This window comes from Cyprinodon variegatus, unplaced genomic scaffold (genome assembly GCF_000732505.1).
Source record: "Cyprinodon variegatus isolate N-32 unplaced genomic scaffold, C_variegatus-1.0 Scaffold525, whole genome shotgun sequence".
NCBI classification, from domain to species: domain Eukaryota; kingdom Metazoa; phylum Chordata; class Actinopteri; order Cyprinodontiformes; family Cyprinodontidae; genus Cyprinodon; species Cyprinodon variegatus.
Genome location: NW_015150978.1, coordinates 1 through 68,937, shown reverse-complemented (window position 1 = coordinate 68,937; position 68,937 = coordinate 1). Strand labels below are relative to the sequence as shown.

Here is a 68,937-nt window from a genome sequence, read left to right as displayed (position 1 = left end):
TTTTTTGACTTTTATTATTGAGATTAATCAGGAAATGGTTCTTATGAAAATTATTTATAAAATGAATTTAATCTCAGCTAAATTGGAATAAACTGCATTTCATACTCTTTACACACATAAGCAATTTTGGAATTTATTTTATTTTTTTTTTATCTTAAAATAAATGTTTTTTTTACAGATCAGACAAAATATTTGCGCAGTTTGATTGGAAATACAATGAGATAACTGCATTTACACACAAATATGCAAAAATGTCTAACATTGTTTGATTATCCTTTAAAAATAAAGTTATTTCTATCCCATGTTATTGATTTGAGATACAGCCAGAATAAATTTAAAAGCAGTGTTCTAGTCCTTATTGCTGATAATCTACTTGATCAAGAGATGCATTTTGCAGGAGTGAAGAGGATAAACAAGACCGTGCATTTAAATATTTCTCTCATGACTTAAATAACCAGTGCAGAGCAATTTGAAATGATGAAAACAAAAATAAAGTTCAGTTTGAATAGAAATGCCTTCACAAACTGCAGTAGTAGCCTGTATGTTCTAAACACACATGATGTCTTCTGCCCTCAGCCCTTCAGCTTACTTCGCCGAGCCTTCTGCACAGCTCCTTTAAACTCGTAAGCATACAACAGATTCCCATTTCCTTTTTCGTACCTGTTAGTGTAGATTTTTGTCGGTTGCCATTCCTTATTGGTCCTTCCTGCCTAGTGTGCTGTGCCTTTGAGTCGGCGGACGTTTGCAGCTGAAGCCAAGAAAACGTACAGCAGAGAGAAGCCTCATGTGAACATTGGAACCATCGGACACGTCGATCACGGCAAAACCACCCTGACTGCAGCCATCACAAAAGGTAAGATCTCTTTAGATTTAAAATGAGAAAATAAACTCTGTTACGCTTCTAGATGTTTTTTTGTTGTTTTTTTCTGTCCAGTGCTCTCTGATGCTGGTGGTGCAAATTACAAAAAGTATGAGGATATTGACAATGCTCCTGAGGAAAAGGCCAGAGGAATTACCATCAATGCCTCTCATGTGGAGTACACCACAGCCAACAGACATTACGCCCACACAGACTGCCCTGGCCACGCTGATTATGTCAAGGTAATCTGCTTTTCTTTTAGCGGCACACAGCCTGAATATAGATGCACCTAACAGGCCTTCTGCACTTTGATGATAGTGTTTAACAGTATCTAGATAATTATGGAGAGTGACGAAAACTATTAGCATTCCTAGACTACCCCACAGATGTTGTTATGCTCCATCCGTCGGTCGGTCTGGCATGTCATGTCTAACTGTCCTGACCTACATCCATCAATCCAACTTTTTAATTTACATTTAAAGGAGAATTTGCCACAAATGACCCTAAAATCCAGGAAGTTTGAATTTCAGAATTTGGTTATAAACGTCACACAGTCTGATCCCTGCTCTCCGCTCTCAGAACATGATCACTGGCACCGCCCAGATGGACGGCTGCATCCTGGTGGTGGCTGCCACCGACGGTCAGATGCCTCAGACGCGGGAGCATCTCCTGCTGGCCAGGCAGATCGGCGTTGAGCACGTGGTGGTTTTCATCAACAAGGCTGACGCCGTGGAGGACAAAGAGATGTTGGACCTGGTGGAGATCGAGATCCGCGAGCTGCTGACGGAGTTTGGTTACGATGGCGAGAACACCCCTGTTGTGATTGGCTCTGCCCTCTGCGCCCTGGAGGTCGGTGAAATAAAGGAACCGACTTGGCTGTCGACACGTTTTATTGAATCCTTTGCCAAATGCGTCTCTTTTATTTCACGTTGATGTTTTTGCTCCAGAACAAGCAGCCTGAACTGGGGGTAAATGCGGTGATGAAACTGCTGGAGATTGTGGATTCTTATGTTCCTCTGCCCAAAAGAGAGCTGGAAAAACCTTTCCTCTTGCCCATTGAAGGTGTTTATTCAATCCCAGGTAAGCTCCTTCCTCTTTTGGCATCTGTAATACCAGGCAGGTGAAGAAGTCCAAACACAAACTTTGGCATTCATCCTTCAGGCAGGGGGACCGTTGTGACCGGTACGTTGGAGAGAGGCCTCATAAAGAAAGGAGATGATTGTGAGTTTGTGGGTCACAATCGTAGCTTCAAGTCTGTGGTTACAGGTGAGTGAACTCATTGTGACCATGCGAGTCTGATCAAATATGTCTGCTCTCAAAGCATATTAGTAGAACCCTGACTAGAACTATGGTACCTTGCAGTGGTAATTAAAATACATCTGGTATAATCTGTTAACTATCAGTCTGACCTTTATAGAGGAGTGCTTAGAAAAAAATATAATTTAGAGGCAGCAAAAGACATAAAGGAGAGAACCTCTAGTCAGATGAGACCATAACTGAACCTTTACACATGGTTTTGATAGGATGTCTGGGAAATGTACCTTTACATCATCATTCCACCATGAAAACTACTGGTGCTGATGTGGGTACCATCTTCTTCAGCAGAGACAGGGGAGATGGGTGGATGGCGTAAAATACATGACAGTCCTAAAGGCTACCTGAGAGGCTGCAGAAGACTCTAAAGCAGGACTGAGGTTCCTCTTCCTGTACCAGAGGCATAATAGAATCGGTTAGACCCAGATTTTGGTGCTTTTTATTATTTGTGGCAGTTTTTGAAAACTAGTCTGTCTATTTTAACTGAGCAACTTGAAGAGGGAGGATTTGCCATCGAATTTCTGGTTAGAGAAAAACAAGTAATATTTAGCCAACATTTGGAAGAAGAATGTTTTCAAAATGGCTAGGACAATAGAACATTGTGACAAACACCAGATACAGCGCTGGGACTTGCTCAACAGCTGATACCTCACCATGATGTGACAAACCGGTAGATGGCAGTAGTATTCTTTGACAAACAAGGATTTCTCCAGTAAAGCACATTCAAATGAAATTACTATTAATTAAAAACACGAATCATTTATTGAACAGTATGTAACAATTTCATATCTAAAGAACTTTTAGAAGTTTGAATTCTGAATATGACCAGACTTTTCCAGAAGGACCAGATGTCATTTTCCTTCCACCTTATTATATTTTCCTTTGAGTGGACCCATTATAAAATCCAAATAAAATGCAGCCTGTTGATCTTTGTCAAAATGAAAACGTACGTTTAGCTCACATGGTCCCAGCAGCTGATCTGCTGGATCATTTGTGGCAGAAATTTAATCCTAAATCTGTGAGACGCTCAAAACGTTCCCCTGATCTTTGTTTCAGGCATCGAGATGTTCCACAAGTCTCTGGACCGCGCCGAGGCAGGAGACAACCTGGGCGCCCTGGTTCGAGGCTTGAAGAGGGAAGACGTTAGGAGAGGGATGGTGATGTGCAAACCTGGGTCCATCATGCCTCACCAGAAGGTCAAAGCACAGGTAGGAAAACTCAAAGAGTTAGGTAAGATAAAGGTTCAAATTAGGGTTTTTTTCTGAGTTTTATTCTAAAACTGGATCTTAAACCAATGAATGAATGAATGAATATTTATTTATTTCAGACAATAATAATAATAACAAATTAACAAATAAAATAAATAAATCAAATTAACAAATAAAATAAATAAATCAAATTAACAAATAAAATAAATAAAACAATTCCAATTTCAGAAATGATCAAATAATAACAATAATTAAATCAAACCTAGTTATTCTTGTTTGGGGCTAGAAGCTGATTGAAAGTGTCTGTTGTACAATAATACATTTTAAATGATTTAATATTTAATCAAATAATTGTTGTTCTGTCAAATATTGTCACGTAAATATATACCATCCCAATATGGCTGTTATTCCAGAACAACAGATGTAAAAGTGATTTGAGCTCTGGCTAAAATAAACATGTCTAAGGATTCAGAGCATATCATGCAGATGCATTTTCCTTTTTGAGTATTGTTTCCTTCCATGGCTAGGCTGCAAACCAAATTATTTCCTTTTTCCCTTTTATTTCCCAAATATTAATAGTGACTTAAGTCAAAGCCCTCTGTTAAGAAAATGGAAACTTTAAGAGGCCTGTAATAATTAACCCTCAGCTTCCTTTTTTATTTTCATCTAGTGTCATAAAACAGCCTCTTCTTATTAACATTTCAGCAGTCCCTGGAAAACAAACTTTAGTTGATGTTACTGTAGAATTTATTAAATGAATCTTTATCAGTTAGAAATGAGGATTATTTGCTAACAATTAATCGAGTGTTAAATGTTTTCCAGGTTTATGTGCTGAGTAAGGAGGAGGGAGGCAGACACAAGCCGTTCGTCACCAACTTCATGCCCGTCATGTTTTCTCTCACCTGGGACATGGCCTGCAGGGTCACTCTACCTGCAGACAAGGTGAGCATCAACTGCATGTTTCAGCCTCTGAAAATATGCTGCACTTAGTTAGACTTGGTTGAGGAGGGGTTTGGAAGTAAGGATTTATTAAAGTTCTTGCAGAATGATGACCTTGTTGCTTCTGTTTAAGGAAATGGTGATGCCAGGAGAGGACACGTCGCTGACGCTTACGCTGCGCCAGCCCATGGTGCTGGAGAAAGGCCAGAGGTTCACTCTGAGAGATGGAAACAGAACCATCGGTACAGGCCTGGTTACAGATATTCTGACCGCGACAGATGAAGATCAGTGCAACTGGGGCTGAAGGGAAAATCTGCAGAAGGGAGGGCAGAGGATAAGGGCACCACAGGATACAAGGGGGTCTGCGATCGGGCTGGCTGGGGGTCAGGAAAATCAGATGAATCTATCCAACAGAGATACAGAAAACAGAAATAGAAAAGAAATGCAAACATCTGTTAAAGTTCCACCCAACCAAAATACCTGTAATGTTCAACATAGACTTTGTGTTGCTCAAAATGTTCATTTATGTAATAAAATGTATTTAATAATAAAACTGTGTACTTTGTTTTTCTCGTGCTTTGTATCACCAACGGTTTTATTTTAATTATTAATTACAATAAAAAAAGGAAGAAATGTTCTACATTGACACCAAATCCTAAAAATGCCTCATGAGGTGGAGAGGCATCACATGCTGTTTGATTAGTTTCCCACAAGGGGGCAGCAGAGGAACCTCAAACAGCTCAGAAGGTACAGTAGACTAATAGTCATTGTGTACTCTGAGCAAATATATATAATTGTACAATAATAGTGTGGTGTTGCGTCTTTTAAATGTAAAAATTTCCTCTGAAATCTGTCATTCCTCTGTTAATTAAACAAAAATATTAAAAAAAGAAGTAGCAGAAAATTATTGCGATATTTAAAATGACCAAAGCATTTAATGCAATAGATGCAGTTATTAAAAACATTGCATGATTTGTACAGCAGAAAACTTTGTCATGTACAGATTAATAATTAGATGATCTGATTTAAATGCATAAATTAATTATGTACAGGTGCCTAATGGCAGGTACGGAATTGAAACGCATTTTTTTTTTTTCCAAAATCCAGTCATATTCAATAAATTAGAATTTGTTCTCAGTGAGTTTGTTTAGGCAGATAAGAGATGCCTTTTAAAAATAATCGTTAAACTCATATTAAACCATTAAGATAACATTTCTATTTAATAAAAAAAAGGTTCTGTTATATATGTTACATTTTGATTTGAAATTATGCATTTTAATCATTTTTAAACTGAAAATTAAAACGGAACAAAGGCTTGGGAAAAAATTCTTACATTTGTAATTTGTCTCACTTAAGAACATGAATTAAAACCCAACAACAAAATGAACTTTTCAATGATATGACTGTGAATAGCTCTGTAGAGTCACTCAACATACTGTTATTATATCACATCTAGCCTTTGTTATTAAATTTGAGAGTATAATATAAAACATCTGTAAAAAGGAAGCTAAATTTAGATTTCAGAGGAAAATTAGCTGATAACTTCAGTCAATAGTCCTCTATGGTTCCCCTTAAAATTTCCACCAACATCTCTCTATGACCAAACCACCATCTTCCAGATGTTTACTTTGACAGCCTGCGTAACTTTAGAAAACTGCAAGGTTGCTTTTTATATAAATTTTTCTATTTACGTCAGATTTGGATGAGTAAAACTTGTCCTGTTGGCAGATGAACCTACCTGAGCCAAGAACCTCTGCAGCTCCTCCAGAGTTCCTATGGGCCTTTTGGCTGGTTATCTGATCATTTACATGTGATTAAAAGCTTCTAAGGTGCTGATATTGGTGTGTAAAATGCATTGTTGTGTTCAGACTGCACCCTAACTGAGTAAGGTCTCATGGAGAGCAGCCTCTTGTGTTTTGCTCTGCTTCCAGGATGTTCTTCAGTTGCCATGCTTGCCGTCGGTATTTGAGTCAAAGTCTCCTGTAATCCAATCAGCCTCCTCCTGTAATCAAATACCAAACGTTTGCAGCGGTGACGGGCATGGAAGCAAAGAGTGCTACTGAGTGATGTGCTCAGCTGGAGGACCAACGTTTCCAGGAGCAAAATAATCTGGAGGATCTGACAGTAAGCTCTTAAATGTTTCGGTACAGTAAACCCGGATCAGGCAATGGGTTCAAACGTTTCCTGCTCTTTTTCTGGAAACCTCTAATGGTTTTTACAGACGGCTGTCGATTCAATGATCTAACATTCAGTTGCTGATTGTTTTATGAATGATTTGGTATTTGGAGGTTTTTATTTATCTAAAAATATATGTTTGCTTCAGTGACTCAGCACTTTATGAGATGATTGACCTTTCGATTGGGTCCAAGAATGTGTCATTTTTGTATATTTTTTCCACGATTCAAACAGCTCAAATGATTTTCAGTAAGTGCTAAAGAATTTCTTAATGTTCTAGATTTTGGACTTTGGACCAAAACTAATACAAGTTCACATTCAGAGCAGCTGGATTACAGTTCATGCCGATCTAATCAGCCCTATAGCCAGTTTCCTTTGTCAGCCCTTCCCAACCAGGGTGGATTTTTCTTCCATCCTCAAGTTCATGTCTTTAACCTTTAAGCCACTCACACCCTGTGAAGAATAACAAAATGCCACCCAAAGCAACAAAAAGGACCTGCAATGAAATAGCAAGAAAATGCAGTGGGTTTCCTTGACATGTTTTTCCTTTATTCATGTCTCCTCTGAGCCAAGAACAGCTCCAATAACTTGTTTTTTATTTCATTAGAAAAAAAAATATTCCAAGCGTTTCAACTAAATAGTCACTAAAATGGCTAACATAAGAGTGTTAGATTGAAAAAAGCAGCAAAGGAAGTCTTCAAATAAAGTTAAAAAAAAAAAACAATCCACTGGACTTTTTTCACCAAGTTTGAAGACGTTTCGCTTCCCATCCAGGAAGGAAGCTTTCTTGTCACTGTTTACATGCATACCTCCTCAGTATTAGGGTCAGAATAAATGGAGGGGTTTAATATTTTTTTTTGAACCGTTGTTTTTCAAAGGTGGATTAGTTTATACAATTCCACCAAAGTTAAAAAAGTTAAAAAACAAACCACTGGACTTTGTTTTTCCAAGTTAGAAGACATTTTGCTTCCCATCCAGGAAGCTTTTTCATGTAAAATGTGATGATGTGGCAGACGGCAATTGTATAAAATGCCACTTTAACTGTTAATCGGGGCCACTTCCCAAGAAGGTATGCAGCTGCCTTCTGTAAATGTAAGTTACTTCTCTGATCTGAGTAAGATTACAGTTTCTATCAAAATCTGTTGTCATGTCTCCTAGTTATTTAATATATATATAAGTTATGAAGTGTTGTTTAAAGAGTTTGCCTAAGTGATCTCTTTTCAGGAAAAAGAAGTGGAGAGAGAAATCTTTAACAGTATAAATATAAGTAAACACATTATTATCTAATAGTAAATGCTAATTTGACAGAAACTAATAAGCAATAAATGTATCTTTTGTTGAAACATGAGAAACTCTTTCCTCTGAAAAAGGAACTATATTTATTGGTGTAGCTTAGAGCTCCTCTTCCTTTCTCCCTTCCACCTCTCTGGTAGCTGAAGGAAAGTACAGAGTGGCTGCAATTAAGGCTGGATGTGGCTTTCAGCAACCCACTCTGCGTGTTCTGAGACTGACCCCATAAGACTTCTCATCCTCCAACACTGCTGAGTGGGTGTGAAGCCTCTCCTCAGCACCCTTCTACCACGCAGCTCATCTCAGACGAAGCAGCTCCAAGGAAGAGACAAATTATCTCCTCATTTGTTCTTAAATACAGCAGAGTTACTCTGCAGCTTGTTGCCTGTTTAGCTTCACACATGTCAAGTCACTTAAAAAAACCTGATATGATTCCTGAAGGCAGCACTACGGCAAGAACGTGTTTCTCATGTTTTTTCCATCTTAAAATGTATCTCTACACTACACCTAAACGAATACACACTTTTCCATCATAAAAAAACAAAACTCACTGTTCATTTTTTATGCTACTCCCTTTAAAAATGCAACATCCTGCCTGCAGAGGTTATTTTATTCATAAATACCACAACTTCATACCTACCCACTCATAGCGCTCACATTAACTGATGCAGACAATGTTCCCATAACTCTTGAGGAGCTACAGAGGTCCACAACTCAGGTCGGAACTATATATATTATATTAATGCTGTAAATAGCTTCTTTGAAATATATTATTTGATAATTATATAAATGTTCATACTACATTTGTATATTATTTCTGTGTAGCCTTTTCTTCAGCAAGGGTAGGGAATATGGTTAAATGGGAGGATGAGTTAGGGTCGTCGATCATGAATTTTGCTGTTAGGGGCTGCAAAAGTTTAGACGGGGGAGGAGATTTTGTGACTTTAAACATGCAAAGGTTTAGATCAACAGCGAGCATAAATATTTGCCACAAAATACCAGTTAATAGGCCTCCTTGTGAGTAAGACAAGTTAGATATTGTTTTTCTATAGAAAAAAAACAAACAATTAGTGATAATTTTTCTTGAACTGTTCAACAATAACTAAACATGTAACACTTCAATAATATGCGTAAAGCAGGCAGGGCGTAAACGTAAAAAGTACAACTAGTCCAAATGGATTAATGGTTGCGCTGTAGCCTGCTATTGAGTGATAATCACTAGAGGTTTGTATTTCTAACAGCAAAGAAATTAGAATGAAAAAAAAACACTTTTATGCAGTACTAATCCTTTTGTTTTGACTAATTCAATCAGAGATTATATGCTAAATTAATTTAAAGTTAGAATAAGGTGAAAATATCCCCCTAAATAGTGTAAAATGTGTCATTTTGGATTAAATGCCAGTGCTGACAGGATTAGAAAGTGAAATTAGGAGCTGCAAAAAATATTGTAATTGCAGTGGTCTTTGTTCAGAAATGTGGATGCCCCTCGTTGGGACACAATCCAATCTAACCGAGAACCCCTAATGGCTGCAGAAGTGCCCTGCACCTCAGACTGAGTTTGATCTGTTTTGCAGAGAAAAAACTGATTAAAAAAAACCCATAATATAATTTGCCAAGATTGGGGGGGGGGGTTGCTTGTGTGTCTGCAATGTGTTTCTACAGCTCTAGTGTTACAGTACAGTGTAATGTAAAAGAGCAGCCAAGTCCTCTATGTACATGCAAAGGCATGCCTGACGGGGTGCGTAAGAGTGAAAGTAGAGACCTTTGCCCCCGCCCAGCCACAGAGGGTTCAACAGATTCAGACCATAAATTACAATCTGTTCCTGTTTGTCAAACAACTTGTTCGCTCCTCCACCTGCTGGTTTTAACCGTTAAAACTCTAAAAACACTGCAAGTTACACTGTGTGCTGTCTGTTTTGCTCCTTACAGTCAGTAGCAAAATGCAAAAAAAAAGAAAAAAATTTCTATGTTATAATTGACGTTAATCTAGAGATTTTATTTTTTTTCTAAAATTTTGCTTCACACAACAGAGTGAAAGAAACCAAGGCAAAATCAGGATAAAATCAGTCCAAATGTATTCAGTGGAAGACAGCAGGAACAAATAAATCACCCTTAAACATTAACTTTTAAGCAAAAAAACAAACAAACTGTAAAATAACATATTTCATTCCATTTTCTTTGTTATAATTATTCTTATTAACTTTTCAATCAAAAAGAGAAGATTAAAACAAACTATTTACAAAATATGACCAGGAGAGCTGTACAAATGTGCTGAAAGGGTCACCAGGTGTGTAAAACTAACCCGTATAGAGCTTTTGCTTTGACTAATGTGGAGAGAAACATTGTTCATCTAAGCCAGGAGGAGAGAAACTGAGTCTGTGCTTTTATTATTTAGCTACTATGAGAAATACAGACACTAGAGATAAACAGCTTAAAGTGACATCTAACAGTAGTTTAGGCATCTATCATGAGGTTTATTCTGGTTGTTTCTATGGAGGAGGCAAACATAATTTTACAAATGATCCAATGAGACCAAGAGTCTTAATATATACTAACATGGACCAGATCATGTAATATCAGTAACAAATCTAATGTTTTAGATGTTTTATTATAGGGTTTGGCTCCACTATAAAAAGGCTCTGCTGACGCACCTGCTCCATGCTGCACATTTATAATCACAGGTTAAAAATACAAAACCATCCATGACATGAAGACGCACTAAAAGGGCTTATAAATGTTTTAGATCAAACCATATATGAAACCTGGTAAGCCAATGATATCATGTTCAATTGAAACAAATAAAAAGTACAAAAATTTAAGTAAATAAACACAAAAGTCTAAGTTGGTTTAATGTTAAACCAGAGAATAAGGTGGTAAATAAAGTTATTTTTTAATTGACTTGCACAAACCTTAAAGATTAAATATAGTTACTCCCTTCCATAAAAAAATGTATTTTATTTGCAAGGGTTTGTAATTTATTTTTTACAGAGCATTCATTTACATTCAAATCAAGCTCTGTATCCTACATCAGTAATATTTTGATTAATTCTTTGATTTATCATAGGAAAATGTTTAAAAATGGGGACATTTTTTTGTTCATATCAATCATAATTTCAATGTGTCATTAAATATACATTTTGTCTATTTATTTACATTCACTGCACAACCAGGTGCTTCCTTACTTGTAATCAAAATGAAAAAAAGTAAAACAATAAAAGAAAATATTTTAAAGTGCAAAGTAGTTCTGATTTCTGTGAAGCCCTGACTGCCATACCAGGAAACCCTCATCAGCAGCTGTAACCCATGTTGCCATTAGTATGTGATCCACAGCAGAGCTTCTCCAGCTCATCTGCAGCAGGGCTCTTTGGGCCTTTTTACTCAATGAGGTGATGGAAGCAATTATCTCTGGATCTTTAACTTAATGCTGGGCGAGTTTCTGTTTAAGGGGCCCCATGGGTTGATTTGTCTGGATAAAAAAAAAAAAAAAAAAACTACAAAATGCTAAAACCACATAAAATTATATTATTTTAATATTTTGTTTTAGCAATTGAGCCAATTTATCCTTCATCTTTCAAAGCACCCAAACCCTAGGATTTCCCATGAGCCCGAATAAAAAAAAATAAAAATAAAATTGAGAGCAAAGAATCTCCTATCGCTGATTGAATAAACTGTAATATATGTGCTGTGTGGCTGGTGCCCAACAATGTCCGGCATAATGAAGGTAACCTGACATAAAGAAATATTCACACCTCTTGAACATTTCCCATGTTTTACCATGTTGTACCCTCCATTATATTTTAGAAGGATTTTATCATAAAACACCAAGAAGGACATACAGATGAATGGGGAAAGCTGTTTAGAATTCTTCTTATGAATGAATATGTGTGCCATACATTGAGGTTTAGACTGTACTTTATAGAATTATATCTACTGCAGACAGAGCTGCAGTTAGTTTGGGTTTTTCCTCCGTAAGCTTTATACTGCTAGAAACTGAAAATTATATCTCAGCTCATGTGCAAGAACTGCTCTGTTTTTTGGCTGCATCAATCTCTCTGTTAGTCCTGACTATTGTCCCTGGCTGTTGAAGAAAATGGTTTTATGCTTTTTCGAGGATGTTTAGAAGTGCAGCATGTGTGTTACTCAGCATAGCCTTTTGGATGTAGTAAAAGTTTATTTTTCAATTGTGTTCTAGATTAAAACTCAATTTATTGTCAAATTCAATTTGAAGTTAATTAGGTTGGTGAAATTCTTACTGTTGTGTTTTTTTAGGTCGACAATTTTAAGATCTGTCCAGGGACAATAGATGAAAAATAGCCTCTTGGCTAATTCTGGTGCATTTGCAGCGATGCTTAATAATGTGCACTGTCCCAGTCAAATAAATGATACATAAAATGAAATAAAAAAAAAAATAGACCTGTCCAGATGTACCCCAACTCTTGTCCCATAAGCGCTGGAAATTGGCACCTGCTCCTGTGCAACACTACAAAAACGAATATTAAAAAGCAATCAACGAACAGACAGACGGCTGGATGAATGAACGTAGGCAAATGCTTGTAATAGACTTATTTTCTTTTTTTTTTTGGGGGGGGGGGGTTAATAAAGAGAAGGGGGCTAAATTAATCTCATCTGTATATTTTTAAGAGTAAAAAAATCATTGTATTTATTTTCCTAAGATACCCATCCACTGCTTTGTGCTGGTTCATTGCATTATGTTATAATTATATTTTAAATATCCTTATAGTTTTTTTTATCTTAAGGTGTACTTTGAATCAAAGCAGTTCAGTTTTTCAGGAGATTATCTAATTTTACCTTATTGTGTTTTATGTGTTATTCTACAAAGTTGACATACTTCACTTTATATAGTCTTTATCAGCTATATGGAATTGAGATGGAAATGTGTTTCTTACTGAAGTAGCTTAGTACAATATTGTACAAATTTGGTTTACTACATATAAATATTCACTGCAAAGATATATCTTTTGCATCTACAGATAGTCCCATTGCAGCGTTACTTTAAAACACACATATATAAAACCATGATGATTTCCTAGATCTGAGGAGGAGGATCATCTGCAGTGAAACATGACAGTTTTCATTAGCATCTAATAAAGCTCAAGAATCATCTAAAAAGGTAATCCCTGTGTGGCAGCAGTAACAAAGCTGTCCTCATTGGTGTTCCTGTGTCGACAGAATAACGTCCACAATCTGAGCTACTTCAACAGCCCCTCTGTCAGCAGGTAAAGGTTAAAGTGCTGATTCTCTTCGGGAAGATGGTTGATTGCGTTCAGAGGTGCTTAACTCCGATGAGCCCCTTTTGTCTTTGTCTTTCTCCGCATCTCCGTCCAGATCCTCATCCCTGCTGATGAATGCCAGCTCGTTCTCATAGCAGAAGGAGTTGGCGCCTGATGTTGGAAACTTCCTCTCCTCCATGTCTTTGGCGCTGCACCTGGGGGTGGATGACACCTCAAAAGTTTTGTGAAAGTATGCATAATCGATTCTGTACTGGCTCCTTTCCTCGAAGATGAGGGGCTCGAACCGGTGGCCCCACAGGATCTCAGAGGGCAGGTAGGAACTCCGCGCTTGCGTCGTCATTGCCGTAGCCTCCACCAACCCTTCCAGGATGATCACAATCTCAAAGTCTGCGGTCTCCAGATCTTGCTTGCTGATGCCAAACAGAGGACTTTCTTCATCGATTTCATGGATGACAGTGAGGGGGGCGACTAAAAACAATCGGTCTGTGCCTTTGTCATAGCCAACATTCATGTCGATCTGATCCAGGGGAATGTACTCGCCTTCTTCTGTGTAGCGGGGCTTTACCATCTGAGCCCTAACATGGGCCTCTACAATGTGGCTCTTCCTCAGGTTAGCAACCCTGAACATGAGGCACAGCTTCCCGTCTCGCATGGCAATCACTGCATTGTGGCTGAATAGAAGAGTCTCTGCACGCTTTTTGGGCCTTGCCATTTTGGCCATGATGGCACCAATCATGAAGGCATCAATGATGCAGCCCATGATTGATTGAAACACCACCATGAAGACAGCTGCTGGGCATTCCTCCGTCACATAGCGAGCTCCATAACCAATAGTCGTCTGGGTCTCGATGGAAAACAAAAAGGCGGCCACGAAGGTTTTGACTTGTGTAACACAGGGAACAAAACTGTCCTCCTCTCTGCTACTTTCCATGTCACCATGAAGGAGGCCGATGGCCCAGAAGGCCATCCCAAACATCAGCCAGGACACAACGAACACCAGGCTGAACAGCAGGAACATGTATCGCCAGCGGATATCCACACAAGTGGTAAAAATGTCCGACATATACCTTTGGGACTTCTCGTCCATGTTTGAGAAGTGGACGTTGCATTGGCCGGTCTTGCTGACAAACCGGCTGTGGCCTTTGCGTCTTGTTTGGATCTTGCCGTTGCCAAAACTGCCCACAGCCGGCATGGTGCTCAGTCTGAGTCCCTCTTCTTCACAGGACAGAAAGCTGTGGTGGTGGACCCGTCCTACGCTCATGCCGCAGTGGAACACAGCCAGGGGGGCTTCACATAACCAGCCTGGCACATGCAAAACCGAGCCAGCTCACAGAGGTGCAGAGCTCTGCTGGGCAAAAACTTGGTATCAGTCCTCAACTCCTACAGAAGACAAACAGACAAAAGGTTATCGTCAACAAGAGCAAAAATGAAACTAGGGAAAAAAGACAAACAAATGTGAGTAAAACCTTTAGGTATGTGTTTTCCATCTACTCCTTAATTAAGTAGAACAAATAAAATATTTAGATTTTCTGGGTAGAAAACATGGATTTTTAATTCAGCCTTCAGAGTCACCAGAAAATCCTCAAAATGCATTTTCTACAACAATCATTCCAGGTATTGATTTGTGTCTGTCTTCCTTTCTTTTCCTGATGCATTATCGGAAATACTTTGGTCCATACCATACACATTTCTCAGATCATCAAAGTACACAAATAGCCAGTTAATTCAATGCCCTGCCACTTTATGTGACGTATCTTGTTTTTCTTCCAGCTGGCACAACTGTTAAAGGCACTCGGGTCCTGCCATGAAGCTGTGTGATTCCCTGGCGGGGCTAAAGTGGAACGTAACAGAGGCTAAAAAAAGATAGGGCAGAAAACTTGGTATTGAAACAGAGGTCGCCTCAGATACAAGCGGTTCGATGGAGACGTTAAAGGGATCACCAAAGAACTGTCATCGAAAACAGTTTAAAATAGCACAGTGACATCAATGTGTTGGGGGTTTTTTTGTATTATAGCAACCCAATTCAGTCATTCTGTCTGATAATTATCGGCTCAGAAGGAGCTACCTCTTTAGCAGACATCTTTGTGTTCATATATCTAAGCAGGAGCTTTGATGCATAAATAAACAAATATGAATTATATCACTTTTTAAAACCATTTTGTTCATTTGCAATTATTCTGTTGCCTCAAACAAATTTTCTCATATGGTTTCCCTGTTCTTCCATCTGTCTCTTTAGCTCTGATCAGTCTATAGTCGAATGCCAACAATATGATGCCACCTCTTCCATGTTTGACCATTATGCTCCTGGGCTTTTCGTGTTCCCATGCTTTTGCCAAACAGAGCACCTACACTAACATAAATATTTCACCCAAATTTTATGATCGAAGTAATTTTAATACTTAAAAAAATCCCAATTAACTTTTTAAAAGGTAATTTTAATACAAACTTATCAAATAAACTTTACATTATTTTTATTCATTTGTAAATCAAGTTTACTTATTTTAAAACATGAAAAAATTACACTGACTATTAAAAATAAAGGCAGAAATAATTTTTCAGAAAATATTTGTAATAGAAATATTAAATAAAACAGTAGCTAAATATGTAAATATATCTGCATTAGGTATATGTATGTTTTCTTTAAATAAGGGGTTATTAGAACTCTCCCACCCCAACATAAAACGGTTTGACCAGGACAACAGCGGGCTGCAACTTTTAGTTAGTTTCACTGCAAACTAAGAATTTCAGGTTTACAGAAGTCCATTGCACGAAAAAAAAAAAAAAAAAGGGAAGATGACAACAAAGGCTTGATGGATTTTCTGAGTAAAAATTAAAAATAAACTGCAGAGGAATGATGCCCATTCAGAGCCAGGTAAGAGGCAATGCGACAGAGACAGACCACACCGCTAATTTCAATGATCCTGCGTTATGGCCAACAAAAATGACAGATTCTGATCGAGTGAATGTTGTGCGTTTAATTGCAAAAAGGAAGCCTTTCTTAGAAATGGCAAATTAACTGCCAGCAGATCAAGAGGGCAGAGAACTTCCAAAGTATCTAACCTATTCTACCCCCCACAATGGAGGGGAAAAATTGTTAGGGACTGGCTAATATTCAGCAGGTCAAAAAAGGCCATATTTTGCCATGTTTCCTGTTCTCCTATGAAGTACAGAAAAGATCAACAAGGGCACTAAATTCAATAGATGGGGAGAAAAAAGACTGTTGTATGTTGAATTTTTGTAAATTGTTTTACTGCAGAATATATTAAAGATACATTTTTTACTTAAAACTATTCCGTTGTCCTTCAATTTTTGGTTATCAAAACATCAGTATCATTGTTCTAAAGAGATCCCATGTTAAATATTTTTTTTCATTCTTTCGCTTCTATGATAAAGGCCAACTTTATTGTGTAGCCAACTAATAGCTGCACTTTGAGCGGACTTTTGCCCTTGTAGATCCTTGCAGCTCCTCCAGGACCATGAGATGCTTTTCTGATTGACAAATTTGAAGTGAAAGCAGTTCACCTTCACGTCACTTACTGCACACTGTTTCTGTGGCTGAATGTCAAGCTGTGGTTCTTGGAGTTGGACCACCATGCAGACAAATAGACATAAGCAGCACAGCGTGTTAAAAAGTTTGACAAAAAAAAATCCATATGAGTAAAAGTGATAAAACTGACAAGGTTTGGATGAAACAAAGTACAGGCAAAGACAGGCATGGACTTAAGCAGGCAAATGATGGAGTTGAAGATTATGCGAGACAAACATCTGGAAACTGGGATTTGATTAGCAAGAGGAAAAGAATTAGGGTAATGAGCGCATAACATGGGAAGCGATAAAACTTAAACTAATGGAGGCCGTGGTTGAATGTAAAAGTCTTAATAAATATGAATAGAGCTAAACAGATATTTACTATAACAGGAAAGACTAATAAAACATAAACAGAGACTTAATAGGAATAAATTTACTAAGAATATGCAATATGAGGTTAGACTAAGAACTCTAAAGGATAATCTAATCAGGAAAATTTCAGACAATAATAAAAACTAGGGAACGATCAAAAGAAGGCTGGACTTAATAAACACTAAATGATACAGATAATGATCCAAAAAGGAAAAACAAATAAAAAAGACCTCGGAATCAATCTTTTCATTTCAAAAATACTTTATTCATCCCAACTGAAAATTAAATCTTATAATTGTTAAAGGTTTTATGTCATCCAGGAAGATTTAAAATTCTCTATCTCACAGCAGATCTGAAGAAGCCTGGAGAAAATTTACTCTTTGATTTTCAGATGCAAACATTGATTACCTTATAAAAAAGGACATTATTTCTCTTGGTGAGGACTGCATGACTTTGAATGTTAGAGATGAGGTTCAGCCCCCATGTGGAGCATCTTTGCCGTGTTTGTGAGGACCCAATATTCATTAAGGAGGTCTATATCCCTCCTTTTCCTAAAAACCTGACCAGCTTCAACTTCATTTTCTACACATGGATATTCTAATTGAAGGTTCAAGCCTTAAATCTTGAGGCTAAACTTGTTTTTCTGTATATGTGGCAGATATAGCAAAGATCAGCAGAGAAGCTAAAGCTTCTAATTGTTCTCTAAGACCATCATACAGGTGAGTACCCAAAAATAAAAAATAAAAATCGAGGCCACATGAATGACTAAAATGTATGTTTTTTATTCAAAATGTATAGTGAGTTGTTGCTTCTGCTGCAGCTTCATAGACCTATTCAGCTTTACTTTCTTGAAGTGTTTCAGCACCACTTTTCTGTTTTGACTTCACAATGAAAGCTGTGACTACAATGATATAAGTAGTCTGAATGGAGCCCTGTTCACTGGAAACTTTATGGGTTTTGTTTTATGATAGAACTGTGCTTTAAATTGGTCAACTGCAGTTGAGTGGTAAGATTCATGTTGCATTCAGGTTTGATCTTAACTTTTGTCTTACCAATTGTTGATTAAATCCCAGGGCAATTAAATTATCTCTTGATTCCAGCTCCAATGTTCTCCTACAAACCTCCTATAAGGCTCACATAACAGGTGGACTTTTATTGAGATTAAATCACATACTGATTTTTCATAACATGCTCATTGCTAACAGATTGGTTAAAAGTTTTCTATTTAAGGAAACCTGGCTGACTGCAATATTTACTTTGAAGAATTCGCTCCTACTGGGTTATCATGTAATGTTTGTTATTGCAAAGAGTTCACAGCAAGCAGCAGGGATGTTAAACGGGCAAATATTGGTGGTTTAAGGATCTTTTTTTTTACTGCACCAAAACTGTCTAGATGTGTCTCACAATTAGGAAAGTCAGTATTTCTGCTGTGGTAATTCATCACAATGAAATGCAATAAAGTACATAAATTCAGACATTTGTTTTTGTTTTGGATTCTTAGCTCCAATGTTAGAAGCAGATATGAAAAGTTTCTAAAACTGTAAAATTATACCGTACCTTAGTTTGTCTGCACTTGCTGCTAAAATACGTCTGTATACTTTGTTTTTGTCACAGCTTTCTGGGCCATGGTAACCAGTGGGTAACCAATGAGTTTTAAATGAAAATCCAAACAAATGGCATCACTGTAAAATTTGAAAAGAAAGGTTTGATATCCTATTCTTTAATAGTTTTATGCATCTGTGTTGGATCAATTTTTATTTTCAAATGTGTTTATAATCATGTCCCAGAGGAGAGTACTCAAATTATGTGAAATGATGTTGAAAGCCTCCCACAGCAGGAGTCAAGGGCAGCTGAAAACAGAGACTGTAGCTCAGTGAAATGCAAAAACACAGTTTGGAAAAAAGTGTGTTCACATTTAAGGGACCATTGATTTGATTTTCTCCCATCAATAAAACAATTAACATTGGAGCTGAAACTATGGATCACAACAACTTTGCTCTGGTTACACTATTTGACATTTTTATATTGATTATTATGTGAAACCGTTTCTTTGTGTTCTTTTTTAAATCATTTGTTTCCATTAGTTTCAAATTGGTTTCTTATGACTTATAAAAGGCTTGGTCTCTAAATCAACCTTTAGTTACAGAGCCTATAGACAGGAAAGGGATATTTTGATGCTAGCATTGTTTTTTCTCTCGCTTCACAACAGTTTATTTTTGGAAAAAGTGAGAGAACAGGAAGAGTATAAATAACAAAATGAATACACCTTTTTAGTTTTTTATTTATCTGTTTCCTTCTCTTTTTATGCTGATTTATCTCCTCAAAATAGTCAGCAAAATAGATTAAAATTTGCGGTTGTAACATGAAGAAATGAGGAAACTCAAGTTGTATGAATATTATTGGGTACTTTTAATTAAAACAACCTGGTTAGTATTCTACTTTAACCTAACATGATAAGTATAGATAATTAAGCCACACTTTCCTGTTAACACAACCCAGCCATATTATTGCACTTGAATATGCTTTGTAATTATGCATTTCCAGTATTTCCTTATATTCTATTTATAAAACTGTAATGTTCATATACCACATTTCCCAAATCTCTGCCGATGTCTTGTAATATTGCAACACACCAGTGCAGAACAAGTAACAGTGGGAAATAAACTGATATTTAAGGAAAATCAGCTAAATTCAGATGCTTTTTGCCTAACTAAATAACAAGTTGCAGTTCCAAAAAAAAAAAAGCAGCACCCAGGTTTCCTTCAAGAGATATTCCAGAGCTATGCGGAAAATGTTCTAAAAATGCAGATATTTTAGGATTGCTACAAAGGGAAGCCTCTAGGAAGTTTCAAAAGGAGTTCAGTGGGATTCAATTGAAGGCAAAAGACAACAACATAAATCTAGAAGCTGTAGCTGCGCACCGAGAAGAAAATAACATTTTAGATTAATATAAAAATAAAAAGAAAACTTGCAATTCATGAGAATTTATGCAGTCTAAGAGAGAAAAAAATCTCCATGTAGAAGTGGATTTCTGGTGCAGAACCGAAGAATCCGATTTAATGATAACATGATACCTAAACATAATTTTTTAAGCTTTCAGTTCAACTTTCTTTCCATTGTTTCATCAATCATTTGATATTTTCTAATAAAATCACCATATTTCAGTCATTTATTTTTATTGCCTTTTAATTTGTTGCATTACTAGTTCTCTTCCCTTTTATTTTTTTTTGTCATGTACAGCACTCTGAATTGTCTTCCTGCTGATATGTGATATATATATATATATATATATATATATATATATATATATATATATCTTCCTTTGCCTTGCCTTAACATTAAGTAAAATAATGCAATGGCTTAGTATCATTTGACTTTAAAGACAGTTCATTTTTGAACTGAATATGGAGAAACGTCTGAACCAAAAGATTCAAAACAATCAGAAAAAGGCAGCTGTGCAGAACAAAAAATGAACATAATGATATCTGGGTCATTCCAGTATACAGAAAAAATGTATTATGTCTTTTTACTAACACTTTCCAGTTTAATAATGAAGTAATTAAACATTACAAAATGTGATGAAACATTGTTAAATAATATAAAGTCTAATTGCATGAAGGCAGTTGGAGTTTATTTATATGGAGCTTCTGTTTGGATGCTGTAATCTGTCCTGCCAGTGTCCCCATCATAGGTCTTGGATAACTCCCTGTTTATGGCCTTCATATAACAGGTGCACGCAGTTAAAAGTAGGACAGAGAAGAATTCACCACAGTGAGACAAGAATGTATTTGCTGAGTTGAACTAACCTTGAAACTACAAAATCTGATCATTTCTGTTTGTTTGTTTTGTCTATTCTTACTTTTTTGGGATGTTTATACAATCCTTTATATTTCATGATAATCTAGTTGCTAGGGAGCAGAATATGAGTTTCTGATGGTTTTATTTTTCAATTCTCAAGTGCTAAAACTTGCCTACTTTCACACAAGTCACACTTCTGCCTGCCGTGCTGTTATTTTAACACTAAAGTGATGGTGAGGATTTTTCCTGCTGTGAATTGTTCTTACTAATAATACATTGGAGCTGAAAGATGAGCAACAGCCCAATTTAAAATCCACCTCCATCCTGATTTGTTATTGTGTCTCAATAAGGAAAACACTTACCTTTTGTTCAGGTTTTTTTGATAAATGTGGATTTTTATCGCTCTCCCTTCTTTTCTGAAGCTTCCAGGTTTATTTTTAACCAAATTTTTGCATGATTTTCTTCAGGCTCCTTCCACTTGTCCTCTTCTGTTAGGGGCAGAGCCACTCTATCATCCCAGGAAAGAAAAGAAAAAAAGCTGTGAATATCTTCATGTTTCTGCCTGATTCACATGTATCTATTGTTCCACCAAATCTGGAGAGGATCCCACTCTGTCCTTGATATCCAGGGGGTTCAGAAACAGACCAGAAATCACAGAATGACTTCAGCCAAGCTCTGAAGTCATTATATTTACTCTCAGAATAGAACGCTAGTCTAATTAAATGAATTTAGGGCCTGCTGGTCCGGTCCAGTCAACAATTCGATTCTTCACAGCTTATCCTCGCAGCAGCAGCAGCAGCAGCGGCCAGCAGTCTCTCCTCTTCCACATGTCTCTCACTTTCTTAGTATATCTGCCATCTGATCTTGTTCTGCTGCATATCCCACTCTGTATCCCACATCTAGTGAACTATTGCTCACAGCTCAGCTCCGGTCCTCCCCCTCCCTCTCATAGTGTCACTGTAGATACTTGGCATTTGAAAATGACTACGTGCTCGTCCACTGTGAAGTGTTGATGGTCAGCTGATGTCCAACCGGCTCCATCAGGATTAATGTGTGCAAACATGATGACTACATATGTTCTGATCAAGGAGTGAAATCCCTTAGTTTTAGCATTTTGATGGAGATGCAACCAGCATTCATTGCCCCTGTAGTGTTAAGAAACATGAATTCAGATGTTTACTTACCTAAGTCATTAATACTGCACAATGCATCGTTCTCAGGAGAACGGGTGAAATCACTACTGACCCCTCACACCTGTTTACCCTCATGCCCTCTGGCAGGAGATACAGGTGCCTCAAATGCAGGAAAACAGATGTGAAAACAGTTGCTGTTCCTGGGCTTTCAGAGGGTGTTTGCTAGAGTAATTTGTAAATTATGTAAATATGGATTTCTTTCCTAATTTCATTTTATTCCTGTCTTATTCTTATTTTACTGTTCTCTTGTATTATTTTACTTTTTTAAGATCTATATATTTATTATACACCAACCAGAGAAGCACTTCGATCATTGTATACCTGATGGGCAACGACAATAAAGAATAAATTTTTTTGGGGGTGTCCTCTAAGGATGCTTCTTTATTTTTTCTATGGGTGCTTTTTTTTATTTCTGTCTGTGTGCATTCTGTTTGCACAAGCTGTCTCAGGGAATTACATTATGGTTTCAAATTAGCCATAAAGACTCTTGAGTCTTTAGTTTACAGTTATTATCAACTATGTTAAAAAAATGAAAATGAAAAAAGGTTTGGTAAAAAAAAAAGTTTTGTTGGTACTGACTGCTTTCTAGATACCATCTAATTTTTGTGATCTACTGCATCGATTCTTGAAGGCAAGAATCGATTATATAAAAAAAAATGAACAAATAAAATACATTAATGGTTGGCACACATTAGCCAAATCAAGTGGAATACAACTTCCAGTCCAGCAGATGTCGCTGCGGATGTGTTGACGCCCGCTGCTTTGTGTAACAAGCTATGTATGAATTCAGTTGCTTTCAGTTATGTATCAATTGAAGACACTATCCAGATCATGCCCAGCCAGTCAGTCACTGGTAAGGGCTGTATCTTTTTCTTACAGTGTTCAGTGAAAATATCGCAATGCATCGCAATATTTCAAGTATCATGATGCATCGTGATAGAATCGCATCGTGGCATGTGAATCGTGATTCAAATCAAATCATGACTTCTTTGCCAATACCCACCCCTATTATACGCTCCCTAAGAGAAAAAAATTTTTTTTTTGTTTATGTTGACAAGAACAAGAACAAAGCTCCTTTTGGCAAAGACAATTCGTAGAACATAAGAAGGTGAGTACAGGAGTTTTGGGAACTCCTCATAGGTCCTCCCTACTGCAGCACTTATTCATTTAACTTAAAGGTATAGTGGAGGATGCTCCTTTTCCGGGTGGATCATCAAAATAAGTGGTCCTTCTAATTGTCAATCATTATGGTGATATGTTTACACAAGGCCGTCCTACGTGCTCGTCCCCATTTTCACTTAAAAGAAAAGTTATGTTTTAGGACAGTTTCACCAGAGTTCAAATTGAAGCCTGTTAACTTCTTGATCTTTTCACAACCTAAAAGCTTTGGAAAGCTGGATTTAGGTACAGTGGGTAAAATCTCCCGAAAGATGTGGTCGACTGAAAGCTGAAACACAAATCTTCCTCAGGAAATGCTTGTTGATTTAACATATTAAAGACAATCTTTGCCTTCATCCATACAACATAAAAAAAACTATAAAAAATTATTCTGTAAATGTCTATACCTGGATAAAATGTGTTCGGGGTTGATCAAACAAAAACTGGATAAGTTTAGTTTAGTTAACTAATCGACATCCACAATGACTGTAGCATGGCTGAAACTATTCTTTCTGAGGTCCAGCGAAAATGTATGTTAATAAAACATAATATAGAATCTGCAAACTCCAAGAATACAAAGAAAGNCCCTATTATGAAGTTTCTAAGTCTTCTGCATCAAATGTTATCATTGGTTTGTTGCAATTTATCCCAATAAATCAGTGAATTCAATTTATAATCAGCCCTTGTCTAGTAAAGAAAGGTCAGAATGGTTTTATGGTAACGCCTCTAATAATACTCGACCTATTTGAGCTGTGGTCCACAGGGAAGCTAAGAGGAATTATTTAAGAAAAGAAAAAGTAAACATTTTAAAACAATATGCTTTAAAACTAATAAGAACAATGTTGCTTCATATGCAGTTATCCATGGAGCTTTGTGGCATTACTGCCTGAACCCTAAATGGGTTATAGGCTCAGATAGATGACAGACCAGATGGGGATGATGATGTAAAGTGTGCCACCGGGATAGAGTAAACCCAGAGCTTGTTGTTGTACCAAGTGAGTTATTTAAAGGCCTCCGTCCTGCAGCATCACAAAGTGGGCCGGGTTCAGCCAGTTCCAGTGGTTGGTCACACTTGATCGCCTTTCAGAGCACCAGTGCATGACTGGGTAACGTCTGTGCATTTCAGAGCTGGGGTGTTATGCTCTATTGTTTCAGATATGAGGGGAAAAAAAGATTTCTTAGGTTTCACCAACTCTGCTGCTGCTGATCCTTAATCTTCTGGATGTTTCTACAGTTTTCAGCTGAGCTGAAAATAAAAATAATTTCTGTAGTTGTAAAAAATGTATTTCTTTTTGGAGTTTTAGTCTCAGGTGTTATTAGAGCAAATTTATGTTTTTTACTGCTTTAAAATGTTTTTCACTCTTCTGTCATCTTGGTGTACAGCCTAGTTAAAACTAATTGACATGGAATACAGCAAATTTAAAAGGAAAATAGAAATGGAAAAAATATATATTGTAGAACTCTCCCATTTATCAACAGATATCTTAAGGCCCTATTTCTTATTTTGAAAATGCATTGGAAACTCAGTCATTGTTAAAAATTAGAAATGCTTCAAATGTGGTTGAGTCTTAAAAAACTGTTTGAATTAGGAACAAAATATCTTAACTGCAAAGAAGCTGAGTTAAACTTTATGTATTGTTACTTAGCAGTTTTATAGCTTTTTAAAAAAAAAAATGTTAACTTATGTTAACATCCAATTAGCTTTTTTTCTATAGAGAATAATTCTTAGGGCCATACGTTTTAATCCGTATACAGTTTTTCTCCATTTCCGATGTATGCTCCTCCACTTTAATGGCACCCTCAGTAAATGTGTGTGAATGCATAAAATAAGTCCTTCCTTCATAGTATTATCATCATTTCAAGCTAAGATATGTACAGCCTTTGTTTCGAGAAGATTTATGTTTTTAGGGAGACAAAATTCCTTGTTAGAAAATAACTTCTTTAAAGAAAAAACACTGTTAGCCCATTTAGCGACCTTCATTTAGGAAATTTCACCTGTTTAGAAAGATGAGTCGTTGCTAACAGTGAGAGGGATGCTTAAAGGAGATGTGACAGGACAAACCTGGAATTTTACTTGCAACCTTGCTATTGCAACTGAGTCCAAGTCGACACAGAGGCAACCCACACCTGCTTTACTTAAATAGTTTACTTTCTCTTCTTTTCCACTTTAAAGACTGGCTAAGAGAAAAAGCCTTTTATACATTAGGGAAAAAGGACCAATGTAATTATTTAAAAGTTGACAAACACTTGGTTCCTGTTCCATCTACATATCACTCTATGAAAATAAAGTTTTACACCTTATGTAATTCTAACTGTAATACACTGTACCATCAACACCTGAAAAAAAAGGTTATTAAGATCTTCTATTTTTTTAAGCTATGTGTTCTTGTTGGTTTTAAATCACATTTATCCCATTACATAAAAGGCTTTTAATATTCAGATAAATTATATTTAAAACACAACTTTTTCTGGCCCTAAACATCAATATTTTTCACCAAATCAAATGTTCACAGTTTGATCCTGTTATAGTTTACAGAAAAAAATCTAAGTTTACTGTATTACAGTTGCTTCTTCAAACCTCAATCAGACGAATCATCCTCCAGGCAGAGGCCAGGGGAAGCATTTATATTTGTCCTGAGTGAACAATGTGGGATTTATCCATTGTCATGGAAACGCTGATAAATCTACCGGTAAGTGTGAGCACACGAGTTGCATGTAGGTCACGCTCCTCTGGACTGCTTTTTATTTAGATGTTTTCACCTTTTTTTTTTTTAACTCGGTGGCTTAAATAAAGCAACCATTTCACTGAGGTTTTTATCCACAGCATCACACATGAAGGTAAAAATTACCATCTCTGAGATCCTGTCAGATGCAGAGTAAACACAACAGAAGAGGAAGGTTTTGGAAACAGACTGTACCAGGCAGCCTCTGCACTGGTTGCAGTAATTGATCTCTGCTTGACTAAATGGGCCACTTATTTTTACAGCTTGAACAGGTGCACCTGCGTACTGGTGTCTTTACATCAGCCGCTGATCTGTCATGAGGACCTGGTTTGCAGTTCATTTCGACTCAGAAGCCCTGCAGGTGCTCAGAAGACAAACACACACTCGCTCCGTCCCGCATGTAGGAATGCAGAAACAAGCAGAACAAATTCATATGTGGTGGGATGGTTTCCAGTCTATTCAGCATATGGTGCAACACTAATTTATTTACCAAGGTCTGACAGGAATGTATGTAATCTAGTATAAATCTATCTATACAGCTGCATTGTACAGAACTGATTTAATTATAGATTTCTGCTTGTCTTGTAAAGTGCCTGGTGATGACATTTTTTGTGACTTTGTGGCATATAAATAGACAAAAATGAATTTAATTAAAATTCTAAGACAAAAAAAGGTACAATTACCTTGTTTCTCTGAAGAAAATCAGTTTCATTTAATTTTTTATGGGTGACCATGCAAAACAATGTTATAGGGGTGTTTATCTCACTTTTTGATACTTTGTAAATAAATGTGCGTATTTAACTTAATGATTTACAATTACTGATCGACTGACTTGTTGAGAAGAATCAGTCGGATTTAGCGGGACATTTTTTGGAGAAGAAATAATTGCAAGAGAAAAAATACAGACTGAAAACATCCCTTGTTCAGTTTCCATTAACTGCAGTATTTTGTTAGGAGGGTTTAATGTGACCAGATCAAAGTAGCACATAACTGAGAGGTGGATGGGGAATTATATATTTATGTTCTGTTCTGCTAAGCTCAGCCATTAATTTTCTTGCTGTTAGGGTAATAATTTTATCTTCTAATTGTTTCTCATATTTACAAAATTGTTTGGAATAGAATTAACTTTTTTCCCATTAACTTTGGCCAGCTTCCCTGTCCCAACCAAAAAACAAGCATGCCAACTCCATAATGCTGCCACCACCGTGTTATGGTGGAGATGGTGTGTTGAGGTGTGTTTTAATACTTTCTAAGCAGCTCTCTGCTCATGCCTTTAGCTGGCACTGTTTCCATACATACTCTATATGGATCTATCCTCCACCTGTTGAAAACTTTCAATCGTTTAATGGATCTGATGTGCAACTACAGAAATTCAGGTTTGTTTGCCTTTTATTTAGTAAAAAAAAACTGCTTGAAAAGTGTAGAAATGAAGTTTGCCCCATTTCAGATTTTATGCACTGAATCACAGCAGGTCACCTTTCTGCTGACAGGTGCAAAAGCGCAGGGCATCCATACAGAAGAGTTTTAAGAGTAGGTACGCTCTCAGAGTGTCAGCCCACAGTGGGGGTCTCAGAGAAAGGAGGGTGAGTGTTGGGTTTTAATGAGGTGCGATGTTCCTCTAAAGCAACACGACTCCAAGGAACTCTCTGAACAGCCTCTGACGCAGGGTTTAGAAGATTCAATGAAATTATATCTGCTGCATTTATTTCCCAGTGTATCACAACGATATAGAGGAGTATTAGAGAAGTAACCTACAAGTGCTAAATCAAAGTTGTATAGACATATACATTAGAAATTGTTTTTATTAAGATACTAATCTTTTGAAAAAAGATGAACATAAGTGATCCCTTAATATCATGAAGCATCAGTGGGACAGCAGGTATTCCTTGAGGCCACACAACAAGCTGCAGGGCTGTGGGGTAGATTTCCTGCGTGTCATTGGTGGACCCCACACTTTGGCCTGTTTTGCTGCAGATGCAACAGGAGTGAGTACCCAGTGCTGCAAGAAGTTAAAGACCCTACCCATTCTTTTTGCTTTTCTAATGCAAAAACTCTGGGGTTTTTTTTTCTAATTTTGTCTTGAACTATGCAGAATCGTCTGTTTGATGTTTCATCTGAAGAAAATTAGAAACTTTACAGATTAGTTTAAGATTCACTGTAAAAGGTTGATATCCTTTTGCAACACTTAGGTAGATACACAGAGTCGATTAATGCAATCATACTAAAAGCAAAGTACATTCCTCATCAGTACACAAATTCCTTACAGAGATTTACTTTCTTGTTAATATTCAAGTTCCCAGGTTTGTGCTCAGCTTTATTTCTGCTCTCTATTTGCATGTGAACAGTAACAGAAGAGTGTGTATGATGACTGGCTCTTTACACTTTAGGTTAGATTTCAGTTATTTTCAAATCTGTCATTGAGGCGATTTTATAAACTTTTGGGAATCCAAAACCAGATGTGGAGACTGTTCTACCTTCTTTATTTTTGTTGTTGTTATTGTTTTTAATATCAGTATTGATGTGTATTCTCATAAAGATTTTGAAGCAATCATTTCATTTGCAAGATGTGTTTTTAAGAGAAAAGTTGTAAATTTTACCACTACATCAAATAACAGATGAACCTGCCCACATTCCCTTCAAAAAACATGTTATGCATATAGATTATAAAATTAATATTAGTGGTTTCAGCAAGGAATTTTTTTTAGACACCAAGAAAATTTCAGGTAAACTCCTTATTTTTATAGATCTCCTGTTCTTTATCAGGGCACCTTGTTGAAACTCAGTGACACGGGATTTAATAGCAAATCTGAAAATGGAACAAATTTGCCTGTTTATATAAAAAAAAAATCATTAATCGCATAAGGTGTGTTTTATTGTGGGTGACACATGGTGATTTAGAAGGCATTTAAACACAGCTCTCTAATAATGTCAATAACCCAAAGCAACAGATGCAACAATAATTTTAATGAAAACAGCTGTAGGTCTATAATTCTGGAGTCTATAACTCCAACATATATTCAATACAATTTTAACCAGGGGTGCATCTGCATGAAAGAAAATCCTGCATCTTGCTCCCTCTAGTGGAACAAACCAAACAACAAACCATAGCAAAGAGTCAAACATAACATAATGTCTTTTGAACAACAACACAAATGTCTCTTTATTCACAGAAGTCTAAAAATCAGGCATCGTATCTGTGAGGTCGGTTCACCTCCAGTAAATCATGACGACTCAAACAACTTCCTCCTTTCTTGTGTAGAAAGTCCATCTTTTAAACTCTGAAAAACAGAAGAAACAAAAATATGTCAAAAAACAGAGCTAAAAGAGAGAGGATTGTTTAGATTTGTGAATTATCCAAGAATAAAAAGCATCAGAACTCTGTAATTTAAAGCAGACTTCTGGGTTTTCTGCTCTACAGTTTATATTAAATAGATTAGAAGAGAACTGACCTAGAAAAGCTTGTTGTTCATCAATAACGTGGGATATCAACAGTAACTCTGGGTGTCTTTGTAAAGCAACAGCCAGATTAACACAGATTTACCTCTATTGATCTGGACATTAATTTAGCTACTAGTAGGGATTCATTTCATATGAAGTTATTTTAAGGTTAGTGCAATTAACAAATTCTGATTTTGAACCACTTGTTCTTACAGCTACAGACATGAACAAAAGCTGGATATAAAGTTCTGGGGAAGAAAGTATAATGATCTTTTTATTCATATCTGGAAAAGAAAGTTACTTAATTTGCTCTGAGAAAAGTTTACTCCATTTCAGATGTTCAGCTGGTATCTTTCAGGGGTTAATGCTATAAAAAGCCTGTTTCACATTTTGTTGTTGTTTTTTATAGCATTTTACTCAGATTAAGATTTGGATACAGCTTTGAATTCACAGTCCTGCTGCAGCAGAGTCCTCCCAAACCATGACTCTCCACCTCCATGCTTCACAGTCGGTAGGATTTTTGTTTCTTGGGGTGTAGCATTTGTTTTATACCAGACATGTCGTCTGTTCTGGAATCCAAATAATTCACTACCTTATCTTAACAACAACCAGTAGTTGGCAGTGAGGGCCTTCAAGGCCTTCACAGCTGGCCTAAGATCAACCAAAAACACATAACCCACATTCATAACCTTAATTTTAATTTTCTTCTTTCCATCTGTATTAATTTAGTCCAAACAATCCATTCTCCTACAATGGAGAATGGATTGTTTGGTTCCTCTTGGCTGTGCTGCTTTCATTACATTTATGTGGTTGCTTAATTTTTTGTCCAATCAGATTTCAGCCTTAGTGAGTTGCTTTTCAATCTAATCTGCCCAGAGTCTTCAGAACTAGAATTGCTGGCTGATGTTACCTTCAAAATATTAGTGAGGAGCGTTATCTTTAACCAATCAGATTTTAGATTTGTTCGACTGGGCCAGCTAGAGGGCCCACCTGAATGTCAGCATTTTCTGTCCTCCGATTGGTTACTTAGAGCAAAATGTTTACAGCCATGTTAGATTAATGACAATATGCATTTTAGATTCGCTTTTGTCAAAAGTTTTTCTGGCCTCAATGGCTGATACTCAATGGACATACCAAGACTTCCTGTTTAAAGACAGGTGGATGGATTTTGTTTATAAATAATCGTCATCTGTGATGGGTGTGATATTTTATTTTCATGCTTTATGTGCTATTTCATCTGGTAATTGGATGCATTTTGATGATGTAAATGTGGAGAAGCTGTGGTTAAAGAGTAGAGGATTGTGGCTGTCTTAAAGGTATTGTGGAGGATTTTTATAAAAGACCCGCCCTCTCCACTTTAAAAAAAATGCGTGTGCAAGAGCATGCACAAGCCCATTTCTCTCTGTGCTGTTAAAATGTGCTGTTGTCATAGCTCATACAAGCTTACTTTGTCCACATGCAATGGGGACTATATAGTGGACTTTATAGCAAACTCAGTTAACTGACCGTTCGGACAGATGATCACTGCATTTTGCTCCGTTGGTCACATAACTCCTCCTCCTTCATCTTTGTTATTAGTCGCCGCTGAGTTTTTTGCAAGGAGAACTCTCTGCGCAAAGCATTCTGGGATATTTATGCCTCTGCTGAGGTCTTTCTGTTCCTCTCATACAGTTTGTAGACACTTTTTCTCTTACCGCCCTTGGCCATTTAAAAAAAAACTGTGGTGAGAAAGGTGAGCTTCAATGATGCAGAAAAAGATAGCTAACGGGGCGTTTCCAATCCAAATGTTAAGATATATTCTTTACTATAAGTATTTAAGAATACAAAGATGATTAATAAAAAAAAAAAAAGAAATTAATGATGGAAATGTTAATGTTGATTTTTACCTTTGATCTGAATCCCCGAATTTGACGCAAGAAGGAGGATTTCTCTTTCTTTTTGGTAGCAGGGTTGTTCGTCACAGTGTCATCTATAAACAAAGACCGAGCAGCAGAATAAAAATGTTAAAATGAATAAATTCTTACTTTGAATTTGATGATAAAGATGAAGGAAGAGTTTTCCCACCAGCATGATGTCCTGTAGTATCTCGGCTTGTCCATGTGGCAAACTTGGCTTCACTGTAATTATGTGTATGGAGGGCCTTCAGTTTATTCTCTGCATAAACTTTGTCCTATAATACATAGAATTGTTTAGAGTGAAATTACTTATTTGATATGTTGACGTAATGTTTTATTTAGTGAGCACAGTATCAAAGATAATCCCTGAATATAGATTGTTGAATTTATAAGATATTTTACCATTTGTGCAATTGCCAATTCCTCTCTGAGAGAGAGGGCTTCCTGTTTTAGATGTTGCATCTCTGCCTCCTGTGTCCTCAGAGTCGTCTGTTATTGCAGGCAGACATCAGTATCATACAGTGATGAACACACAAACACACACAAACACCCCCCCACCTTTAAGTTTAAAACTTTTTCTCATTTTGAACCTTAAACAGTATGTTTCATCAGGATTTGTATTATTTGCAGTGCAACTCCAAGCAACACATAGTTGTGAAGTGGAACAAACATGATATTTTATTCCATATATTTTACAAGTAAAATAAAAAAATAGGCTAATTACTATCTTGCCTTGTTTAGTTGAAACATAGTACAATCACACTGTACTGCAACTGCAACAAAACTATTTTAATATCTGTGTTTGTTGGGGGCTGTTTCTGCTTGTTTTGCACTCAACTACGGGAGCTTCTTTAAATTTTCTTTAATTTTTGCAAAGCAGCTCAACCTTAATCAGATTTGATGCAAAGTGTGTAGAAACACACTTTCAAGTTATACTACAGACTATCACCAGGATAAAGGTCTGGACTTTGACTAGGCCAAGTCATCTATAAAATAAAGCTGAGCATGCATTGAGTTTCAAAGTAATTCCTTATCCTGAGCAAGCATTTGGTAAAAGTGGAGAGGAATCGCTGTATTTAACTTCAGCTTGATTATTTCTGAACAGCTTCTTTTTTCATGGATATGTTAGAATTGTTTCTTCATGCCCATTTGTTTTGGACTATCACACAAAATTTCAAAAGAGCAGCCTGAGTTTGGTGGCAGTAATAAGAACAAAACATTACAAACCATGTCTAATATTTGCATATCAAAACAATGCATATATTAGTGGTAAAAAAGCAGACCGATTTTAAAATCGTACAGACACCTAATTCCATATGGTAGAAGCTGATTGCTATTTTTTCAAAAAACCTGAATGCTTTCTTTTTCCACTTTCTTGAGAGGAAAAAAAAGGTTTGGGAAAAATAATAAATCTACAGTGAAAAGAGGATGTTTCTACCTGCATCTCTTTGAGTTCCTGGTTTTCTTTCTTGCACTGTGTTACTGATTCCCTCTCATTCTGCAGCTCCTGGCTCAGCTCAGAGTTTTCCAGGCATTTCTTTGTGTGCTGATCCGACAACACCTCCAGCTCCCTCTGCAATAATTGGATCTCCTTCCTGCGATGGAGAAGCAGAAGCACGGAGAATGCTGGACAGTTAAGTTAGTTTTGAAAGGAAATCGCATTAAAAAGTGGCAGTCATTTGATCGATGAACCTCAAACAGATAGTATCAGAGCCATAATGAGCATTTGTGGGAAAACATTTGTTCACAACCGGAAACAAATATAAGGTAAACATAGGATGAATTATTTAGATTGAATTTAAAAAAATAAAAACATTTTTTTTGTTGTTAAGACTAAGAGCATTTTAGATCCAAAAGCAACCATTCCATGGTGACTCACTCATATTCCAGGTGGAGTTCACTGATGTCTGCACTCTCCCTGATCTGCTGAAATTGTCTGCTCCTCTCCAGCTCCTTTTTATGGGCTCTTCGCATTGCTACAATCGCTGTAAACAGTATGATTAATATTGAAATGTATACTCCTGGAAAATTCAACGCTGTTTATGCTTTTCATGGATAAATGCTCACATTGAGCACCCAACCACTGAACATAATTCCTCATGCACAAATGTTTCCAAGAAGAAGAACCAGACAAACAATACATTCAAACTGTATTTACCTGACATAGTAGCAGCTGTCTCTTCCTGCAGGAGCTGGTCTTTCTCCTTCAGAAGGTTGGTTACCTGCTTCTGATGCTCCTGCTGGAGGTCCTCTATAACCTTCCTGTGCATTTCTTCCATGGAAGTAAACCCAAGATCACATGACGCCTGACAAAGAATCAGAAGAAAGGTATTTTTTTTGCAGCAACAAAGGTGATGAAGTGGACAGTTCTGGGCATTAATAATTTATGCCAGATGTGAGGCTGTGTAACATACACTAAAGCCTCAGTTTCTGTGCCTCTGAGCAGAGGTGGTCTATGGTTGTGTAAGGCCTTAGACAGAATCTGCACCACTAATAAAGTTTTAAATCAAATTTGATGGAATCTGGGAGAGGGATCTAATTGGTCTGGATATGTTGTGAAAGGAGTCGTGGATGATTGGTAGGTGTTTGCCACAATAACACAATAATATGACAGATGATACTTACAGACTACTTTCAAACCTTTAATTTAATTATATTTAATTATATTCCCATCCTCACAAAAGAAAAAAAAATCAAAAAATTAAGATCTATGGCAAATTCAAGCTGTGCTTAAACAAAATAAATTTTTCTAATTGTGCTGTCAGAAGGATGGTAAAATATGCACACATCAAACTAGATGTTGTAACAAAGAGGGTTATTTCCACACAGTGAGTCATGGAATAGTTTATAAGAATAGTAAGTCTATATGTAGGCCTCAGATTTTTCTGTTCTATTTGATTTAAAATTCATCCTAACTCCAGGGAATTTCTCAATTATCTTTTCTTCTTGCATTAAAATGATCAGTCTCAGAATGATCTGAACATTTTATCAAAAACAACTTCAGATTAATGAAATAATTGCTCAAATCATTGTTATAATGCCTGTTGTGTTGGGATCCTCAGGCTTGCCCACCAGAGGGCGCCGAGGATCCCCTTCTGCTCTGTGCATTTTTCCCCTAGAGCTGGAACCTTCCTGCACACCTGTTGCTAATCCTCTCATCAGAAGACCTCTCCTTTATAAGCTCCTGCCTGACCTTGCTTCCACGCCGCAGTGTTGATCTTAGTTGGTTAGCTTCCTGAGCCTCTGTTACAGAAGAATCTTAGTTATCTCTAGTGTGAGATCAGATTCTAACTCTTCCTTGTTTCTGCCTCACAGGAATCCTGTCTCTTCGTGAAAGCTCTGGATGAGCTTAACCTCCAGTCTCCTCGTGAAGCTCTGGAAGAACTGTCTCTCTGGCAACCTGTCTCTGGCCTGCAGCTCTGGGAGAGTTGCATCACAGGAAACCAGTCTCAAGTCTGAAGCTCTAGGAGAGTCTAACCTGCTAATCTACCCTGGTGAGCCAACCCGAAGATTCCTATGTGGATGTAACCTATGACTTCTATGTGGAGTTTCCCTGGAGGTTCCTACGTGGAATCGGTTTCTAGAATCCTGTGTGGATTTTCCCCGTTGTTCCCTGCAAAGAGCTGGAAGCTCAGCCTGAAGGATCCTTCGTGTTTTCCCCTGTTCTCTGCAGTGAGCTGGAAGCTCAAACCTAGGACTGCCATGCTAAGCCTGAAGCTAGATGCTTAGCCTCTCATGAACTCTGCTAACCAACAGTCTCCAGTCCCAGTCAAGACTCCAGTGAACCAGACCAATTCCAGTCCCAGTGCTTTAACCTTGTGTTCAGAACTTTAATAAACATTTGAACTTTTTCCTGTCTCCTCCGTGTGTGTTCTGCATCTTGGGCTTGCCTCCATACCCCATCATGACATGTTGGAGAACTTCAGGTGTATGTGGTGGAAAAAAAAAATCTTGTGCATGTTACGTGTACTTTCTAACTGTTAATTAATCAATGCATCTGACCAAATCTTATCCTTCTCCTCCGGTAAGGAAGTTATAGGAATGTACTCCGTTTTGTTTTTTTAATGCACTTTCTGCACATTGGCTCCAGAAGCTACAAAATAACCAATAGAAAGATGTGATATACAGTGATCTGTTTTATAGAAATTCATGTTTCTAGCTTAGTGCTGAATCATGCCTGTTTACAACATTGCACCAGTAGCCTGAGATCTCTACAAAATACAGCAGGAAAAAGTAAATTAGCTTTCAAAAATTTTACAAATACAACTCAAACACAATACACAATACATCCTCATCTCCCTGATATCTTAGATCCAATGCAGGCAGTTGCCTTTTGAACCCATATAATTAGTAAATAACATGCATTTGTGTTTAACTTAAACCTGGTATAAATGCAGATGTTCTGCTGGAGAGCATCCGATAGAAAACAACATCATGAAGACCCAGAAACCCGGCAGACAGTTCAGGGGTCAGTTTAAAAAACAATATTTGAACTTGTAATCTGGAAATAAAGAGTATGGCACAGCTGTAAACTACAGCTGCAAAAGGATGCAACATCCCAATGCTAATGATTGATCAACCGCAACATTGCAAGGGTATTTTATATTAAGTGCAATGCAGCCCTCACTAGGCCATGAATGGTCTATCCCTTGTGATTGAATCTATAAAGGGTGAAATAAGGAAGTGAAATGTGGGTAAGCTGTAACAATTTTTATGTCTTAAACATATGTTGCAAACTTCACTCTCATCTGCACACTTAAATTTAAAATTTTCTTTAACTTCACAACTATGAATCTAAGTTTATCCATAAATGTTTTAATACCTTCAGAGACGTGACAGCATTGGTGTCTATCTGCTGTAGTCTATAAGCAAAAGGAGGGTAACAGCCTGGACTGGGGGGCAGCCAATCACAGGATGTTTTTTTTGCATGGAATTCAGGTAGAATAAAACGTTTTTAGCAGTAAGGTTTAATGGATGTGAATACTTTTTGCATACAAGAAAGACATACATGCTTTACATCCATTTTATTTATTGCAAACCAGCGGCAGCTGCTGCTCTCTGAAACAAGGGAGGCGCAATAGGGTTAATTAAATCCAAATGTCACGTATTAGATTAACAAATGTTGAAACATTTCACTATAACGGGTGAAAATAGCTGTTGTGAAATAATAAACTCCAGAAAGAATACAAGATGACTGTTCTGACTGAATGATCACTTCTCGCACTCGACTGATGAGGAAAACCTCCTTGCTGTCTGGCCACTGTCAGTCAAAAATCCTTCGGTATGTTTGCCAATCAGCATGGAGCAGCCAGCTTCATGACCCGCCCCTACTCAATAGCCCTCCTAAGAGGTTTATCCTCACTGGAAGTATCATACAGTGATACAGTGATTAAACAGCTGATTATTGTGCAACATACTAATAAAATCTGGTGCATTTTAGTGCATATTTAATGCAGTTTAATGACTAGATTAATTAAGTTTGAAAATGCACATTTTACTAATAATTTTTGCCAAATTTACAGGTGAGGTTTAGCCTCGCTAGAATTTAATGAGGAATCGCCACTGCTGCTAACCCATGAAAAGAACAAAAGCAAACTTTCAACTGTTTGAGAAATCCCTTGAGATTCACCATTTTGGATCATAATAAAAAGCTGAGATGACCCACTGAAAAAAATAATGCAACCATTTTTTGGCAATTACTTAATCATATTTGCTTACTATATCACAATTGGTTCATGTTAGCAGGATAGGACATAAAACAATTGTGTTAAAGTAACTAAATATGATTAAGCAAATGCCAAAAGTGGTTGCATTATTTTTTTTACAGTGAAATATTTTAGAAAATGCATATGCTTTACAAAGAGAGGTTTTTATTACCTGCAACTTTTCCAGTTCTTTCAGGTAAGCCTCTCTCATGATAGCTCCATTTGCTTTACTCTCTGCCACAGCCTGGGCAGGAGGAGTGGAGGGTCCTTCTACTAAAGGAGAAACCTCCTCTGTGCAGAATTTGTTCTGTTTTTCTTTAGAAGAACAAGATTTGGAGTAGAAGCCATGCAGCTGCTTCATCTCCTCCTCATGAATCTGTTGCAGTTCTTTTATCTTCTGTTGAAACTCTGCCTCTAGGTTCTGTATCCGCTCCTTGTGATAATCCTCGATTTTCTGCATGTCTTCCAGAAGTCTTTGGTTTCCGGTCTCTGCCGACGTTATCTTCTGCTCGGCACGCTCCAGTTCCTCTCTTAGTGCACTGTTATCTTCCTGAAGCTGGTTCAAGGCTTCATTTAAAACATCCTGCTCATCTATCATGCTATAATCTCCCTCTTTGCAAAGATCTTGCAGGTTGCCCTGAGATGCCTTCCTTTGCTGAAACTCTTGTTTTATGTCTAAATGAAGCCTGTCGGACAAATAAATCATCTTCACCTGCTCCTGCAAAAAAATCCAATCAGCTGCAGAAACTCTGTCCGCGCTATAGTCCCTACTTTCTTGGACGTGTGTGTTATTAGCAGAAATCTCCTGGCACACCTGGCAGAGGAATCTAGCTCGATTTTGCAACCGAGACACAATTTGTTCTAACAAACCTCTTTCTCTCCCTTTCTCAACCTTTTTATCCCCAAATCGATTTGTTGTGCTTTGTGCTACATGTCTGGCTAAATCTTTAGCCTTCTCATCATAGAAAGACAACTCAGAGGGACTGAGATCTGCCAGGCCTTCCCTTTGATCGTGAATGCTTACTTGAGTCACGTTTTTTTGCTGAAGTTTAAGAGCAGCATAAAGAAGCTCAGCTTCAGCACAAAACCTACCAATCATGCTCTCTAGAAGCTGCTCACTGTTGCATCCGGTTCTCCTAGACTCCATCTTTTCCTCAGCTTTTAAGTTCAGGATTTGGGAAATCAAGGTTTTGTAACCTTGAACCAAATCACCTTTATCGTCCTTTCTGCCTGCAGATAACTCACAGATCCCATTTTGATTCTGCAGGACAGAAAGCATTTTCTCTACAACAAACAGCTCATTGATTACATACTTCTCAACATCTGAAATATCATGCAAAGTCCGGGTGTTTGTGAGTTTAGAAACAATGTCTCCCTCAGCTCCAACTAGTTTATCATCACTGAGGATCTTCCCTTCTTCCTTGCATGCATTCCGTGACTCCTGCTGGAGTCTCTCTGCATCCTTCTCCCCTTGCTGAAGGCAGCCAGCCACCCCAGCCAGCTGCCTCTCCATGTCTGGGACGTTAACCGGAGTGGCTTGAAGCCTCTCCCTGCAGGCCTGGACGACGTTCAGAGCCACCTGAAACCGTCCAACCAGCATCCTGCAGCGGGCCTCCGTCTCCTGGGCGAAGCGCTGGCTCTGCTTGGCCTGGCTGTGGAGCAGCAGGCTGAGGTGCTGGGATGTGGCTCGGCTTTGGGTCAACTGGGAGCAGAGGTGGGGGTCCTGGCAGCTGATGTGTCCCTGGTGATCCTTCAGTCTCTCAGTGATGCCTCTAAGCTTCTCCTCGCTGAGGAAGAGCTTAGTTTCAAGCAGCTGGATTACAGACATAAATTTTTCTGGATCATCCCCTGCAGTGGAAATGTGATGGGACGATGCATCGACTGAGCGAGATCGAGTTCTACCGGATTCTACCTTCATCAACTGAGAGCTGTGAGGTTCAAGAGTTTGTTGGTGGCCCTTTTCCTTGAACTGAGGAGAAGAACAGGTACAAACTCTCATCACTTCGTTCAACTTCACTTCTGTCTCCTCTAAGCTGTTACCTAAGACCTCCATCTTCAGCAGCACCTCACTCAGCTCCTGCTCCTTCCTGTCCAGCAGTCTTTCGTAGCCTTCCCGAATTTCCTCGGTTTCAGACTCCCACTGCTGCATCTTACCTAATGCCACCTGCAGCTCTTCACAGACTCTCTCGTATGAGTGCTCCAGGTCATAGTAGTGGGTCTCCTCTGTTTTCAGCCGACCCTGCAGCCTTCCCACCTCCCTGTCAGCCTCTGACAGCTGGCTCTGCAGCTCCTGACAGCGATGATGCAGCTGTTCCCGTTCCTCTTGCAAATGCTGGACGGCTGACAGGGTAGATGCTAACTCCTCCTGCAGCTGCTGTTGCGCCTCTTCGATCTGCTTTGTCCACGTCTTGGTCTTGGTCAGGCTCTCCAGCTGTTGCTCGGCCCTCTCCAGTTTGTCCTGCAGGTCCTGGGAGTGTTGCTCTGCCTGATCCAGGCTGGCAGCCAGGCTCCTTCTTTCTCTCTCCTGACTCGCCTGAAGGAGCAAGAGGTGTTTTTGCAGCCGGGCCTCTTTCTCTGCCTGAGCTTCTTCATAAGCACGAAGCTGAGCCGACATCTCCTGGAGGTTTTTCTGCAGCTGTTCGGCCTCCTTTTGGAGGCCCTGTTGACTCTGCAGCTCCTGCTGCAGCTGGATCACCTGGGACTCGGTCTCCTTCCTTTTCTCTTCACTGACCTTCAGCTGAGCCTTTAGAGAAGCCACACGGTTCTCCCATTCCTGCTGCTGCTCCAGAAACCGCTGACGATCCTGCTCCAGATGCATTTGAGCGAGCGCTGTAGCATCTCCTGTAACCAGAAGCTGGGCCTGCTGGGCCAAGAGGTCGACCCTTCGCCGAAGCTCTGCCTCCCGGGCCTCCTCCTGACTCCTCTTCAGTTCTTCAATCTCCATACGGAGGTTGTGATTTATCCTCTGCAGTCGCTGGAAAGTCTCTGGAGATGAATTGGTGTCATTCTGCAGTAAATATTAGACAAACAAATGTCTTTTAATCTGGCATAGTAAGCATGAGATTGCAGTTTTTTTCTGAATTTGAATCTAGTTTTAATTTTTTTCCTTTTCTTTGCTCCTTAAAAATACTTGTAGTAAAAAGCTCACAGCATCACTAATCTTCTCTCCTTTTAGTCAAATCCCTTGTTTACGTTTGTGAAGTTGGAACTGAAAAGTTAATTTGATGGTTGTAAATTAGACTTGGCAACCCCAAAACATCTCAGTAGCTAAATGTAAAGAAGTCACTTTCCTAATGAAACAGGGAGAGGCGACATAGAGAAGTGGATTACTATTTACAAAGTCCTAGCAATTTTTGGTCAATTTTATACTTATAAATCAAAAATCTGTTTCTTAGATTTATTTTAAAAGTAGCATTAGCTGTGCATAGTTTTACAAACTTTGATCTGCTTAAAACAGTTCATTCTTTTAGCTTCCTGTTTCCCCATAGTTCTAATGTGCTAAAGTTCTAGTTATTATTACAGTGCAATGTTCTGCTAGTTCTATTTTTCTGTTGTTGTTTTTTTTTGTTTTTTTGACAACTCTAGGCAACTCTTGACAATACTAGAGAAACCCATAAATAAGTTTGGTTTTAAAAATATGAGTGTCTGGTTATCTTTAATTTTACCTGCACATGAAGAAGTTTCCCTGAGTTAATCTCTTTTTCTTGTCGCAGTTCTTTCTGTAGAGTCTTGTTCAGCTGTTGGATTCGTGACAATTCTCTTTGTGTTTGTTCCAGCTATGGACAAACGGAAGTAAACATTTTAACAAAATACAATCATTTTGAATTATCACATCCATATATACATATGTGTGTGCATTTTGGTTTTTCCCATTGTATTTCTTACAAGATTTGCAACTGTGAGCAGTTTTTGCTGTAAATGAACAGCTATCATCTCACCTCTTTGACGAGTTGCCCAGTTTGCAGTGATTCTTGGTCTTTTGCACACACTGGGTTTATCGATACCTGTTGCACTTCCTTTTGTGGCTTAGTTTCCTCTTTACGTGAACTCAGTTGTTCAGCTGCAGTCTTGATATCCGTACGTTCTCTGAAATCCTCTCCATCGGACAGAACCTCCGTGGAGGAAGAGCTGTCACTCTGGAATCCTTCAACAGATACGGAGGCGCCTGTCCCACCTGGTGTACATAAACAAAGGAACAAAGGCACCTGGAATTAGCTATGGTTGCTTTGTAGAAATAAGCTCAGCCACTATGGGACCTCTAAAGGCTATCGTCAAAGGTATATTGAAGCTTGTTAACATCTGGACCAAGAAGTACCAGGAGAACACAGCATAATCTAGATTAGACCAACACCTCACAACCTCTGTCAGCATATGGTGCTGCCAGATGTTATATAAACAAAGGGAGGTTGAACAGAGAAATACTGAATTGAATCTGAACTGATAATAGAATATATATTTAAGGAAAAACAAAGGCATCATGAAAACTCTTCTCATGTGTGGATTATTCTGACTGTCGACAACATCTGGTGAGAATTAATGTCTGCATGATGCAGCAAAGATGTCGCACTTTTACTGTTTCTATGTCTCACACCTCAGTTCCCTCTGAGACGGTGACATAACTTACCAGTGGTTTGGGCTTCTTCTGTCTTCTCCACCTGCTGTGGAGGATCTGCAGGTGTCTGAGCAGATGAAGAAGAGGGGGAAACAGGGCGATGAGGGGAGGACAAATCTAAATCAGTCAGGATTTGTCTTCCCTCCAGCTGCTGTGGTTGCTGGTCTTCATGTGGATCTTCACAGTCCTCCAGCTGATCTTCGTTGTTCTCACCAAGAGAGCTCGGAGGAAGACTGAGACAAAGGGGGGCAAATGTTTACTGGAATTAGGATTATTGTACTTTACAACATCAAAAATATCTTACACATTAAAAAAGTGGGAATTGATTTATATATATAGATATATATATAGGACTGGAAAATGTCACAAAATTAAATTAACTCATTTAGGGAAAGACAGGAAGTCAACCTTGTGTAGACTGGAGTACAAATGGGCTGCACATTTTTAAAAACTGCTTGCACCCAGTTGCGTCGCATCCCAGCGGTCATTGCGCACAGCGTGTAAACCCCATCTTTGATCTGTGGAAACAGAAACAGATAGAACCCTTCTTTTTATGTCAGTTGCCACAGTTTTATAGAGGAATCAGACATAAAAATTGAAACCACAAAATAACAAATTCTTCCTCTTTGCGATGTAAACATAAAACATAAAGACAATACAAAATCAAAACAACAAAAGTAACATAAATAAACAGAGACAATCTCAGGACCCGCCCATCTCCCCTTTTCCTAGGACCTACATCTTATCACACGGAAAATCAAATCAAATTCTCTTCAAATAGAGTTATCAATATTTTGCGGAAGGGGTTGCCAAGTTATATCGAATGGCTTTAAGTTATTTGCTAATGAGAACCATATTCTTTCCAAATGAGAGAGCCTAACCAATTCCTCCAGCCACAATTTAACCGAAGGAGCCTCAGATTTTCTCCAGAGCATCAACACTAGTTTTTCCCTATGATAAATGCATAGGATATTAATTGTCGTTGGCATTTATTAAATAGTTCCATAGATGGCTTCAGATTGTGCCAGTAGGCTCATTAGGTTGTTATCATCGAGTGAATCTTAATCCCAGACTTAAAATAAATCCTTTTCCCCCGTGGAATTAATTAATCTATTTACATGTAATCTGAAAATATTTTCAGTAGTTCTTCATGTACTGTAAACATAACTAAATAAAAATAAAATGATTTACATCTCGCTCATATTAAACAAATCAAACACAGGTAATATTAAACAACGTATTGGCAATAATGAGAGCAGCGACAGAGGAAACTCACTACCGACCAGGTTAGCTCTGGGGAAAATGTTACTGTGACTAAATCAGAGGATGAGGAAACTCTCTTTGTGAAATGGGAAAGTCAGAGTTTTCGGGTAAACCTGCTTCGTGAAACGGACCCCTGAGGATTAAAAGACTTTTTAAAAAGGTGCAATAATCTGCTACTCTTGGTTGTTGCAGCTTATTTCAATCTTAATATTTAGTTTTCTTTGGTAGGAGTTTATTAGTATAGTACATTTTAACTTGTAAATAAGAGTAAAATAAGATATATAATGTACCTGCTTCCTTTCTTTGGTGGTCTGATGATGGCATACAGCAGTGGAGACCACGGAGGAGGAGGATGGTTGCAGCTGAGTGGAGCTACTGTGCGATTGGTTAAACAGGAATGATTAGATAAGCAACACAATAAAAGATGCATTTTAAAAAAGAATTTTAAAAAAATTAGAAATTTAAAATATGCATAAACTTTAAATGTAACCTTATTCTCTCCACAGAGGATGACAGCCTGCCAGATTCCAGTGTTTTCCTCCCAGTACCTCTGGCTTTTGTTACTTGTAAACTTGCATTAGTATCACATGCATGTTCTGCAGAACCAAAAAGCCTCAGATAAATATCAACGCATCTCAAATAGACTTTTTTTTGCCTAAAGTTTTATCATGCATGCATGATGGAACGTCAGACCTATATCTAATAGATCTAAATGAACTCAGAAATAAGTAAATAGAGTATTTACCAGAGGATCTTTCATCAAGTCTGCTGAGTGAGCGGCTGCTTCTCATGAACGGAGCGGTAGTGAGAGAGGAGGCTTGGAGTGAGGAAAGGCTGCGGCTGCTTGGCAGGCGACGAGATGGTTTTACAGGCTGAGACGATGCTCTGGTACCCTGGGTGCTGATGCTGCCTTTGCCACCAACGGCTTTATTCTCAGCTGCTGCCGAGTCACCTCCTTTGCTGCTTCTCCCACTGGTTTTCAGAGCGCTGCTGGAGTTCAGTTTACTTCCAACACAGGCTCTGAGCTCCTTGAAGAGAAAAAGGACAGAATTTTCCTTAAAGAATAATCAGATATATTCATGGCTGCTCAGCTGAAATATCAAACACCACACCACATGCTCATCCCCAGCCCAGCTTGGCTTTTTGGACACATGCAATCCAATAAACCCCAGGGAGAGGCTTTTAATCCTGACAAGCGCTCTTAATTTACTTAAGTGCCATTTGACCCGTAATGAGGCCACAGACGGAAACAGACACACACATACTTTAAACTTAATCACACTTGATCATCTGAGCGTCACCACGTACATACAGTCTACTCTAGTATCTGTTGATGCAACCTCAACAACTGCAGAGGCAATGAATCTGTGGCTGGAGTGCAAGGCAGAGAAATCAATGGGGAGATGGCTGAGGAGGCCTGACTTAGCGATTTGTGTAGACTGTAAATAAACCAAGCTGATCTTTAGCCATTTACAGCACCATAAATCTGACAAAACACATGCAAATCCCACGTTATAAATCTGGAAACCTAGTGCTCATATTAAACTGCACGTTAATATCCACAAAAAGCAGCAACAATGCATGAAGATATTTCTTTTTTTTTCTTTTCTTTTTTTCTTTAACAGTGGCCTGTCTGGCGACGTGGATTAAGAATAACTGTCTTGATGCCATAAAGGGAGCCCAACAGATTTTACTTTCACAAGTGGAGCAATACGGCTATCGCCATAGTGTTCTGCTTGATTTATGCATATAAATAGCTTTATTACAATTCATTCAGGGAGTATTACAGATTTTATGGACACTGTAATGTAAGTAGAACATTACAGTGAAGATATTTTAAAACAGAACAGATTGCTCAAAATCTAAATGTTTAACCCTGTTTTAAACAGGTTAAATACTTAATTTAGATTCATATAGATAAACAATGTGCATTCCCAAATACGAGGTGACCTAAATCTTTACATATTACAGCTCCACTGCACCAGTATTCTTAGATCCATAGACCATTTAGTGTTTGTAGCAGGAGTATTTCAACACTAGCTGGATGTTTAAATGTCAATACTTACATTTTCTCTGTCTTTCTGCACAGGTTTGTTGGTCTTTGTGGTTGGCAGTGCCTCATTCCACCTGCTGTAGAAACAGGCGGCAGGTAAATCATCACAGATAAACTCACATTTCTCTCTCTAATGTTGTCTTTATGAAGGATCTAAGATGTGTTTGGTTTAACTTTGAGAAAAGTGTATCTCCCTTTGGCATCTATAAAGATACTTGACAGATATTCAAACTTTTAACATAAAAAAGCTTATTGTATACAACCAAAATTATCCCTGCAACTGGTAAAATCAATGATTTATCTGCCTTAAAAGATGTTTGACACAAAACTGCAACATTTACTGACTTTAAATTATGTCATATCTTAATACCTGCTGGACTTACCTTTGCTTTTTGGAGCTCATATTTAGCTGAAAGATTTAAAAAAAGGCTCATGAAAAGAGAAAGAGGGAAAAAAAGAGGTTTGAGTTTTTATGGTTATCCGGTGCAAAAAAAGGTCAGTCTGTCTGGCAGAAACGAGAATAAACTACAGACAGGTGAACACGACGAGTCCCACAGAAACCCACACAAAGACTCAGCCACACTTAATCTTATACAGACTTGACACACTCCATTAGATTTTTGTAGGATTAGTCCACCAGCTGAACAGGATTACCACACTGTGACTTTAGAGAACTTGATGCACCAACCTTTTACACTTTTCAAAGTTCTCCGAGTCAATCAGATTATGAATAAATCTCTTGTCTAAAGTCCTCTTGAGCCCATTGCACACACATATATATGTATATATGTATATATATATATATATATATATATATATATATATATATATATATGTAATCGTATTGTAATCGTATCTTCTGACCTTCCGTTGCATGTCTTGGACACTGAGTTGTCACTGATCTCCTGTACTGTGAGGCGGGTTGTATCAGAGGCAAAAACTTGGTCCTGGGACGAGTTTAAAGAGGCCATGGAAACTATAAGTTGGACTCAAAGCAACTTCGGCCTCCGGAGAGGAAAGTAGTGCGTTGCTAACATTGTTTTCAGTGGGAATGGTACCTTAGAGCTCTGGATGTTGTTGTGGTGTCTCGGTTGACATACCTCTTCAACATTGCATGGAGGTCTGGGATGATGCCAACTAAAATGAAACCACACTCCTCAGCCTCCATGCTAAGGCCTATGCAGGAGGCTGAAGGGGACAGTCAAGCTTATGGTCGCAGCTCGGCTTTAGGAGGAGCAGTGTTGTTTTCGTCATGGCCGTGGAAGAGTGGACCAGCTCTAGACCTTTCCTTTCTGGACCTGGAGAACTCATTCGACTGGGTCCCTCATAGGCTCGGTGTGGGGCACTTCATAAGTAAGGACTCAGGGGCCATTTACTATGGGTGATCTGGTCTCTATATACCTGTAGGAGACCCAGGGGATGCCCCAGGACACAATGGAGGGACTATGCCACTTGCTGGCTGGCTGGCTGGCTGGCTGGCTGGATGGATGGATGGATGGATGGATGGATGGATGGATGGATTGGTTCAGAATGAAAACAAAAAGCACTCTCATAAGCATAGTGGTGGTCAGGTTTGTTTATTAAGCCAAGAGGGATTTCTATTTTTGTAACCTTAACATCAAACTGTAACGCATGTAGATATTCCCACTAATAAACCTTGTAGTTCACCTTCACTGTGAACGGTAAAAGCAGCATGAGGCCAAAACCTTCGGATCATTTTCCGAAGTCCCACTGCTGTGCTCTCAGCTGTGATGTCATCGCGCCTGATTGGCTGATCGACACGTGACCTCACAGCTGATTCGGTCGGATGGAGTGTTTTCTTCCAAGCCGTTCATCATCACCATCACCGTGTTCCTGGAGCTGCAGCCATTTCTGCTTAGCGGTGGAAGCCCAGCAGACCCACAGCTCCGCTACAATGGCCCAGGCCGGCGCGTTGGAGGCCAGCGGCTCTCAGATTCAGGTGGAACACGACAGGAAGCGTCGGCAGTTTGTCATCAGACTGAACGGTAGGCTCTGCCACGGACTGTTAGCTTTGCAATGTTAGCTTCCTGCTCTGCTAACATTGTTGTCGTCCTCCTTGTGAAGGACTCCAGCTGCCATTTCAGGCACAGCTGCCTGGTTCAGTTCAGGGGAGAAGACATCTGACCCTTTGAGTAATAACCTCAATCATTAACTTAGATCAGACATTATTTCTCTAAAACACTGGAGGCTCTGCAGGACTAGGTACAAATGCATTGAATATGTTGTTGTTTTTTTGATTCTGTAACATTCTAAACCAGCTCCCTCTATATTTGTCAAATATCATATTTTTTTTATTAATCCTAATATCATTTTGTCCTGCCTATTTTTTTTTTTTTTTATGTACTTGCTGTTTGAGGGTTTTTCTTTTTTTTTTAAATGTTGCTCAATCTATTGTTTCCATTGCTGTGATTGATGATCCTTATCCCTTCTCATTGTTCATCAGGGACTGGTTTTGTTTCATTTTGTTCTATATTTATGCTTTGTTTATGTTCTAAAACAGCTTTTTTTCTCTCCTCGTGCAGCTTGTATAATCTGATTTTCTTGGTTTTAGTCATCGAAACAATAACCCTTGAATGTGCGTGTTCTCAGGGTCCCATGATCGAGCGGTCCTCCTCTATGAATATGTTGGGAAGAAGACGGTGGATTTACAGCACACAGAAGTTCCAGATGCTTACAGAGGGAGAGGAATCGCCAAACACTTGGCCAAGGTTCAAATTCTAGATTAAACTGTTTCATTTTTGCTAGTTTTTTGGGTTTTGCAACCAAAAGTTATTCTTGACAAACTGTTTTTTTGTCTTTCCTGTAAGCACGACACCAGCATGGTGCAGCAACAGGTGGGGAAGGGGCAGTTTTGCATTTCTCCTTTCACATGTTTTTTATAACCTCCAAGGTTAGGATTTTTCTGCTCTACTCTCTTCTCTTCAGCTCACCCCAAAGATGTTGATTGATTTTAGGGTGAGTGGAGGCCTAGTGGTGAGGGCATTGAGCTTGGAATCCTGAGGTTCTGAGTTCGAGCCCCACTCCCACAGACTGCCACTCTGGGTCCCTAAGCAAAAAGATCATTAAGGCCAACTTTTGCTTCTGACGCATAGCCTCTGCAACAGTCAAATCTGTTTCTCTGCAGAGGTTCTGCAACCGTCGTTGCGCATATCAAAAGAAATCCTGACTACCCCTTGGACGGTCGCACACCTGCGCAGACCTCAAGAGGAAGTTTGCAGACAAAAAGCAGCTGTGACTGGTCCTTGTTATGTTATTCCGGCTGTCTGTGTGGTCATCCTTCTCGATTCGGTGCCGGGCCGCGCCATTTCTAAAAACCAACTACAATGAACAACTACAACGAAAGGTTAATCCAGGAGGTTCAGAAGTACAATCCGTTTAAGTTCTCGTGAGTTCTCAAATAGGCTCCCCCTTGCACTTTGGCTGGAAACTGCTGTGCATCCCTAGAAATTGCAGACTGATGGTGCAGAAGCATACCAGCAAAACTAATTCATGACAAGACCCAAGCAACATTTGATGTGTGCGGTTTGCAGAAGTCTAATCTGCCCTTTGACCCCACACTGCTCTCCAGGCGCCACACAATGGAAGCCCACTGCTCCCCAAGGGGATTGGTTAAATGCAGAGAGTTATTTCTGTTGCTCTGTACTTGTGAGGGTATAATGACAATAAAAAAAAAAGCTGGATCTGGGCAGATGTTATAGACTTGTTTTCTACTGAATGAAATGGCACTTTCCAATTTCAAAGAAAACCCCCCTACTTGTCTTTTAAAATAGCTAAATATTTCAAAAAATGATGCCTTCCCTTTCTACATGGTTCCCTGGGCTTTGGGGAAGCAGACCCACAGCTTTGGGCTCAGCATACGGTGACTCCATAAATTGAATTTGAATTCCTACAGCATTCAGCAAGCTCAACAAGTTAACGTTTGTGATAACAATATGTTAAACTGTGCCTCTCATTTGTTGTCATTTCAGGCAGCCATGGACTTTGTGGTGGAGGAGGACCTGAAGGCTCATCTGACCTGCTGGTACATCCAGAAATATGTCAAGGAGAACCCTCAACCTAAGTACTTTGAACACATCTATCAATGACCCCACATGACACCAAAAAGACTCGAAGATGGAGATGGTGTGGCGGCATGCTTTGGGTGGGAGTTTTTTTTTTTTTTTTTTTCAGGATGCAAAGCAGCATACCTCCCAAGGATCATTCCATGCTAAACCAGGCGAAAGCTGAGTATCTCAAAGCAGAACCGGACTTTCAGATGGAGGCGGAGTTCTGATGCTAATCATGGAGTATGGACTTGAAAAGACAAAAGCCACCCCATGGTGGCAGCCGGAGCTTCCAGGACCTTTTCCCGCTGCTGACATGAAGCAAACGTTGGTTTCATGTCAATGTCCTCATTTGAACACACCAATCAGACCTTTTTATGTTATTTTTTCCTAGTATTTGGATGAAAAGCAATTTATAACATTTTAAAATAATTTTACTTCTCATTGTCTAACAATATTCCCCTTTCTCAGAAAACATTTCAGTTGTGCAGCGTTCTGTTGCTGAAGGTTCTCTTATGAAAAAGACCTTCTAAATATGTGGCTATGACGTTTTTTTCATAATCGCCAAAACCATACATTAGTGATACAAATATTTTTAATTCATCAATTTATTCTAGTCTTAATGAGTCCTAAATTGATACATCTTCTGATTAAAGGTGCTGTCTATGTAAAGTGGAGCTGAAGCTTATCTCCACCCTGAACGGGATGCGAGATAAACCCCAAGTTACAGGCATTGCTACCTGTGCAATTTAACCTTTCCATAGGGTGTTCTATATATGCTTAAATTCAGCATCAGTGACCGTGCAGATTCAGGGCATTTCTATTGCTTAAGGTTTGTTAATCCTCGCTCTCTTATTCAGGGAAATTTTCTTTTCTATACCTGAAAATATACAGAGAAATTGAACTTTTGCTGTAGACAATCTCCAGTGTTGAGGAGACGAATACCTCAGGCTAACTCCACACTCTCTACTAATAACTGCAATAACGATGCCCCTTTTATACCTTTTGTTTTGGTGGCATAAAGCTATGAACTAGCCGAGGCATTATTTCTCTATTTTATGAGTTTCTTTGGGTGTTTTCTGTAATATTTGTCTTGTTTTGTTAAAACAATGCCTGTCAAACGAATATGTCCCAGTGCTCCTGTTACACTGTTTTATACTTGATATTGTTTTTTCTCTACTTGTTCTGAATAAATGACTCATCGTCATCTGGTATGTAGATTTGTTCAAAAGTGTTTATAGCGACTTTAAATTGAAAGAAATGGGGTGGTAATTTAGGAGTGCAATGCAAATGTTTTCCTGCTATTTACATTTTTTTCACATGACCATGTATGAATTTTATGTGGTCGACCAACAGTGAGTCACTTTTTTCTTGAAAAGTGGAAAGAAAATTATCCATCGTTTTCATAATAAAATATTTAAAGAATTAGACTGTTTTTATTGAGCAATCTTTAATTCCGCCTTAATAAAATCCAGTTATAGAGATTCTCAAATGTTTTTAATTATGGTACAATTTAGAGGTAAAAGGGAGATCTCACTTTCACTCCACATTAGAGTGTCTTTGGAAAAACCTCACTAATTTTGAATGAGGCAGAAAGGTTTAGAAATTGAGGACTTTGAAAAGCACATGAAAATAAAGAAATTAATGAGTTTAATATTTGAAGCACCATTAAATATAGGCTTTCAAATTCATCCAGCCTTATTAACTGTTGATGTGACTGATCAGAGCCCTTTGCTGTGTTTTTTTTTCTTTCATTCTCCAAATGAATCATTTTCTGAACTCCTGAGACTTTTTTTTTCTGGGAAGAAAGTATAAAAAGTGAATGATTCCATCCAAACAAAGTCTGTTTTACATAAACTTCTCTGTGTCTCCTGTTTTGGTGATGGTGAGCAAAGACTCTGGAGAAAAACCTGCTATCCTACCAGCTGGCCTCCATGCTCTAATTAAACCTAAGTCAGTGTCCAGACAGATTTAACTTTAGGTGTTTTGAGTGCATCATCAATGATCTTTCAATAGAAGATGTTTCTGGTCAGACCAGTTAATTGATTATTTGCTCAGCAGTATATTATTTGAGAATGGCTTGCTAATTTATCATATGTAGCATATAATAATCATGTACAGCTAAAAAATCCAGCATTTGTTATATTAATGACAGCTTAACTATAGGAGTTTTTTTTGTTTTTGTTTTTCTTTGGCTAAATTTACAGTAGGATTTTGTTTAAACTTAAAACTCTGATCTAGTCCTTATCTGACCAGTGATTCTTCTTAAACCTGTTCACTGTATTTCCTGTGGGACTTGTGGTAATTTTGAACTTTTATTTTTTGTCTCAGCAATGCGTTTGTGCTGCACCAATGTTCACTAACAGAACTTTGAGGCCTTCACAGAACAGACGGAGCTAATAACATGCAGTTTTTTTTTTTTTTGAGAACTATTGTTTATTTCCTAGGTTCAATTTTTTCAAATGTATCCATTGGCTTATAATATATTTAGATACAACACTGTGACATCTAAGAATTAAACATTTGTGTCAATGCACTATATTTTAAATATAGATATATTATTTGCATTATTTGTGATGAACAATTGTAACTATTCATCAAGATCACACATATACCTTAGTGAGAAATTTAACTAGAAATCTTTGCAAAACCCATATGTAATTTGGTATCACATTGTCAAGTGGCCGTAATGTTTTACACTTCTATCATGAGTAGGAATATTAACATCGCTCTACTTTAGATCAATATAACAGAAAAATAAAAGAAAAATCGATAGACTTTATTTCATCATCAAAATTGATCTGAAGTTTTTGTTAACCTTTGCATAATATTATCTCCCTATTTTGACGCCGACTTGTGGCAGCATAGAGAACTACACCAGGTAGAGAAGCGGCCTATGATTTTATATTCCTATTCTGATTCTTGTCCCTTACTTAAAGAGAATTTTTTTTTTTTTAAGGATTTAGGTTGGCTTGACTTTCTAAAAAAAAAAAAAACAGTAGATTGTATAAATCTCCTTTCATTTGAAACTTCTAAATAAAATTTGGGTACAAACGATTGTCTTTGGATTATAATGTCTGCAAGTTCTAATGGTCTTTGCTAAAACATCCAAATAACAAAAAGAAACATCATAATGGTAGGAATCATAATTTGTAAAATCAAAGCCCCCCTGAAACACATTCATGTGCGACATTGTGTAAAAAGATAAGGCTAAATATCTGTTGTTTATTTGTGGTTCTTAACAAGTTAGGTTCATGCAACAACACGCCCTGCATCACACCCTTCAGGAAGGGAGCAGTTTGTGTGTCACAGAGATAAAAATTTGCAGTTTGAACACTCGATGATAACCTTGTGAGCTTGTGAAGATGCCTAGAGTAGATATGGAATTTGAAACCAGCCCAATTCTCCTAAAGTAACATAAAAGCCTGATTAGAGTTTGCAAATAAAAAAAAGTGGATAAAGGGGGTAGATTGCAAACTAAAGAACTGCATTAACATAATGTTGGCCTAATTTTGTTGTAGGAGAGACAGGTGCACCATTGAAAAGCATGGAGAAGGTGTGTGGGCGAGCTGCATGACTCATGACACAGTTTCTGTTCTGTCAGGAAAAAAAGGTCCATATTATCAGAAAACTATTAAAAAGGTTTGAAAAGAAAACCCAAAACATTTAATCCAAGTCATGAAGTTTTAGTATCACACAATGACGGAATAAATGTTCGGAAAAGTGTCAAAAAGGTTTTCTGTATCCAATTCAATTCAGTTTATTTCTATAGCGCCAATTCACAACACAAGTCATCTCAGGGCACTTTACAGTTCAACCAGATCATACAGTCAAATTGATTCAAAGTTTTCTATCTAAGGAAAACCAGTTAATTGCATTGACCCATTGACTCAAATGCAATCCCTCACACTAAGCATGCTTGTAGCAACGATGGAGAGGAAAAACTCCCTTTTAACAGGAAGAAACCTCAAGCAGAACCAGGGTCAGTGTGAGTAGCCATCTGCCAAGACCGGCTGGGCTTCAAGGAGACAGAAGCAGAGATACAAAAAGCAACTGTAAAAGGCGGCCCCATCCAGGAAACACGCAGCCAGGCAGACTCCCATGTCAGAGGATGAAGAGTGCACATCCAGTCAGTCACAGTCAGAGAAACAGGAATACCCTGGAAAACAGGCAGATCTCCAACATCTATAAACAAAGGTGTTGATGGCAGCAGCACAGCTGATATTTCTCTCCAGGATGATGTCACAGCCAAACAGAAACAGATGAGGCAAAGGTAATGAGAAAAAGCAGAGAGAGCATAACGTTAGAAATTGAACTAAAACCTACTATGGTTTTAGCAAACAGAAATAATTTTATATAATTTGAAGTAAAACTAGAAAAGAAAAAAAAGAAAATTATATGACCTTTCTTACAGCTGTTGTCAACTAAAATTATGTAATTTGCAAAAAAATAATAATAATAATAATAAAAATAGGATAAAATAAATATTAAGATCTTGTCAACAAATTTTGAGAATTGTGACTTTTAACTCATAGCCTACATTATGTAGAATACAATGTCCAACTGGCTTGAAATCAGACATTTAAATCCTTGCAGCTATATTTATATATACCACTAATAAATATTTCCAGAGGTTCCGTTTGTATTGATACAGGATGTGTGCGTCATGCTGCGCAGACCGCATGTGGTTCAAAGCGTCCTCACATTCCTGAACGTAGGCTTTATCTTTCTTACATCCAAGTGGCGTCAAGTTACGAAAGGCGCACAGAGCCCCACAGAGCACCCCATGGATGAGTGTTCAGAAATACACTCATAAACTCGCAATCCAATCAAACAACGGTAATAACGATATATTAGTCTTATATTTGACGGACTTCCTTCCCCTACTTGTATGATAACAGATTTATTGTATAATTTTATTCTTAAATAGGTTGTGTAAATTAGATATAATTATTTTAATTAGATACGTTTATTTGTATTGTTGTTTGACAGATTTATACAAATATCTCGCCTGACCTCTCAAACTTGTTACAAAATACGTACAGCATGTACACGTGACCCTGGAGCGTCATGGGAGCTGTAGTCTATCAACGTATCAGTGTCCATACTTGCAGATATTTAGATACTACAACACCCATAATGCTGAGCGAGCTATTACGTCAAACGGAATCACAGCCGTATCTTCCAACATGGCGTCGCTGGGAAGGAGGCGCGGTGTCCCAGTAAGCAGGGAGAGGTCAGTTGCTCCAAATTTTGGCCTTAAAGTCAATGTATTTTTTGCAGGTTATACAGTTTTGTCGATGTCATACCCAGTTCTTTATCACGCACTTTGTTTGCGTTTCAAAAGTTTCGCGCCAACTACAGAAATAGTATTTTTTTCAGCCATGGTTAGCTGTCGTTAGCTGCCGTGGTTAGCAGAGAAACAAACTAGCTGCTCATGTGATATTTGGATAGTTTCAGGGATATCGCGGAAAATGTGGCTAAAAGAGATTTTTTTTTTTACTCGGGTTGATTCGGAAACTGGTTCTATGTTACGGGGGACTCTGGGTAAGAAGTTTGGTTGAGCTAAGAGAGTCCGCGGCTGGAAAAGTACAACGGTCCTGAACTTAACTGGACAGTCGTCCAAACTTTGAGCAAGCAGGCGGACTGTTCATCCGCTTCTCAGGGACATCATGTCCCCGGTAACGGAAGACTGCGACGATTTAAAGCAACCGCCCTAAATGAAGACGTGATTAATAACTCGCTAGAGTTTAACTTCAGTTAGGTTTTAAGCGTTTGTTGAGGAGAGTTTGACATTTCCTCAGCAGAGAGTTTGCGGAATAAATTTAAATGCAACAGAGTGTTTAAAATTTACACGAAAATGTAGGAGCCAGCTTAACTGTCCACTGATGTATTTATATATTTGAATATTTAATATACAAATTTGATTATGGATATCCCCATTATTGTGATCAGATGTGGTTGCTTGAAATATATATACATTTGCAATTTATATTTATTGGCGTCAGCTGTTGAATTGAGATTCACTTGTTTGCACAACTGTTAAACGTTTTTGTGTTTGGTTAAAAAATAAAGCTATAAAATGTTTTTTAAAAAAAACATTTGCTTAGGGTATATAGCCACAATTATTATTGCTTTATCAATGTTTGCAATGTTGAAATAAAAAAATGGCTCCTTGGATGCAATATTTTAAGGGCGTGTGTTTCTGACAAAGAAATCTAAATGGGCTTTATGACTGCAAGAAAACTGAACATGCAGTCACCTGCAGCTATGAAACTGCTGAAGGCTTTATTTATTCTTTTATTTTTTTGTATAAATAAAATGTAGTGATGTCTGATGTTTCATCAGAAAGCTTTGAATTTCCAGAACTCCTTTTTATGAAATCCAACCTTGGATCTTGTAATCCCATCAAACCAGATTTAGCAGTATTCCACTTCTAGGTTTGAACACCAGTAGTGCATGCTAATAGGTTTCTTGGGTATTCAATTAACTGTTTATCACAATACAAAGCTAATAAGGATGCATTTCTCAACATCTTACATTTACAAACAGCATTTCAATACCAGTAGGCCCACTAGTACTGTAGGTAAATGATTAAATACAATGAAAATAACCAGACGTGCAGATGACTTAATTTTGCTGAAGCTGTGACTTTTAACACCAAGGCAGCCATGTTGGATTTTAAGGTTGATGTGAAACCTCAAAGTTCTTACTTCTAAAGAACTTATGTTTAAAATTGTCAATTAGAAGCCCATAATAAACTGCATCTTTTAATGTAGGGCTAGTGAGTAAGGATTTATTTATAATGTATGTAATTTATTTTGTTTGAAAAACACAATTTTTTTAAGTGTTTCTTTCTTTCTTTAGGTTTTTTAATAGGTTATTCTTCTAGTATTAATAACATGAATAGTTCCCTGCGTTTTTAATAATTAACAAACAAATGATTTGTGGTATTTTCTTTGAAAACCCCTTTAAAATGAAAGTTGAATCTGTTGATTTTTGTATATGAGACATTTTCATATACAATCGTTGGAATGCAAAACACTTTATTTCACCTTACAACTGTAGATATTTGAAAGCAAAGTGTGTGGGGGGGGGGCTAAGAATAAAAAAAAAGGGTTGAATATAAAGCATGAAAGACTGGTATTGAGTAATGACTGAAGGACAGAGGAAATGCCTCTGAGTTCATAGAAGTGACCAAGTAAACATGTGACATAATAATACAGACTGCAAGAATCTAAGAAGGAAAAGAGCGTCCTGTTTGTTTTGGTAAATTAATAATTTAAAAAATCCCTAAAACATTTTTCAAGAGCTTAAATTCATTCAAAATCTTCTTGAGTCAACATGAGATCTTCACTGTATGAAAACAAAGAGTGAAAGAGCTCCCAGCTTCACAAAACATTTAACAAAATACAAAGCAAGAAGATATTACTGCTGCTGATCGGCCATGTTTGCTCGCCTTGGAAACAAAACAAACTTGGTGGCCAAAAAATGTAGCTGTAAATGAATCCTGTTTGTTGTTACTGTAGAATTGCAGTGTTATCCTACCGACTCACTGTTGCCTTCCATATGTTTCTGCGCAGGGGAGTAATGGCCGCGTCAGACTGCTACATCGTGCACGAGATCTACAACGGAGAGAATGCGCAGGACCAGTTTGAATATGAGCTGGAGCAGGCGTTGGAGGCCCAGTACAAATACATCGTCATCGAGCCCACGCGGATCGGCGATGAGACGGCCCGTTGGATCACGGTGGGGAACTGCCTGCACAAGACGGCCGTGCTGTCGGGCACCGCGTGCCTTCTGACGCCGCTCTCGCTGCCCGTCGAGTACTCGCGCTACGTGGCGCTGCCTGCCGGCGCCCTCAGCGTGGCCTGCTCCGCACTCTATGGCATCTCGTGGCAGTTCGACCCCTGCTGCAAGTACCAGGTGGAATACGACAGCCAAAAACTCTCACGGCTGCCCCTGCATACACTGACCTCATCGACGCCCGTGGTGTTGGTACGCAGGGACGACGTCCACAGAAAGAGACTCCATAACACGATAGCACTGGCTGCTCTGGCGTATTGCGTCAAGAAGATCTATGAACTCTATGCGGTATGAGTGCACTCTGAAGAGAAATCAAAAACCATGAAAACAGGAAAAAAAAACAACCATGAAAACAGAACCTGCCCACCCTCCCGGATGTAAGACAAGCTCGGCCGTTACCTCCACACGTGGTGGGCACCTTCATGTAAACTCTGATCAGAGGGATATAGTTAAAACTAGAGAGAAGTTCTTTTCCCGTATGTTTCCTTTTACTTCTAAGTGACAACTACAGCACATAGTTCTTGTGCGCCACCTCCCCCTGTCTTCCCCACCTTTATTCCCATAACCAACGGGATAGAGCTACAAGGAATGGCTGCAGGTCCTCTGGACTGAATCGCTTTGGATTTGAAATGGGACGATGTGTTTTTATGTACCAGGCTTTCTCCTTACCCTCAAAGTTTGCTGTACCCCTTTGTCACTGATCATTGCACCACAGTTTCATTAAACATTAGGATATTTCAAACTTTTCCGTATTTTATTTTCCTTTAACGTCAAATGAATTCTCTTTGGGAAAAGAGAGAGTATCTGATTTTAAGACTGTTCTGGTGTCCTGGACTGGTTTTAATAAATCTAATTAAGATCACATGAGTAGCTGTTACAGCTCCTCTTAACATGTACGTCACGTTAACATCAAGGGAAATGCAACATGGAAACTGCTCCTTACACAACACTGGTATGTAAACAATCAGTTGAACTCGCAGGAAATGCAAAAACTGAATTAATAAAACAGAAGTATGGCCTGAAATTGTTGGTTTTTTCTATAGATGATCAAATTAAGTTAATTGTCCATTGTGAAAAGGAAAGGGTTAAAGTCAAAACAGTTACAGCGTTTTTAAAACGGTTAATATCCACTCATTAGTTCAAGTTACAGAATATAAACACTGCTCAAAAAATAAAGGTAACGCAAACAACACAAAATAAATACAATTAAAACAAACTGTGAAATCAAACTGGCCACTTAATCAATTTCACAAGCCATATGAGTAATTATCAGGAGAAACTCAAATAAGTTCAGCAGGTGGGGATAATGGATCACTTCTCAGTACCTTTGTTTTCTGACTGATGTTTTGGTCATTTTTGAATGTTGGTGTTGATTTCATACCTGTGGTAGCATGAGACGGACTCAAACTTTGCCTTTGTGCAAGGAGAATAAGGAGGAGAATTGCCAGTCTTGCAAAATAACCTCCATCAGGCCACAAATGTACGTGTGTCTCCACAAATGGTAAACTGACTCCATAGAATGGTATGAGGGCCCAACGTTCCCAGTTCGGGGTTGTGCCCAGAGCCCAACACCGTGCGGGACGCTCGGCATTTGCCAGAGAACACAAGGATATGCAAATTCGCCACTGGTGCCCTGTTCTCTTCACAGATAAAATCAGGTTCACACTGAGAACAAGTGACAGTCTGGAGACACCGTGGAGAGCGATCTGCTGCCTGCAACATCCTTAAGCATGACCAGTTTGGCAGTAGGTCAGTAATGGTGTAAAATGGCATGTCTTTGTGCCATTTGTGTTAGCCAGAGGTAGCATGACTGCCATTAGGTACTGAGATGAGATTCTCAGAGACCTTGTGAGACCATATGCTGATGCAGTTGCTCCTGGGTTCCTACAGGACAATGTTAGACCCCACCAACGTCACATTGCAGTACAGACTGTCCAGGAGACTGTGGATGCTTTAGTCCAGGTGTTGGAGCAGATCGCTCAGGAGTCCATCCACCACCTTACCAGGAGCATGCCCAGGGAGAGGGGGATCATACAGGCATGTGGAGGCCACACATAATACTGAGTGTCATTTTGATCAAAGTTGGATCAACCTTTAGTGTGTTTTTCCTCTTTAATTTTGTATGTGACTCTAAATCCAGGCCTCCATTGGTTAATACATTTGGTTTCCAGTGAGGATTTTTGTGTGATTTGATGTCGGCACATTCAACTTGGTACAGAACAAAGTATTCGATGAGGATATTTCATTGATTCATATCTATGAGAGTGTTCCCTTTATTTCTTGGAGCAGTATATTATCTAGTTATAATTGACGATGGACTTAAACTCTTTGTAGAAACAGGTTTTCATAAAGGAAATGAGTGCATACTTGTTAATGTTTTATTGATCTTCCTGAATTCATATGTCATCACACTCAACCGTATTCACCTCGCAAGCTACTTGTTTCAGTTTTTAAAGTCTAGAACCAGTTTTAACCATCTGACAGAAACCTTCAGGGAGAGGCAGGAAAAAGGCACGTTCTGAAATTCCCAGTATCCACCAAAGCGTCAAGCCTGCCCTGAACCTGAGAATGAATGGCCAGTTTATCATTGTAATGCACTCAGATGGCACATATCCATAAAGAAGCCCTGCTTCAAAAGCTACACCTTAGATTTCAAAAAAATGTTTTTAGGATTTAAGTTAAGCCTTTCAAACCTAATCTGTTCCAGCTGTCAAGCATGGCGCTAGCAGCATCATGATTAGGATCTCTTTTGCTGCCATTGGCATTGGTGCAATGCACAAGATGTAGGCAAAAATTAAGGCAAGTGACTTCCAAATCCACATTTTAAGCTACCCCAGCCTGCTAATAGAATATTTCCAAATAATCAGAAAAGGGCCCAAAATAAGGGGAGTAGTGGCTAGGGCATACAGCTTGGAATCATTAAGTTGTGAGTTCAGAACCCACTCCCACAGACTGCCGCTCTGACCCTTAACCCCTGATTGCTCCCGGGCACCCCAATATGGCAGCCCATTGCTCCCCAAGGAGATGGGTTAAATTCAGAGGTCAATTTCTCCAGTATAACACTCTTAATCCCAAGTGGGTTCACGAGTCACTGGTGCTGGATCCGATCTCCAGCTGTCAGTGGGCGAGAGGCGAGGTACACCCTGGACAGGTCGCCAGTCTGTTGCAGGGCAACGCAGAAACAAACTCACGCACAATCTCACACCTAAGGAGAATTTAGAGAAGCCAATTAACCTAACAGTCATGTTTTTGGACTGTGGGAGGAAGCCGGAGTACCCAGAGAGAACCCACGCAAACTCAGGGAGAACATGCAAACTCCATTCAGAAAGACCCTGGGCCATGATCGAACCCAGAACCTTCTTGCTGCAAGGCCGCAGTGCTGCCCACTGCGCTGCTGAGCAGCCTCAATGTGAGATCAATAAAGTTTTATCATTATTAAAGATGCTATATGTTGGTGAGAATGTGTATAACGATATTTGACAGACTTTGTAACTGATAGGCAATTTCATCTTTTACTAAGAATCAGGAGCAAATCAAAAGGAAAAAATTTGTCAAAATTGGTGTAAAATGACAATTTAGTTTTGATCAGTTATAAATTGCATGCATTTGGCTTAGTTGCATTCTTAGGTATAGTTTTCTAATAAAAAAAGAGGTGAAAGTCAAGGCTAGCAAGATTTGCAAACTAGTTTTTCCATTTTTCTTTACCTGACATGTTCGGGCCTGAGGACTCAGCCTTGCTACACATCACCTGATGGATGTTAAAAAGGGAGGAAGATGCAGAGTGGTTACATTTCCTCCTAAGTTTAGATTAAATTATAATCCTGTTATACACTCTAATTATAGTAGCACTGCCCCCATGTTGTTCCTCTTTTGACTTCACGAGGAATGATCGATTCTGGGAAACAATGTTTGCAAAGCAGGGCCAGAATGAGGGGTTAATTATTTCTTGGACTTCTAACTGCCAAACTAGTTCCTGGAAAGAGACTGGTTGATTTGATATTGTAGGTAAACGAAGCATCCCAACCGTGCAGGATTGGGAGGAACAAATAATGCTATGCTTGTGACTGCCTTCAAATCTAAATTATTTAATGATTACTATAATAGTTTTTTGACAACAGCTAATTTGCCCTTATTTGAGAAGGCGTTCTCTGTGTTTGTTAAATGGCCAGTTTCACCAAAGGTTAAAGAGACTCACTTTAAAATCTCGCACAATATTTACCCAGTGGCAGAATTTTTGCACAAAAGATTTAAATTTGATTTAACATGCTGTGCCTTTTGTGAATGTCCGGATGAATCCCTTAATCATCTTTTTTTTTTTTTCCTGTCCCTTTTATTTTAAACTATGGAGACACATCAAAAATTTGTTGTCCCTTAAAATTAAGGACATCCAAGAAATAACAATCACCCACGTGTTGTTTAAAGTTCATGACCTTGATAGTAAAATTTCAGATATGGTTCATATTGTTTCCTTGCTTGTCAAATATCATATACATTGATCTAAATGGAAAGGTTCTACTCCTTGTTTTGAATTTTTTTTCTAACCAATTTAAATGGTATTACACCTCATTAAAACATTTGAAGTCTGCTTCTGCCAAAAAAAAAGTAATTGCCAGTATTTCTACTTTTCTTTTGTTTTAAATCTTGCTCTATATTTATTCATTCTTATTGTTTATGTATATGTTCTTGTTTTTAGCCCCATGTTCTGTTTATTTTTTTTTCCTCTACCCATGTTGTAATGTTTGTACCTTTTTGTACACTATTGGTTTCTTTTATAAATAAAGTAAAAAAAAAAAAAAGGTTTGGGAGGAGCAGAGTTGTAAGAAATTTTCTTAGGATGATAAATAAAATAAAAATTAAATAATAATGTCTTAATATTTTGCTTTTAAATTTTAAAGCACCAGAAAACCCAGCTTGTTGGAAAAAAGGTCGCTTGTTTGGTGAAACTACGCTTCCCATAATCCTGTGCGGCAGCTGTGCGCAACACGCGAAGCTCGTGGAGAAACATTCTTCTCAAACAGGAAGTGCTTCGTTTCAGTGAAACCCATGTTTCTCTGCACTGTGAAATTATTCAGGTGAGTCAATGGTGGAATTATATATATTATAGTGTTCAGGGGTTGTTTGCATTATAAACGTTAGCTAGCTTGTTGATTTATTAGGTAAATAACGCACCGGAGAAATATCTGTGTAAAAAGACTTAGCCCAAAGTCTTAAGATGGTCAGAGCTCTTGTTTACATTTTACTGTTTGACAGTTTGCATCAAGCTGCTATGAAGAGTCATCAAAGTGGAAATAAATGAAAAGTTAAATGAAAGTGGTGATGAGCTAAGGGCAGCTTACATGATTACATTGTATAAGTAGTGAAGAATGTTTTTGTTTATTTAAATAGTGCTGCTATCATTCCTTTGTCTGAACCATGCTTGTTGTTATGCATCAAAAAGGCATCAGAGACCGACAGGATGTTGCTGTGAATATCAGTCATGAAGAAGGAAAAAGAAGGATTTAATGCCCAGAAAAGACCAGCTGGAGGGGCAGAGAATTCCGGGTTACCACCGGTGCAGAGCTTGCTTCTGAATGGCAATAAGCAGGAATGTTTATTTCTTCATAAAGTGGATATTTTCTTAGATATATTGACATTCTCCAGGATTTACCCAGATGGAACTGCAAAGGAATTGGATAAGTTAGTTTTTTGGAGACTTATGCTACAGACGCTCAGGGTACGCGCCACCACGACACATTCTGAGTGGCTTTGACTTGAGGCATTGAGACCTTTATGACCTTGAATAATTCTTTATAAACTTTTTGCACTGTATGAATAGTTCTTGTTACTAAAGAAAATCTGTTTCCTGTGTAGCTTATTGACTAATTCATTTAAATCTCTGCTGTAACATGTGGTTTCCCTTAATGCCCTGATGGTTACTGTTGGAAAAAACCTACAAATGATGCTGGTTTGTGACTGCAGATATTTTGTGAGGAGCAGAAAGAGTCCGCCATGGAGCGCATCATGGGTGGAGGAATGCTTCCCTTGGTTTTAACAAGTGTGGGCGTCTTGCTGCTTTACCGCATACTAGTCCGACTCAGACGGGGGGCTTCAGTTCATGGTGCAGTGGTGGTCATCACAGGAGCCAGTTCTGGGCTTGGAAAAGGTTGGTCCGTCACTATTAGTTTCCATTGAAATGATAAGTACAGTCTCCTACCAATTGATTTTTTTATGTAGAGTGTGCACGAGTCTTCCACGCTGCAGGAGCTCGGCTTGTGTTATGTGGAAGAGATGCAGCTCGCCTGCAGGAGGTGGTACAGGAGCTCAGTGTAAGCCCAGCAGATGGTCAGAGCCAGGTGCGTTACTTTCAGGGTTTTTCTAGAAGGGAATAACTTGATTGGATTTATTGTCTTCATTTTCTTCACCCAACAGACCTTTGCTCCCAGAACTGTTGTTTTCAACCTGGCCAAAGCGGACTGCGTGGAAAAAGCTGCACAAGAGATCCTAAAATGTTATGGACACATTGATGTCCTCATCAATAACGCAGGAATCAGTTATCGTGGCAACATTCTGGACACCAACATGTCTGTTCAAAGAGATGTGATGGAAACCAATTACTTTGGCCCCATCGCTCTCACTCAAGGTTGGTAAGGAGTTCATGTCCCTGTCATTGTTATGTTTATTGGTCGGCAACAGATCATAGAGGAATATGGATGTTATTTACATTTAGATAAATCATAACTGCAATGTGATCATTTATTTAGTTGTTTTGACCTGAACCATGCCATTGGTTCTGTCTTTAGGATTAGTGTTGTGGTCCTGCTGGAAGCCTAAAGAATTTCTTTTTTAAGGAATTCCCTGCTGCATTCAGCTCCTCTCATCAGCCCCTCCCACCTCTTTTTTGCCAATTAAATTGCTTTTATTGACTCAATTTGATGCCCTTTTTTCAATCAACTTCAGATTTAAAAAATTCCCTTTTTTTTGTACGTTTTTGGTCCATCATATCATTTAAATTTCATTAAATGTGATTGTTGCTTCCCTCTCAGCTCTCCTGCCCTCCATGGTTCAGAGACGCAGCGGTCACATTGTTGTCATCAGCAGCGTCCAGGGAAAGATAGCCATTCCTTATAGATCTGCTTGTAAGTTGCCTGTTTTAAATTCTCCTTCAGAACTTTTTTAAGTAAAGCATCACTAATTTTCTTCTTTTTTTATAATGACCAGATGCAGCATCTAAACATGCCACTCAGGCCTATTTTGACTGCCTGCGGGCAGAAATCGAGCACCTTGGGATCCCGGTGACGGTGATCAGCCCCGGGTACATCCGGACCAACCTGTCACTCAATGCTGTCACTGGAGATGGCTCCAAATATGGAGGTGAGGCATAAAAAGAGCAAACTGTACCTTATTAGAGGGAGGAATATATTCAACATGAAAAAACCTCTTGTGATGAGGCTTTCAAATGGTTTAATGGGAACTTCAAAGCCAGTCTTTTGACTGTTTCCTGTTTTAGTTGCACTTAAACTCTCTATTTATGTGTCTTGGCAGTTCTGGATAAAACCACAGCGTCAGGTTGGGAACCCAGGGATGTCGCCGGCGCGGTTCTGAAGGCCGTCCGTCAGAAAAGCAGAGACGTAGTCCTGGCCGGACCTGTGCCCACCGTGGCCATCTACCTCCGCACACTGTGGCCCGCTCTCTTCTTTAAACTCATGGCGTCTCGGGCTCGCAAAGAACAGAGACGTAAAGAAGAGTGAAACCGCAGCAGCAGAACGGAGACTGTGTTGGAATAAGTCAAACCCGACCAGGACACTGGATGGATTTGAAATGTGGACACACTGAGCTCTGTGGTAATGCTGGACCCAGTTCTGGGAGAAAGCAGCATGTTATTAAATAATGTGTGACTCCTGTTAAAATGTTCTGGGTCTGACCAGTTGAGCAAGTCTGTCGTTTAGTTTTGTGAAAAATATTAATTTTAAGAGCAATGTCCTACTTGGTGTTTCTGCAACAGTCGCTCCATATTCCACACCTTTCATATTCACAGTATCACCACTCCCCCCTCATCCGGCGGATTGCTGTTGACTTACCAAGTTGTATTGCTTAAGAAACAGCAAGGAGTTATTAAAAACTTTGTGTTTTCAAACTAGAAATCATTTTCAATGGAGTCATTTTGACTGCCTTTCTAAAATGATATAAAATGTTTATTCTACCAATTAAAATACAGATACTAATAATTGATCTATCTAAACAATGTGATTGTTTTTTTCTTTTTTCTATATTAAGTTTAAACTCTTAATATATATATATTTTTTTTTTGGTGTTTTCGGGTCTCCCTCACAGCTTTACATTGGATTAAGGCCTGCCATCTTTAACCAATGAAATCTTGTGGCAAAGCTTTTTATATTCGGGCTCTAAATCCTGATGTATTTTTTTGGTTTGTTTGTTTTTTTTATAACCTTTCATGCTAAATATGCTTCCAGGCCTTGAGTTTTTTTTTTACTGCACTAGTGGCTCATTTTTATGGACAGTAGGCTGACAGGAAAGGTGGAATAAGAGAGGGGGAGAGACATGCGGTAAAGGACCACAGGTTGGAATCGAACCCGGGTGACCCAAGTTGAGGACTAAGGTCTCCATACATGGGTCATGCGCGATAAGCACTGCTCCACCTGCACACCCTGCTTCCAGGCCTTTTGACTGCAGTCAGGCTGCAGCATATAAATCTCAAGACATCATTTAACCTGCCAACAACTAGCCTCTTATGCAATTTGGAGGTGTGTGCTTGAGCCCTTTGTACACAGAATCTCATATGGGTCTCCATATCTAAAACCTGTCAGTTACTGTAGATCAGGGGTGCTCAAGTCCAGTCCTGAAGAGCTACCATCCTGTAACTTTTAGATGCTTCTCTTCTCTAGCACACCTGAATCTAAAGCCTCAATCCCCTCATTTAGCTCAGCAGAGGTGTGGTAACGAGCCACAAATTTGATTCAGGTGTGTTAAAAATGGTTTCATCAAAAAGTTGCAGGATAGTAGCTCTCGAGGACTGGACTTGAACACCCCTGCTATAGATGTTTGCTTCAGTTGAAAAGACACGATGTACTGGTGTAGTTATGCTGTTACCTTTATCCTACTGCATGATTTATGCCTGCTCAGAACAGTCAGGGAACACCCTGTGATGCATATTGACAAGTGCAAATGGAAGCTCTGCAAAGACCAGCTACATTCTGGGCCATTTTTAATGTCTTGGTGTAGTCTTCTGATTGAAACCATCCCATATCTGCGCTGCCATCAAAATGACACACAATAAAGACAAGAAAAAACAAGACGTTGCATCTATCTTTATACATGTAATAAAACCAGCTCTTACAAAACTTAAAACAGGTTTATCCTTTTAAGATGCCACCTTAATATTAAGTTAAACAGAAAAAAAAAACACTTTAAGAAATGTTAATAAATAGTCCAAATATCAATTTTACATTATGTTACACAAGCGTAGAGAATTTTGGAATTGACATTTGTACAAATCCTTCAACAGAAAAAAACAACAAAAACCTTTCAGAATAAAATATAAAACCTGCCTCTTATTCCTTATATAGACTCTAGTGTCACAAAATGAAACTGCTAAGATATCTCACACGTCAGAGCTTTTACATTTTGTGACGTCAAAGCTACTGATGAGCTAATAGAAAAGCAAAGCATTCTGAATTACTTTTTGTGGAATGATAGTAAAAAGCCGTCCTGTAGTTTACACTCTTAATGTAGAATGATGCTGTGGACAAGACTACGGCATGTATGAACCCTGATTGCACCCAGTCTGGGCTAACAGCAGGATGCATGTTGCAAAAACTGTATGTGGAAACTGCACAGATAGAGGAAGCTGTTATTTTAACCAGAATGACATAATGCTAAGGGACGAAGACGTTCAAGAGCCAATCATATTAATGTTAGCAATAGTGTTTTTAATAACAGTCAGAGGGGGGTTGATCTTAAGGGAGTTGTTAAGCTAAAAAGCTAGTATGGCTTTAGTGTTTGATCCAGTTACATTCTTCTGACTGCACGCCTTTACACTTTACGCTTAAACTAACTGCAGAAAACAATCTGAAATAATAGGGAAAATAACAACTAAAGTAATCATAGCCAAAAGAGGAGCATGTTGGAGTTAAGATAAGTATTTGATGATTAAAAACTATTCCAGAGCTGGAAAAAAAACACACGAAAAACAAGCGTTTGGTTAAGAAAGAAGCCAAAATTGACTTTTCGGCCAACTTCCAAAATAAAACTGCCTTTTTAAATGATCCTATTGAAATGAATGTTGTTGTTTTTTTGTGTAATTTCAAGCCAGTAGCTACAAAAATATCACTTCAGCAGAGTTAATTGTTAAGCTGCCATTTGGTGAGTGGCTGTAAGAAAACAAAAGGAGCTCAAAGGGAGCACTGTTGAATCTCACCCAAAAATACTGGGACCGATATGAGATGAATAACGCCTGAAATGTGGGCACAATGAGAAGATGCTGTCGCTGGTTTTTACATTACAACTTCATTATAGCGAGTACCTCATCTTAATTAGCCAGTTACTCGCTGCCATTTGTTAAAAAACATAAATTAACCACTTTTAAGGTCAGGTTTTGCACATTTTGCTGGATTTCCACATTTTACGGGTCTGATATAAGAGTAGAAACAAAACAACACAGACATACAGGAAAGGATGAGACATGACTGGTGAAAACCTTTTGTTCAGATATGGCATAGTATTTATCATGTACATGAGGTGGTGTTTTGTAAACACGTTAATTCCTCTAAAGTGTTGATTTTAAAGGGTGTTTTTTTCTTTTTATTTTAAAGAAGAGTTCAGGGGAAACCAAAGCTCAGGTTTCACCGTTATTATTGCACTTATACTCCAGGGCAGGGATGGCTTTGATGGTGAGACCAAGCTTTCATCCAAAGAGGAGGCAAAGTGATTTGTGTCCTCCAGATGGCTCTGTTCCTCACGGAGGAGGGATGGAGGGCTCTGTGACGGCCAGCTCCTGAGCCAGGTCATTGAAGCGAGCGATATAGTCCACGCTGCTCTCACTCATCATGCAGACAAGCTGAGAGTCCATCTGCAAACCAAACCATGACAACATCAAAACATTTTACTAAGAAGCGTAGAGGAGGCATTTTAGTTATTTAAAAAAGCCCTTCTGTTCTTAATAAAGATCACACTAACCAAACTATTTAATATTCTAGAGTTAGATGCAAATACAGCCTTAGATCTTTGGGGTTACCTCTGCAGCAACTTTGTTTGACTTACATTTAAGCCCAATTTTTGCATAAACATCTCCTATTAGATAGAGTCTGCCTAGCAACATTCAAGTCTAAAACTATCACTTAGCGTTTAACACTAAACAGTGATGAGTCACTTCTGTCCTGCTGGATGCCACCATCTTTTCTCACACTGAGATGTGAGATGATAGCTTGGAGAGAGGAACTGAGGATGTATGAATAAGGAAACGAGATGAGGAACATTGCTTTTCTCAAATTAAGGTGCAGATTTACCTCCGCCACATCAGGAAGGCCACGGGATTGGAAGGAGTCATGGGAATTGCAGTCCAGGAGACTAGGGCCGAGCAGGGCTGTGCCGCTCGAGGGGCCGGAGGGGGTGAGGGCGGTACGCCTGCTCTTATCAGGGGAAACCATACTAGCTGAAAGGGTAAAAAAAAAAGCAGAGGAATCAATGAACAGTCAGGAAAGCAAATAAGAGGATTTGCATTCAAAGGTTTGTTTTTCTAATACAGCTTGTCAGGTTTTATTCTCTCTTATGCAAAAAGCTCAAGCTTTTCTGAAAAGAATTCAATTAGATTAACTCTAAATTATGACCAGATGAGGAAAAAGTTTACTAAAAACAGACGTACAAAGGAGGCATCCCAGCGTGGAGTCAGAGGAGTCGCTGGGGTACCACTGAGGGTCATGGCTGGGAGACGGGATCCATCCTCTGGACGGGCTGACGGAGGGAGACGAGGCCAACAGCTTGGAGGGGTCTGCATTACCCAGCTTGGCTGGAGAGAGGGCGGCCTCCTCACCTGCTGGAAAACACATCAACAGATTAGAGGCTCACGGTTTTTCTCATTACATGAACACCAAGACTAATAAAAGAAAAGAATAAAAAAACTTGCATGGGAAGATTTTTTTTAATTTCCATCTATTTATTCCGTAATCCATTTTACAGTAAATTTAATCTGGTATTTTTGCTTTTGGTGTGATTCCTTGTAAGTGATTTAAAGACAAAAAAAAACTGTAATCAGCACCGTGATTATTACCCCATTTACACTACCCTTTGAAAACCGATC

At 38.5% G+C, this 68,937-nt stretch overlaps 8 protein-coding genes across 10 annotated transcripts in view; 4 read left to right on the top strand and 4 right to left on the bottom strand.

The window, feature by feature from the left end:
- tufm (Tu translation elongation factor, mitochondrial) overlaps positions 1-4,793 on the top strand; it is a 5,469-nt gene extending 676 nt beyond the window's left edge. Inside the window, exons 2-10 of the mRNA XM_015391089.1 lie at positions 577-623; positions 715-853; positions 935-1,101; positions 1,439-1,708; positions 1,807-1,939; positions 2,021-2,125; positions 3,230-3,381; positions 4,204-4,323; positions 4,454-4,793. Coding sequence (XP_015246575.1) covers positions 577-623; positions 715-853; positions 935-1,101; positions 1,439-1,708; positions 1,807-1,939; positions 2,021-2,125; positions 3,230-3,381; positions 4,204-4,323; positions 4,454-4,624 — 1,304 coding nt within the window. The 3' untranslated portion in view covers positions 4,625-4,793. The remainder of the gene's footprint in view (positions 1-576; positions 624-714; positions 854-934; positions 1,102-1,438; positions 1,709-1,806; positions 1,940-2,020; positions 2,126-3,229; positions 3,382-4,203; positions 4,324-4,453) is intronic.
- Positions 4,794-10,847: 6,054 nt separating this feature from the next.
- Positions 10,848-21,597, bottom strand: LOC107095124 (ATP-sensitive inward rectifier potassium channel 12-like). 2 transcript variants are annotated; one of them, XM_015391099.1, is made up of 2 exons: positions 21,098-21,597; positions 10,848-14,417 (listed from the first exon to the last, which is right to left on the bottom strand). In XM_015391099.1, the coding sequence occupies exon 2, from the start codon at positions 14,296-14,298 to the stop codon at positions 13,030-13,032; it is 1,269 nt and encodes a 422-aa protein (XP_015246585.1). In that variant the 5' UTR covers positions 14,299-14,417; positions 21,098-21,597; the 3' UTR covers positions 10,848-13,029. The 2 variants fall into 2 exon arrangements, with proteins under 2 accessions (XP_015246585.1, XP_015246586.1); XM_015391100.1 differs by having other exon boundaries at positions 10,848-14,409.
- Positions 21,598-28,965: 7,368 nt separating this feature from the next.
- LOC107095142 (myosin phosphatase Rho-interacting protein-like) lies at positions 28,966-33,436 on the bottom strand. Its single transcript, XM_015391119.1, has 7 exons — positions 33,301-33,436; positions 33,022-33,127; positions 32,581-32,737; positions 31,545-31,631; positions 31,312-31,417; positions 31,134-31,216; positions 28,966-29,087 (listed from the first exon to the last, which is right to left on the bottom strand). The coding sequence occupies exons 1-7, from the start codon at positions 33,419-33,421 to the stop codon at positions 29,031-29,033; spliced, it is 717 nt and encodes a 238-aa protein (XP_015246605.1). The 5' UTR covers positions 33,422-33,436; the 3' UTR covers positions 28,966-29,030.
- Positions 33,437-36,680: 3,244 nt separating this feature from the next.
- Positions 36,681-40,962, bottom strand: LOC107095125 (myosin-9-like). Its single transcript, XM_015391101.1, has 4 exons — positions 40,786-40,962; positions 40,513-40,623; positions 37,020-39,854; positions 36,681-36,710 (listed from the first exon to the last, which is right to left on the bottom strand). The coding sequence occupies exons 3-4, from the start codon at positions 39,789-39,791 to the stop codon at positions 36,681-36,683; spliced, it is 2,802 nt and encodes a 933-aa protein (XP_015246587.1). The 5' UTR covers positions 39,792-39,854; positions 40,513-40,623; positions 40,786-40,962.
- A 5,609-nt stretch (positions 40,963-46,571) lies between these two features.
- On the top strand, positions 46,572-48,894 carry natd1 (N-acetyltransferase domain containing 1). The gene is made up of 3 exons (XM_015391095.1): positions 46,572-46,781; positions 47,386-47,504; positions 48,765-48,894. The coding sequence occupies exons 1-3, from the start codon at positions 46,583-46,585 to the stop codon at positions 48,879-48,881; spliced, it is 435 nt and encodes a 144-aa protein (XP_015246581.1). The 5' UTR covers positions 46,572-46,582; the 3' UTR covers positions 48,882-48,894.
- Positions 48,895-53,916: 5,022 nt separating this feature from the next.
- Positions 53,917-57,388, top strand: LOC107095123 (transmembrane protein 11, mitochondrial). The gene is made up of 2 exons (XM_015391097.1): positions 53,917-54,075; positions 56,423-57,388. The coding sequence occupies exons 1-2, from the start codon at positions 54,029-54,031 to the stop codon at positions 56,937-56,939; spliced, it is 564 nt and encodes a 187-aa protein (XP_015246583.1). The 5' UTR covers positions 53,917-54,028; the 3' UTR covers positions 56,940-57,388.
- A 5,057-nt stretch (positions 57,389-62,445) lies between these two features.
- LOC107095119 (dehydrogenase/reductase SDR family member 7B-like) lies at positions 62,446-64,834 on the top strand. Of its 2 annotated transcripts, none has more exons than XM_015391093.1 (6): positions 62,446-62,787; positions 62,859-62,950; positions 63,054-63,264; positions 63,668-63,760; positions 63,843-63,995; positions 64,167-64,834. In XM_015391093.1, the coding sequence occupies exons 1-6, from the start codon at positions 62,634-62,636 to the stop codon at positions 64,370-64,372; spliced, it is 909 nt and encodes a 302-aa protein (XP_015246579.1). In that variant the 5' UTR covers positions 62,446-62,633; the 3' UTR covers positions 64,373-64,834. The 2 variants fall into 2 exon arrangements, with proteins under 2 accessions (XP_015246579.1, XP_015246578.1); XM_015391092.1 differs by having other exon boundaries at positions 62,575-62,787; positions 62,859-62,977; positions 64,167-64,831.
- Positions 64,835-66,930: 2,096 nt separating this feature from the next.
- On the bottom strand, positions 66,931-68,851 carry LOC107095120 (protein cramped-like). The gene is made up of 3 exons (XM_015391094.1): positions 68,503-68,851; positions 68,147-68,292; positions 66,931-67,710 (listed from the first exon to the last, which is right to left on the bottom strand). The coding sequence occupies exons 1-3, from the start codon at positions 68,684-68,686 to the stop codon at positions 67,597-67,599; spliced, it is 444 nt and encodes a 147-aa protein (XP_015246580.1). The 5' UTR covers positions 68,687-68,851; the 3' UTR covers positions 66,931-67,596.
- Positions 68,852-68,937: the final 86 nt, after the last annotated feature.

Excerpts from the sequence above, each read along its gene's own strand:
- LOC107095125 (XM_015391101.1), bottom strand. The coding sequence starts at position 39,791 with ATGGAGATTGAAGAACTGAAGAGGAGTCAGGAGGAGGCCCGGGAGGCA. Across the intron at positions 36,711-37,019 it reads AAGAACTGGAAAAGTTGCAG|CAGCAGTGGCGATTCCTCAT; the intron begins GTAATAAAAACC and ends TTCATGGGTTAG.
- LOC107095119 (XM_015391092.1), top strand. The coding sequence starts at position 62,634 with ATGGAGCGCATCATGGGTGGAGGAATGCTTCCCTTGGTTTTAACAAGT. Across the intron at positions 63,265-63,667 it reads CCCCATCGCTCTCACTCAAG|CTCTCCTGCCCTCCATGGTT; the intron begins GTTGGTAAGGAG and ends CTTCCCTCTCAG. Across the intron at positions 63,996-64,166 it reads AGATGGCTCCAAATATGGAG|TTCTGGATAAAACCACAGCG; the intron begins GTGAGGCATAAA and ends GTGTCTTGGCAG.
- natd1 (XM_015391095.1), top strand. The coding sequence starts at position 46,583 with ATGGAGTGTTTTCTTCCAAGCCGTTCATCATCACCATCACCGTGTTCC. Across the intron at positions 46,782-47,385 it reads GTTTGTCATCAGACTGAACG|GGTCCCATGATCGAGCGGTC; the intron begins GTAGGCTCTGCC and ends GCGTGTTCTCAG. Across the intron at positions 47,505-48,764 it reads TCGCCAAACACTTGGCCAAG|GCAGCCATGGACTTTGTGGT; the intron begins GTTCAAATTCTA and ends TTGTCATTTCAG.
- LOC107095120 (XM_015391094.1), bottom strand. The coding sequence starts at position 68,686 with ATGTGTTTTCCAGCAGGTGAGGAGGCCGCCCTCTCTCCAGCCAAGCTG. Across the intron at positions 68,293-68,502 it reads CACGCTGGGATGCCTCCTTT|CTAGTATGGTTTCCCCTGAT; the intron begins GTACGTCTGTTT and ends TTACCCTTTCAG. Across the intron at positions 67,711-68,146 it reads GCCTTCCTGATGTGGCGGAG|ATGGACTCTCAGCTTGTCTG; the intron begins GTAAATCTGCAC and ends TTTGGTTTGCAG.
- LOC107095142 (XM_015391119.1), bottom strand. The coding sequence starts at position 33,421 with ATGGAAGAAATGCACAGGAAGGTTATAGAGGACCTCCAGCAGGAGCAT. Across the intron at positions 31,217-31,311 it reads TACTACAGGACATCATGCTG|ATGACACTGTGACGAACAAC; the intron begins GTGGGAAAACTC and ends CTTTGTTTATAG. Across the intron at positions 29,088-31,133 it reads TTCGGGGATTCAGATCAAAG|AGTTTAAAAGATGGACTTTC; the intron begins GTAAAAATCAAC and ends TCTGTTTTTCAG.
- LOC107095123 (XM_015391097.1), top strand. The coding sequence starts at position 54,029 with ATGGCGTCGCTGGGAAGGAGGCGCGGTGTCCCAGTAAGCAGGGAGAG. Across the intron at positions 54,076-56,422 it reads GTCCCAGTAAGCAGGGAGAG|GGGAGTAATGGCCGCGTCAG; the intron begins GTCAGTTGCTCC and ends GTTTCTGCGCAG.
- LOC107095124 (XM_015391099.1), bottom strand. The coding sequence starts at position 14,298 with ATGAGCGTAGGACGGGTCCACCACCACAGCTTTCTGTCCTGTGAAGAA.